General features: G+C 38.5%; 3 protein-coding genes and 4 long non-coding RNA genes across 8 annotated transcripts; 4 read left to right on the top strand and 3 right to left on the bottom strand.

Annotated features, from left to right (window-relative positions):
* Positions 1-21,461: 21,461 nt before the first annotated feature.
* On the bottom strand, positions 21,462-23,115 carry LOC145133783 (uncharacterized). 2 transcript variants are annotated; one of them, XR_013718760.1, is made up of 4 exons: positions 22,911-23,115; positions 22,641-22,814; positions 22,068-22,316; positions 21,462-21,986 (listed from the first exon to the last, which is right to left on the bottom strand). It is a non-coding gene; the product is annotated as an uncharacterized LOC145133783 (long non-coding RNA). The 2 variants fall into 2 exon arrangements; XR_013718759.1 differs by having other exon boundaries at positions 21,462-21,961.
* Positions 23,116-34,369: 11,254 nt separating this feature from the next.
* LOC145134722 (uncharacterized) lies at positions 34,370-38,303 on the bottom strand. The gene is made up of 5 exons (XR_013719294.1): positions 37,682-38,303; positions 36,182-36,255; positions 36,024-36,088; positions 35,235-35,304; positions 34,370-34,501 (listed from the first exon to the last, which is right to left on the bottom strand). It is a non-coding gene; the product is annotated as an uncharacterized LOC145134722 (long non-coding RNA).
* Positions 38,304-42,264: 3,961 nt separating this feature from the next.
* On the bottom strand, positions 42,265-42,744 carry LOC145130148 (uncharacterized). Its single transcript, XM_079064990.1, has one exon. It carries the CDS (start codon positions 42,742-42,744, stop codon positions 42,265-42,267), a length of 480 nt encoding a protein of 159 aa, XP_078921116.1.
* Positions 42,745-51,156: 8,412 nt separating this feature from the next.
* Positions 51,157-52,677, top strand: LOC145128492 (akuammiline synthase 1-like). The gene has a single exon (XM_079063293.1). It carries the CDS (start codon positions 51,200-51,202, stop codon positions 52,547-52,549), a length of 1,350 nt encoding a protein of 449 aa, XP_078919419.1. The 5' UTR covers positions 51,157-51,199; the 3' UTR covers positions 52,550-52,677.
* Positions 52,678-57,506: 4,829 nt separating this feature from the next.
* On the top strand, positions 57,507-59,044 carry LOC145129252 (uncharacterized). The gene is made up of 2 exons (XR_013717404.1): positions 57,507-58,258; positions 58,728-59,044. It is a non-coding gene; the product is annotated as an uncharacterized LOC145129252 (long non-coding RNA).
* Positions 59,045-62,903: 3,859 nt separating this feature from the next.
* LOC145128467 (uncharacterized) lies at positions 62,904-66,067 on the top strand. The gene is made up of 7 exons (XR_013716924.1): positions 62,904-63,132; positions 63,224-63,303; positions 64,506-64,665; positions 65,306-65,349; positions 65,420-65,492; positions 65,672-65,737; positions 65,861-66,067. It is a non-coding gene; the product is annotated as an uncharacterized LOC145128467 (long non-coding RNA).
* Positions 66,068-66,406: 339 nt separating this feature from the next.
* Positions 66,407-67,944, top strand: LOC145134483 (uncharacterized). The gene is made up of 4 exons (XM_079069323.1): positions 66,407-66,838; positions 66,909-66,981; positions 67,070-67,135; positions 67,325-67,944. The coding sequence occupies exons 1-4, from the start codon at positions 66,810-66,812 to the stop codon at positions 67,826-67,828; spliced, it is 672 nt and encodes a 223-aa protein (XP_078925449.1). The 5' UTR covers positions 66,407-66,809; the 3' UTR covers positions 67,829-67,944.
* The last annotated feature ends 4,145 nt before the right edge of the window (positions 67,945-72,089 follow it).

Below are 72,089 nucleotides of genomic sequence, written 5' to 3'. Positions count from 1 at the left end.
GGTATGTTAGATTCACCAATTATTTAGAATCTAGATGAGTTAACTCGTATACAACCCGTAGGTATCATGATGATATAACACCTAGCAAAAATTCAGTAATAGCCTATCATCTCATACAACTACACACAACGAACGCGTCACTTATAATCCCCTTGCATGTCACGTTTTGGCATCATTTTGTTATGAAATTCTACTTACAAATATGCCGCGTGTAATCTTATATGCGTCACGTTTTAACAAAGTATATTGCTATCATTTATTGCGACGCGTTGCGTTCATCCAGGTGACGTGCCATGTAAACTGTTGTAGATTTAACATTTTCAAAAAATTTCCCGTTTTACTCATTCTAGCCCATCTCAATACATTCAACAACTTAGTGTTAATTTCAATCAATTTATAAGACTATAAGAACATTAGCAACATGCACTTATAAAGAATTTGCTCAAAATAGGGGTGCGCACGGATATAGGTACCCACTTTCAGAATCGAAACTATTAGTTCTGGAACCAGAATCGAAGTCCGTAGTTCTGGTTACGGTTCCTAAATATGGGAACCGCCAATGACCGATTTCGGTTCTGATTTTCATTTTTTAGGAACCGTTACTCGTCGATTAATCATCAGAACCAGTTCAGAAATATTAAAATTTAAAAATACTTAATACTTAAACGAATCGGGTGAACCACGTTGATGACAAAGACATTTGTTGAGAGTATCTAACTGGATTTTGGAGGTAACATGTTAAATAAGTCATATTTGTAATTTTTTTTAACAAATGGTCTTATGTGAATGTGAATGAATGACTGTAAAACAATTTGTTCATACGTGATGATAATATCTTTTGAAAATATCTGATGTTAAATAACTTTATCACATCAAAATAACATTAACAAATTAATGGTACGAAAACAAACTTTGGTTTATGACTTATATTTAGCAACTTAGATTATCTTTTTAAACAAATTTTTTTTATGTGTAACTTGTATCGTAATGAACTAGTTATAGTATTTACTTTTTGTTTCAATGAATAAGAATTATTTTTTATTAACAAAACTAAAAAAAATAACATAACCGGGCTACCTGAACCCGAACTGCTAGCTCCGATACTATTCCAAAAATTTAAGAACCGCCTACAACGGTTCCAGTTCCTGTTCTAATATCACATGAACCGTCGTGTTTCGGTTCCGGCGAAATGAGGCGGATACCCACCTATGATCATGGCTACTATTACTCACAACTTTCACAATATGACCAAAATACCCTCAAAAAATATACATTTTTGTAAGTTGATTTCCATTCTAACAAACATCATAAACTATAGAAATGACACTAACTCGATTTTATGAAAAGAGTTTTGTTAGAGACTCAGAAAGTTTACAAAATGACCAAAACATGGCCAAAATAGATTTCCATCCAAAAAATTCATGGTGCTATTGATATGAAATATAGATTACTCTACAGAAATTTCATAAATATTCTTTTATATTTTGAGTATTACTTAATGTCCTTATAAAATTTTAAATTATGTATATGTCATTCTAAAACTATATATATATATATATATATATATATATATATATATATATATATATATATTAAAATTAAACTAATATAATATTAAAAAACTTATCTGAATTTTAAAATTACATATATTGTTACTAAAATAACATTTCTAAATAAAAGATTAAAGTTACATCATTTTAATTATGGTTAATCGCATCAGAGGTGAATTCTCCTAATCATTTCCTCCTAATCGCAGGGTATCACGTGATTTCTTCTAATCATCTCCACCTAATCGCAGGTATTATTCTTCATACTTGCCTATTGCTGTTTGTGTGTTCATCATTGCAGTGGACTAATCAAGTCCGTCTTTTTCATCACAGGTAAATCGTTTTCCTTATTTGATTAAATTTGGTTGTATATTTGATTAGTTTTTGTATTCTATTTATTGTGGTTATGCATTTGATTAAATTTTCTGCTCCTCCTCTTATAATCGCAACATGTAATCTTTTTTTATTTAATTAATTTTGATGGATGATGAGACTGATACACCGGCATGGAAGATAAGTGTTCACTCATCGATAATTGAGTAAGTTCTTACAAGCAAGATGAATGTTATTTTATGTGGCCCTTCAATCCCATTATTTTTTTCGTTATGGTTGTTAGGCAAGTAATATCGAAATACAAATTTAAACTGAAACATGGAGGCTTCTTTCGGTTAGCCAGGAACTCATGTAGGCAAGTATATTGTTTTGGATCTACAAAATCTCTATATATAGACACATGTGCATAGGACTTAAATCATCTAGTTGAAGAGGTGAAAAAACTTTATCTATCACAAAACAATATTGCTTTTTCAATAGTATTTGTTGACAAACATGCAAAAGAGGAATGATTTATTGAACTTGATAATGATAAGAACTTCATGGTGATGCTTGTATAATGATGAGAAAGAAGTAACAATTTATGCGATAACTGAAAAATTAAGGTATAACCCTAAACTGTTTAGTTATCAAGATCAAGTTATTGATGAATCTGATGATGAAAATGAGACAAACTCAATTTGTCCATGTAACGCCCCAAATTTCAACCCAAAATTTTCAATTAAAACTTTAAGTGTTTATTCAAGTCACAACTACAATATCTTACAACATTTATCAGAGTATCATTTAAAAGTTATCATGTACACAAGTCCCCCATTGATGCGATGCAATCGAGCCGTTCCACTCCTTTATTATAAGAAAACCTGAAACATTTAAACCACAAATTGTAAGCACAAAACTTAGTGAGTTCCCAAAAATATCACGCACAACACAACACAAATAAACACCCATGGGTTATCAGCAACCCTGGGGATTATCAACAGTCCCAGTGGTCTAACAGCACGCCCGGTGGGTTATCAGCAACCCTAGAGACTATCAGCAGTCTCAGTCGCACATAAACAACATAACACAATAATAACAGTTAGACCCAGCTGGTCATCACAAATACAAAAATTCTACCACATGGGCTCATACAAACACGCGAGAGGCACAAAAATAGCTAGCATCCTACATACAAAACTTAGTGGGTCGATATTGGTGCCTTTCACTCACGAGCACCGGGAGAAGACTCACCTGCTACTGCCTTTGGGGTCTACTTACTGGCTCTGGCTGATCGTACACCCTGCATCCTCCTTTACTTATTTTGAAAACCATTTAAAAATTCATTTTAAAATCCTTTCCTTGATTTGAGACTGGATTCACACGAGTGTTCCTCCAATTCACTCAAACCAAGGCTCTGATACCAACTTGAAACACCCAAAAATTTCGAACAAATTTAAACTTTCAAAACATGTCAAGTTCATCAAAACATTACAACTTTGTTTTCAAAATACATTTTGATCAGAGTATTCCCAGAAACATAAACATAAGAGGAGGAGTTGTACGATCATGCCTTCGCCTTGCCGCGATCCCCTGATGTACCTGAAACAATAAACTAAAACTGTAAGCCCGAGAGCTTAGTGAGTTACCCCCAAAATACCAACCACATAACCATGCCATGTAAACATATAACCAAACAGCAAGCAATATGAGCCTTCAGCCTGACTGGACCGCCTCGCAGGCCTTTAGTCTATCTGGACCGCTCTCCGAGCCTTCGGCACGTCTGGACCGCCTCGCGGGGCCTTCAGCCTATCCGGACCGCTCACCAGGCCTTCGGTCTGACTATCATACCTTCTTGGGTTTTGTAGTCTATCCGGACCGCCCTGGGTATGTTGGCCTTCAGCACAAAGCAGGACCGCCTCAACCCAACACTCAAGTCGAACAACATGTGCACATACATTCAGAGGCTATCATAATAACAGACAAACCGATCTAACAAATCAAATAGCATAGCAGCGTCCTAAACCAGGACTCCGACGTACCCATGTCATATCATAGCATAATCCTGTAACTAGGATATCGACCGAACCCGATCACTAACATAAGCATATCACCATCCTAACTAGCAGGATGCGAAAAGATGCACCTATTATGTAATAATCCAAATACAAATCCATAAGGGCCGGCCTTGGTGCCTTAGACCCTGTTGATATAGGGAGGATAACTCACCTTGCAACTGACGTCTGAAACTAGAAAGCTCAACTCCCGGATCACCAACACGAATTCCACCACCTATAGTTACCATAAAACCCTTTTTTATAAATCTCCGAATTACCAGAATACCCTCAGAAGTCAACTGGTCAACCCTTGGTCTAAGTCAAAGTCCACAGTCAAAGTCAACAGTCCATGTTGACTTGACTAGTCGAGTGCAGATCACCGACTCGTCGAGTCCTTCCTGAACTCGAGAAGTCGTGAAATCCTTGATTTGCTCGTCGAGTTCCCCTTTAACTCGCCGAGTTCATACGTGTCGAAGAATTTGGGAGAAACCCTAGCCGACTCGCCGAGTCTTCGAACAACTCGTCGAGTTCAAGGCAATCTTCAACGGACTCGCTGAGTTGTTCATCCACTCGTCGAGTTCATGGCCATCTTCAACGGGCTCGCCGAGTTGCTCATCCAACTCGCCGAGTCCTCGCAGATCTTTATCCATGCAGATGCTTTTTAAGCCATGGCAAGGTTCCAGATTGCAGGTCCAAGCTTCTAAGGCATGTTTATCACGTAAAGTTGCAAATTTTACGTGTGTGCATGGCTAACAAAGCTCTTAATGGCAATTCTAAGCTCTTAATGGGGTTTCATGCACAAGGGAGGTCTCAATCACTTCCAAACCCACAACTTTATGACTCTAGGACTTAGGAAGGGTCCAGATCTGAAGTTACAACTTCAGATCTAGCCCATAGCTCTCCATATCAACTCAAAATCCATAAAACCCTAAAACTCAACCAAAAGAAAAGAGATCTAGAAGGAAAGGGAAGTAAAGATTGCAACTTGATACCTCCAAAAGGTGCTAGCTGAGGTAAGTTCTGCTTCCCACACCTTCCTTGCTTCAACTCCTTTGCTCTTCAAGCTTTTCCCTCCTAGCCAACCTTCTTTCCAAGGCTTAAATCACACCAAGAAGAGTACCACACGAATTAGGGTTTCACTGAGCTCTCAAAGACTGTAGAGAGGCCAAAGGAGGCTGAGGCTCCTTTAAATAGGGTGCAAAACCCCGAGATTTAGGGTTTCATCTGCCAGCTCCTACTCGTCGAGTCCCTTCATGGACTCGGCAAGTAGGTCACTAAACACGCGTATCAAACCCGTTGCTACTCGACGAGTAGGGCAGCCAACTCGTCGAGTAGGCCTTGAAACCAAGTAATTCTTATTTAAACAATACCTGGGAATCGGGGCGTTACAATTCTCCCCCACTTGAACTAGACTTCGCCCCCGAAGTCCGTTGGAATAAACAATGCCGGGTAATGCTCCCGCATTTCCGCCTCCGGCTCCCACGTCCACTCGGATCCTTTCCGATGCTCCCACTGCACTTTTACCAAAGGTATCTCTTTATACCGCAAAATCTTCTTCTTCCTTTCCAAGATGGCTACAGGCCTCCCCACGTAATTCAGGCGTTCATCAACCTGAATATCATCCAGCGGCACCACCGCCTCTTGATCCATAATGCACTTTCACAGCTGCGAAACGTGGAAAGTGCTGTTTATCCGACTAAGCTCCTCCGGCAGCTCTAGCCTGTAAGCCACCTTGCCAACCCTGGCAATGATCCTAAATGGACCAATATATCGGGGACCCAACTTTCCCCTCTTCCTGAAGCGAATCACGCCTTTCCAGGGTGAGATCTTCATGAGTACCATGTCACCGACCTGAAACTCTAACTCGGAGCGGCGCCAGTCGGCGTAACTCTTCTGCCGACTCTAAGCGGTCTGCAGCCGCTGCCTAATCTGCTGAATCTTCTCGGTAGTCTGCAAGACCACCTCCGTCCTACCCATCACCCTGTGGCCAACCTCGCCCCAACAAACCGGGGTGCGACATCTCCGCCCGTACAACAACTCGAATGGCGGGGCGCCAAGGCTAGAATGGTAGCTGTTGTTGTAGGCGAACTCCGCAAGCGGTAGGTGAGAATCCTAACTCCCACCGAAATCAATGACACACTCCCTCAACATGTCATCGAGGGTATGAATAGTCCGTTCGCTCTGGCCGTCTGTCTGCAGGTGGAATGCTGTGCTGAAGTGCAACCGTGTGCCCAACTCCTCGTGGAACTTTTGCCAGAAGCGTGAGGTAAACCTGACGTCCCGATCAGAGACAATGGAAACGGGAACCCCATGGCGAGACACAATCTCGCGAACGTACACTTCGGCCAATTTCTCAGCCGATGAGCTCTCCCGTATAGCCAAGAAATGGGCACTCTTGGTCAATCGATCCACGATGACCCATATAGCATCAAACCCCTTCGCCGTCCTCGGCAACTTGGTAATAAAATCCATCGTGATTTGTTCCCATTTCCACATGGGAACCTCCAGGGGCTGCAGCTTGCCATGCGGCTTCTGATGCTCGGCCTTGACCATCCTACAGGTCAAGCACCTCTCGACGTACCAAGCGATTTCTCGCTTCATGCACGACCACCAATAGCTCATACTCAAATCTCGGTACATCTTGGTGACCCCCGGGTGAATAGAGAAGTGAGACTTATGAGCCTCCTCCATAACCGTCTGCCTAACCCCACCTGACATTGGAACCCAAACCCGACCGCATCGGGTCAATAGTCCCCGACTATCCCACATGAACCGGGTATTCTCACCCTTGATCCTCTCCAGCTTCCAATTTTCCGGTCGTATGCCCTCAACCTGGGCATCTCTGATCAAACTCACAAGCGGGGAATCCACCGCTATCCTCATACATACCGCTGGGGTGGAAGACCCAGCTGACTTGCGGCTCAAAGCATCCGCAACTACATTCGCTTTACCAGGATGGTAAATGATCTCGCAATCGTAGTCCTTGACTACATCCAGCCACCTACGCTGCCTCATGTTCAGGTTTGGCTGATCCATGATATGTCTCAAGCTCTTGTGACCCGTATAAATGGTACAGTGGACCCCATAGAGGTAATGTCTCCATATCTTGAGGGCGAACACCACCGCCCCCAGCTCCAAGTCATGCGTAGGGTATCTCGTCTCATGCGGCTTTAGCTGCCGCGATGCATAAGCTATCACTCGTCCCCTCTGCATGGGGACCGCCCCTAAGCCTGTGATGGATGCATCACAAAACACCACAAAATCCTCAACTCCCTCTGGGAGTGTCAAGACTGGGGCCTCGCACAACCGCTGACGGAGGGTCTCAAACGCCCTCTGCTGCTCGGGTCCCCACCGGAAATCCACTCCCTTCCTCGTCAGACGAGTGAGGGGTACTGCAATTTTGGAGAAATCCCGTATGAACCTCCGGTAGTACCCTGCCAATCCCAGAAAGCTCCTAATATCTGAGGGAGATTTCGGAATCTCCCACTGCATAACCGCCTCGATTTTGGCCGGATCGACCAAAATCCCCTCCTGGTTAACGAGATGTCCGAGGAACTGGACCTCTCGTAACCAAAACTCACACTTCGAGAACTTGGCATACAACCGTTCTCGTCTCAGAACTACCAATAACTCTCGCAGATGTTCCTCGTGCTGCTCTCGGGTCTTGGAATACACCAAGATATCATCTATAAACACTATGACCGAGCGATCAAGCATCGGTCTGCAGACCAGATTCATCAGGTCCATGAACACTGCTGGCGCGTTGGTGAGCCCAAACGGCATCACCACGAACTCGTAATGCCCATAACGAGTTCGGAACGCGGTCTTCTCCACGTCCTCCTCTCTGACCCTGACCTGACGATACCCAGACCTCAAGTCTATCTTGGAAAACCAAGATGCGCCCTGCAACTGATCGAAGAGATCGTCTATCCTCGGGAGTGGGTAACGGTTCTTCACCATTAACTTATTCAACTCCCGGTAATCAATGCACATCCAGTGCGAACCGTCCTTCTTCCGGACAAAAAGAATCGACGCTCCCCATGGAGAACTGCTAGGTCGAATGAACTGCTTGCCTAGCAGTTCCTGCAGCTGCGACGACAACTCCTGCATCTCTGGTGGTGCCAATCGGTACGTCACCTTAGCGATAGGGGCCACACCTGGCACCAGGTCGATCCTGAACTCGACCTGCCTCTCCAGAGGTATCCCTTGCAATTCCTCCGGAAACACATCTGCAAACTCCCTGACCACTGATACATCGGAAACCGGAATCTGATCCCTGACCCGCGTATCTACCACATATGCTAGATAACCCCCACACCCGTGTTGAATGTACTGCCGAGCCCTGGCAGCTGAACAAAACCCTAATCCTACTCTGGTGCCCTCCCCATATACCACCAGTTCTCCCCCACTTGGGGTTCGAACTACTACTCGCTGCCCCTCACAGTCGATCATGGCACCGAACCGACTGAGCCAATCCATGCCTACAATCACGCACACCTCCACCATGGGGATCGGAATCAAATCTATCGGAAAGGACACCCCGAAAATCTCCAAGTCACACCCTCGATAAACTGAAGAAGCAGAAACCCCGAGTTCGTTGGCGATAGACACTCGCAACGGACGCTCTAACTCGCCCACTGGCGCACTGAACTCCCTACTAAATGTCTAAGATACGAAGGACCGACTCGCCCCCGAGTCAAATAAGACCAAAGCAGGCAAAGAGTTCACTAAAAACGTACCTAATCACAGGTACAACAGATAAGCATACAACAGATATAGAAAACGAGATGAAGGATAGAAACATACCAACAACCATATCTGGTGCTGCCCTGGCCTCCTCTGCGGTAAGTTGAAAGGCGACCCTGAGCCTTCGGGGGCTCTGCCCTACCCTGTCTCCCATCGGTAATCCTCAGTGTAGCTGGCGCTGGGGCCTGTGCCGGCTTGGCCGCCAGCTGTGGACAGTTGGTCTTCACGTGACCAACCTGATGACAATGATAGCATAACCTCATATCCGAGGCAGGGGCAGACTGACGGCAGTCCCTAGCAAAATGCCCCTCCTTGCCACACCTGTGGCACCCGCTACTGGCTCGACAAGCTCCAGTATGGCCCTTGCCGCACTTTCCACAAGTGCGGCCCTGTTGACCCCCGGCCCTAGAATCAGCGGTCTTAGACCGCTTCGGTGCCGACTGCGAATGCACTGGGGCCGGCCGCTGCTCCCTTAACTGCAGCTCGATCTCCAACTCACACCACCTAGCGGCCTCCTGTAACTCCAATAGAGTATCACATCGCTGTTTGGCAACAAACTGTCGAATGTCAGTCTTGAGCATGCTCAGATAACGTGTCATCTGGGCCTGCTCAGACGTGAACTCAGGGCAGAACATCGCCCTCTCAGTGAACATGCGGGTGATCTCCGTCACCGTTTCTCCATCCTGTCTCAGACTCAAAAATTCCTGTGCCAAACGTTCCCGCTCGACCCACGGAATGTAACTGGCGCGGAACATGTCCCCGAACTGCTCCCAAGTAACAGCAGCTCTCTGATCATCAGTGTACGACCCAGTCGTAAGTCTCCACCAGTCCTTGGCCCCAGACCTAAGCAGGTTCAGAGCACACCTGACCTTCTGGTCAGCAGGACACGAGCAGGTGAAGAAACACCCCTCCACATATGAAATCCATCTCATAGCCTTGATGGGATCCTGCGTCCCATCAAAAGTAGGGGGCTTCGTGTTATCGAAGTCCCGGTACTGAAAACCTCTACCAACTCCTCCCCCTGCCGCTGATACAGCTGATGCAGCTGTTGCGGCGGCTGTCTCTGCAAGGGCGGCATAACGCTCATCAAAGTACTCCACCATGGCGGTCTTAATCGACCCAAACATCTCTGGTAACTGTGCCCGGAATGCAGCAGCAACCTCATCATGTAAGATCTCTCAGATCCTGGCATCCAACTCCTCTGTACCCATCTGCACCACTGTCTCAGGTACTGTTGGACCCTCCTGGCCTCCGTCCCCCGATCCTGATCCCGAACCGGATCCAGCCACAAAGCGTCTCGTCATCACCATTCTGAAACATACCACAAGATATAAGATAATCCATATAAATAACTGGGAGCCAACTCCCTACAAATCCTTGGGATTGTGACTTACTTGACACGTGTATGGGTCCTGTTCTTTCAGTAGTACGGGCCCATACTACCTTCCACACCTACCCATATTTGTCTCAAGCATCACCACAATACCCTAACTAGATACACAACATGGCGAGCGCTCAATCCTCACTCCTAGAGGAATACTAAATATCTTATGACTGGCCCCTTGGCCTCACACAACCCACCTATCCGTGAAACTTCCACCAACCCTGCAGCGCTAGTGTATGCTAGCCATACATAACGCTGGACCCGATAGACTTTCGAATATCCAATCCTACCCTAAGCTCCCAATCAAACAAGAACAGAACATAAGGCCAAATCAAACATCCTCAGGCTATAAGATCTTAATTATGTATAACCGTGATGCATACACTAATCAACTACAGTAATGATGTCAATCTCATATAAAGGAAACCCTAGGCTAATAGGCATCATTTAATCAGGCAATTCTATCATGCAATTCCTGAAGATCCCTAGCCTAGTACTAGCATGCTGTTTTAACATATCACATCATCAATTAATTGTATGGTATTTTGGGGTCTACCTACTGGCTCTGGCTGATCGTACACCCTGCATCCTCCTTTACTTATTTTGAAAACCATTTAAAAATTCATTTTAAAATCCTTTCCTTGATTTGAGACTGGATTCACACGAGTGTTCCTCCAATTCACTCAAACCAAGGCTCTGATACCAACTTGAAACACCCAAAAATTTCGAACAAATTTAAACTTTCAAAACATGTCAAGTTCATCAAAACATTACAACTTTGTTTTCAAAATACATTTTGATCAGAGTATTCCCAGAAACATAAACATAAGAGGAGGAGCTGTACGATCATGCCTTCGCCTTGCCGCGATCCCCTGATGTACCTGAAACAATAAACTGAAACTGTAAGCCCGAGAGCTTAGTGAGTTACCCCCAAAATACCAACCACATAACCATGCCATGTAAACATATAACCAAACAGCAAGCAATATGAGCCTTCAACCTGACTGGACCGCCTCGCAGGCCTTTAGTCTATCTGGACCGCTCTCCGAGCCTTCGGCACGTCTGGACCACCTCACGGGGCCTTCAGCCTATCCGGACCGCTCACCGGGCCTTCGGTATGACTATCCTACCCTCTTGGGTTTTGTAGTCTATCCGGACCACCCTAGGTATGTTGGCCTTCAGCACAAAGCAGGACCACCTCAACCCAACACTCAAGTCGAACAACATGTACACATACATTCAGAGGCTATCATAATAACAAACAAACCGATCTAACAGATCAAATAGCATAGCAGCGTCCTAAACCAGGACTCCGACGTACCCATGTCATATCATAGCATAATCCTGTAACTAGGATATCGACCGAACCCGATCACTAACATAAGCATATCACCATCCTAACTAGCAGGATGCGAAAAGATGCACCTATTATGTAATAATCCAAATACAAATCCATAAGGGCCGGCCTTGGTGCCTTAGACCCTGTTGATATAGGGAGGATAACTCACCTTGCAACTGACGTCTGAAACTAGAAAGCTCAACTCCCGGATCACCAACACGAACTCCACCACCTATAGTTACCATAAAACCCTTTTTTATAAATCTCCGAATTACCAGAATACCCTCAGAAGTCAACTGGTCAACCCTTGGTCAAAGTCAAAGTCCACAGTCAAAGTCAACAGTCCATGTTGACTTGACTCGTCGAGTGCAGATCACCGACTAGTCGAGTCCTTCCTGAACTCGAGAAGTCGTGAAATCCTTGATTTGCTCGTCGAGTTCCCCTTTAACTCGCCGAGTTCATACGTGTCCAAGAATTTGGAAGAAACCCTAGCCGACTAGCCGAGTCTTCGAACGACTCGTCGAGTTCAAGGCAATCTTCAACGGACTCGCCGAGTTGTTCATCCACTCGTCGAGTTTATGGCCATCTTCAACGGACTCGCCGAGTTGCTCATCCAACTCGCCGAGTCCTCGCAGATCTTTATCCATGCAGATGCTTTTTAAGCTATGGCAAGGTTCCAGATTGCAGGTCCAAGCTTCTAAGGCATGTTTATCACGTAAAGTTGCAAACTTTACGTGTGTGCATGGCTAACAAAGCTCTTAATGGCAATTCTAAGCTCTTAATGGGGTTTCATGCACAAGGAGGGTCTCAATCACTCCCAAACCCGCAACTTTATGACTCTAGGACTTAGGAAGGGTCCAGATCTGAAGTTACAACTTCAGATCTAGCCCATAGCTCCCCATATCAACTCAAAATCCATAAAACCCTAAAACTCAACCAAAAGAAAAGAGATCTAGAAGGAAAGGGAAGTAAAGATTGCAACTTGATACCTCCAGAAGGTGCTAGCTGAGGTAAGTTCTGCTTCCCACACCTTCCTTGCTTCAACTCCTTTGCTCTTCAAGCTTTTCCCTCCTAGCCAACCTTCTTTCCAAGGCTTAAATCACACCAAGAAGAGTACCACACGAATTAGGGTTTCACTGAGCTCTCAAAGACTGTAGAGAGGCCAAAGGAGGCTGAGGCTCCTTTAAATAGGGTGCAAAACCCCGGGATTTAGGGTTTCATCTGCCAGCTCCTACTCGTCGAGTCCCTTCATGGACTTGGCGAGTAGGTCACTAAACACGCGTATCAAAACCGTTGCTACTCGACGAGTAGGGAAGCCAACTCGTCGAGTAGGCCTTGAAACCAATTAAATTCTTATTTACACAATACCTGGGAATCGGGGCGTTACAGATATCGGTGAGGGATTTAGGTGAGCAAGGTGGGGTTTGACTAGTCGGCATTTCTTATCTCTCCTTTGATTTGCATTTGATTGTTTATGAAACTGCTTCATGTTGTTCATCGTGATTGGATCTTCCATTCAAAATTATGCTTTTTTTGGTACAGGGGTTAACGGGTTATGAGAAAGTGAAGAGCAGGAGAATGGAAATGGGTGTAGAAACGATGTTTATGCTTTCAGGTGTTCTTTCAAGTTTGTAAAATGCTACAGGGAAACATGTTTGATCTTATTGCCCACCAAGTGTTTGAGCTTTTGTCTGAATGATCATTCCATGGTGCAAAGTTCTTAGCTACGCCTAAAACACGGTTTGCCCACAAATTTCTAAATTTAGCTTTTAAAATTTTGAAGCAATTGTGAAAACCCCTAAATCATAACTTGGTGGAGAGAGAGAGAGAGAGGACCATCTGTGTGCATAAAATAAAGGGTATTTTTGTCATTTAACAAAACTTAACAGAATCTGTTAGCAAAGTTAGTCACAGGGGCCTTTTATGTGCAAGGTTTGCTCCGTAGATACCATCTGAGGGAAAAAAAGTTTCGTAGGGACTACTTTAGGGAAAAAGACAAAACCTTAAGGACCACTCGTGTAATTTGTTCAAACTTCAACCATGTAGATCAAATAGAACACTCATCAAGGTATAAACTTTATACCTGAAAAAGATACACAAAGAGGAAAGGTTCACGGATATACAAGCTTGCTAGCAACCACTCCTTCTTCTCTAGTCTCATTCTTCAACAATATACACCAAAATCACTCAATAAGCTCACAAAACTCACCCAAGCAACTTAGACTCGAAATTAGGATTTGAGGAGGAAATGGTGGTTGATAATGATGGTCCAGAGGGATATAAGATTTTTTAAATAGGGAACAACCCTTAAAATTAGGGTTTGGAGTATAGGCTAGTACGACATACGTACCAAGCGTACGCCCAACGTACTATCATGGCACTCCCGATCTATTCCTCGTGCATGTACGTTGCGTGTACCTCCTTATACGCCCAACGTACGGGCTGACCTTGAAATCCTCAAAAACATTGAGGGACTAAATGCGTAAACCTTGAATAGACCAAGGATTAAAATGAGATTGTAACATTCATAAAATTTTGGAAAATTTTAAACTTTTTAAACAACCCAAAAATCATCATTGTTTACTGTAACATCTTGTTTCAGATTGTTCGTGATTAGGGTTCGTGGGCTGCAACCCGGGCATGAGGAAGCCTCGGGGTTGCGACGAGTTGCTAGAGGCGTAGGGCATCTCGTCACCTTTCCGTGGATATGAGGTTTATTGGAAACAGAGTTATATCGAGGAAGCTATGGAAGTTTGAAGTTTTGGCAGGATAAGTCCCTTATTAGAGAAAGGTGGCAGCTGAGTATGTTGGGCGTACGTGTGTGTACGCTTAGCTTACTCATGTGCGTGATTTTTAAGCGGAGCCACCTAGTACGCTGCGCGTACTAGGCACATAATGAAAAACCCTAATTGAGGGGTGTCCCTATATAAAGAATAAGATGGCCTCATTCCTAGCCACCATCCTCAGTCAATAAACCCTCTCAAACTCTAATCCTTGTTCTTGAGCTTGTGTGTGCCCATTTTAGAGCCCTAAGTGATTTTGTGTGTTCTTGAAGTGAAGAAGGAGCTTTGGAGAAGAAGGAGTGAGAGTCCAGGCCTGATTCTGAGCATATCTGAGTTGGGAGCTTCATCTAGAGGTATAAAGCTCCAAGCTTTCTCACTCTTTTGTTTTGTGCATCATAATAGAGTATTTTAGGATTTTGTCCCAAAAGTTGGAGACTTTATGTGATATTTGAGCTCCAGAGTCTATGATTAACCCCTTTGAGTGTATTTAGTGGTGTAATGTCATAAAAATCAAGACTTGGACGTTGAAATCAAGCCATGCATGAGATATGAGCATTTTGAGATAAGAGAGTGAGAGTCTTGTGTGTTTGTGACCTTATCAGCCATGCAAAGGCTTAAAGTCACGGACTTTATGGAGTAAGAGCTATTAGGGAGTCCAGATCTGTGATTTAAGCCAAGTTCTTAACCGATTAAGACCAAACGAGTAGAAAGAGTGAATCTAGGAAGTACGTTGAGCGTAATTCCTGTACGCCCCGTGTGCTGACCAAGTGTCCCCGATGGCCAATCTGGATTCATGAGTACGCTAAGCGTACCAAGGGAGGTACGCCCCGCGTAACCTCACTGTGGACTTTTGGGCTAAGTCTCATTTTGGGCCTTGAGTGTTGGGCCTGGAGTTTGGGCTTGTTGCACTAGAGTTTTGGACCAGAGGAATTTATATATGTGCCTTGGGCCCTTGAGTTGGGCTTTTCACTTGGACTTGAGAGTTGGGCCTCGGAAGAGCCCATTTTTTTATTGGGCCTTGGTAGGCCCAATGAGTTTTTGGTTATGGATGGGCTGGTTAGTGGTCTACTGTCATACCCCCGAATCGTAATGGCAGAAACGTCCGGGGGCGGAGGACGTCATTGTACAATATCATAATAATTGAATATAAAAGAAACATAGCAACACAAACATTCATACATTTAGATGTAGAGTATTACATTGTTTACAACACAATTGTTCAAAAGTTAAACACGAATAACAAAAGTAGAAATAACATAATGCAGCGATGCCAGGCCTCGATCGTGGTGACTACCTGTCTACTAGATCCCTGAGAATACAAGTCGTTTTGAAAAGCGTCAACTAAAAAGTTGGTGAGTTCATAAGCATTTTTGTAAGAAAACTTCGTAATATCTTTGTTCATAGTAAGTTGTAAAACTCCAGAAAATCCAATATTTTCTTATAAAAAGTAGTTTGTGAGTCTCGTCCCAAAATCATGTATAATTGCTTGCATGTTCATTAGTTTTCCTTTGTTGTTTCTGAAAAGAGGGTGTTCCCAGAAAATCCTATATTTTCTGCATATAAAAGATGTCGTGGTCTTAAAACCCTAAGATCGAAGTTGTGAAATCAGTTTACAAAATATACGAAACATAGTTTTGTATTTTATAAAACAAAAGGGGTGTATATTCCACGTAATTCCAATGTCAAAAGGACCCTACTCTATGTGAGTCGTTTACAACCATACAAATATGACGAGAATGCCTGCCCTGACGTTTTTCAGGCGTCAGATATGGTCCATATATTTTTCACCTTAGACTGGCCGGTCTAGCTGTAGCGAACAACACATGTGTGGGGTGTCAACCCCGTATAGATCTATACACAATTATCCCGCTCCCCCTCCAGGGGACTCTGGTTATAAACACAGGACTTACAATGTACCTAGATAGGTACGACAAAAACAAAACTAGTCTCACAAGAGCCTTAATGGAATGTACGCGAGTTTTTTTCCCTTTGTTAAATAATGCAGATACTGTTTTCCTTGGGTAAAATTATGACTGCAGTTTTATGACACGCGTTTTTCTGCTTTATGACATACAGTTTAACACTTGTGTTTCTGAAAGTTTTATGACGGCAGTTTATGACATGTGAATAAATCTGTCATAAAAGCCCTGGTTTGTACATTTTCTTGATGAAATTATTTATATTGAATATTTATAAATAATAACTAATAGTTTGTTATCTTGCAAAAAGTTATGAATATGACATAATGTTCCAAGTTTCAAAACCCTTGAAATAGAAGCAACTTAACATGATTGATTTACTAGCAACATTTATTTTTCGATAAAAAGCCATGTTTTGTAGGGTGTTTTGACATACCCAAAATTTTATGGAGATCTTTGCAACCAAAATATTCTCTTCTTGTTATGAATAAAATATTTTCACTAGTTCCACCAAAATCTCATATAAATCCATGAAATTTATTATGTCTTAAAGTTTGCACAAGTTTTAGTGGTAAAAGTGTTTTTAACCAAAAATTACCATTTTGGTGTAACTCATCATATATTTACCTAGTAGCTTAGTTTTATGTTTTATATAATACAAAATATGTAGATCTATACAAAGACAACTTTGTCCTAACATCATGAGGTTTGTGAAAACTCAAGTTTATGGAGTATTAACATGAAGTAAAAACATTTCAACACACATAAACACCTAAACATACAAATACATGCAATTATCCAAGGATTTAGACAAGATTTGACTTGTATTCTCCCCCCCCCCCCCCAAATAATGAAAACTTGAAAAAAGTGGGGCATGAAGCTCACCTTGGTTTGATTTGGTGGATGATTTGGATAGATGTTGAGAAGTGTTTAAGTCCTAACACTTGAAGAGTTTGATAAACTCTTTGAACTTTAGAATATCCTAAGAATATTAACACATAAGTTTATGTGTAAATATGATGAAATAAATAAAAGAATATGAGAAACTACTTAGCTAATCATGAATACTTACAAGATCTAGGGAATACTTTGAAGAAACAAGGCTTGAAGCTTGAATACATTGGGAGTGATTTTAGGAGTTTACAGAAAGCAAATGTGATAAATGGGAAGTAGTTTACGCTTATAATAAAGGAGGATGAAAGGGATAAGATATGCTTGGTAACCTGGTGGATAATGCATGGATATTTGATGGTTCCTACATAGTTTACTGGGATTAGCATGGGGAAATGGAAAAAGACACTCATCAACCGTGAACACTTAAAATATCTAAGTGTTTACACCAAGATGCCTCCTAGGGAGGTGTTCATGGTCAAAATTTGGAGTCTTTATGGTGTTTACGCCCTTGATGCTTCCTAGGGAAGTGTTTATGGTCAAGGTTTGGAATCCTTATGTAGTTTATGCCCAAGACATTACCTAGGGGTGTGTTCACGGCCTAGCTTTAGTTTGTTAATGTAGTTCACAGCCAAAGGTGATCCACTAAGGGTGTTCACGGCCGAGATTCCTTCCTTCATGGTGTCCACGGCGAAGCCATGGCCCATTAGAGGGTTTTACGGCCAAGGGTACTTCTTTAAAGGTGTTCATGGTCTTGGATGGGTCCTAGGAAGGTATATATGGTATTAATTAATAGCAAACTCAAATATGTTGTCCTTATAATTCAATTGCTCAAGATTGTGACACAATTACAAGTTCTTGTGTCTACACCATGTGATCCTTAATCAAATGCATTTATCTAGTTTTACCTCACTAAATTTTGTTTACTTTCAAGAGGTTAACTTGTAGGTGACTTCCAAAGTGCATACTTATACTCTAATGGTTTTCAAGGTTCTCCTTGTAATAGGGTTACAATTTAGACCTTGCTTGATCCAAATATTTCGGGTTGCCACATCTACCTTTAGACCTAATGAGTGAGAGTTTGGACTTAGTTCCTAATTGGGTTAATTGTGGGTTTGGCTCAGAGATAGAGGCTGGTGCGCAGCAGCAACGTTTATAGGGGCTGTTCATCATCCGAGGTGAGTCTTCTCACTATACTTTACCATGAGTGGTATCTATGTGTGATCGGAGGGTCTTATGTGCTTATTTGAGTTATGTGATATTATGCATTTTGTCTGTGTGATATATATGCTATATTTGTGTTTACCGAGATCGGAACGGAGGGTCCAACCCGAGTTGTGGGACCGGAGGGTTCCCATTGAGACAGGACCGGAGGGTCCAACCCAAGCTGTGAGACCGGAGGGTCCTCACTGAGACACATGACCGGAGGGTCTACACCAAGTCGTGAGACTGGAGGGTCCACACCGAGACGCATGAGACTGGAGGGTCCATGCCGAGTATTGCCATGAGAGGCTTATTATTTGTGCATGTGGTATTTTAGGGAACTCACTAAGCTTCGTGCTTACCGTGTTATGTGATATGTGTTTCAGGTTCTTCTCAGGATCGTGGGAAGGCGCCAGCTTGATTGTACACACCAGAGAAAAAGTTATGTTTCGAGGATCCTGGATTATTAATCAAACAATTATGGAGTTGCGTTTTGTAAATTTAATAAGTGAGATTTTTGTGAAATGTGTTAGGAGAATTATGTGATTTTTAAATGAAAATTTTGTTTGAAAATTTACAGTGTTACATTTACAAATTGTTTTCAAAATAAGTGTCATATCAGAGAAACCCCAAAATTATGAAATAAAATATGAGGAGGTGCACGATCATGCCTTTACCTTCCCACGATTGTCTGAAGTACCTGAAACATAATCCAAAACTGTAAGCCCAAAGCTTAGTGAGTTTCCCCTAAAATACCAATACATAACAAATAGCACAGTTATAAAAACAACATACTTTGGGCTCAATCAACCATCGGGTTGGAATACCCCAGGCCCCTCAACCATCGAGTTGGAATGCCAATATATTATGGTCCAGTCATCCTCGGGATGGCATACCCCAGACCCTCAACCATCGGGTTGGAATACCAATATACTATAGGTCCAATCATCCTCGGGATGGAATACCCTAGGCCCTCGACTATCGGGTTGGAATGCCTCGGCCTGTTGGCTTACGCATAAAGCAGTGAAGCCTCAGCCACCAAAAATCATGTGCACACATAACAGATAATCATATAACAGACTACATCCAGTCACACAGATCTAGAGATAACTAAGCATGACAACATCCTATCTACTAGGATACCGATCTAACAGATCATAACAATACAATAACATGCATCACATGATACCATTCCAATGGGTCGACATTGGTGCCTTCGACCTGCAAGTATAGTGAGGACAACTCACCTCACAAGTAGTGCATAACTGACAAGGTCTGACTCCGAATATCAGCCCCTGACTCAAATGCCTACAACCACCATGTGACCAATTCCATTAAAACCCTAAAATACCCAAAATGCCCTCAAAGGTCAGCTTGGTCAAAGTCAAAGGCAACAGTCATGGTCAACAGTCCTTGTTGACCCAACTCGTCGAGTGCACCTATGGACTCGTCGAGTTCTACAGTACTCAGAAATTCAGGGAAAACCCTAGCCAACTCGTCGAGTTTTCCCCAGCTTAACACATTCAGATGATTCTTCGATTCCAGGGACTCTAAAGCTTAGATCTGAACTCCAAATGTGTCTAAAAGGATAAAGTTTCCAACTTTATCCTTTGGGGCTACTCCAAAAGCTTAAAAACCCTTCCACAAGGCTTGAAAAGTCAAAGTCTTAACCATTAAGCACAAAATCCTAGAGATCTGGAACCCAACCTCTCTAGGAGAGATTCTAGCCTCAAAAATGTCCCAAAGGTTGGTGCTTTATAGACATGCATGTACAATGCATGTCTTGAACCCAAAATGGGTCAAAAAGGGGAAACATGACCTAAACTCCATGCATAGCATCCAAGCTTGACAAAAGACTAGATACAACCCGCTATAAGGTCACTTTGACCTGGAGATTCATAAAGTTGTAAACTTTATGAAGTCCATCCATTACAACATCCAAGAACAAGGAGAAAAAGGGACCAACCTCAAGATCTAGCCACATAGATAGATAAAAATCAGATCTTGAATACTTACAACGGTCCAAAAGAGTGCCAAACTGAATATGAGAGCTTAGCTTGCTAGATCCTTGCCTCATTCTCTCAATCTTCTCCTTCTTTTGCTCCAATATGCCACACTAACTCATAATATGAGATGAAATGAATATTAGGGTTCACAAGGCCGATATTAGGGTTTAGAGGCTGATAAAAGATCAGCCTCACGGACTTAAGGAAGTTATATAGGGTGCAAACCCTAAAATTTAGGGTTTCATAATCAGCCGCCAACTCGTCGAGTTTTCCTCTCCAACTCGTCGAGATGGTCCATAAAGATGCACGAACCAAAGCCTTCCAATACGTCGAGTTGAGGCCATCAACTCGACGAGTTCCAAGGGAAACTTGTCTTTTGAATAATAAATCGCATACCTGGAAATAGGGATGTTACAGAGAATATCTGAAAATCGGATGGTACAGTCCAAGTCAAGAGACTCATCATAGTCTTCATAGCAAGATGAAAGAACACACAAAAGATCAAGATTATTTGTTATGAGTTTGATTACATTTTAGTACTTTAATGTTTTCTACCTTGATTGTTAAATTTTTTTAACTTTGTTGTTCGGTAGGATTTGTCATGGGAAAACCGTTAAAATTTTGATCAGATATATGTATTTAATTTGGGACCATTTTTGTAATTGTTTTTTAGGACCTTTTTTGTACACAAATTCTGCCACATGACTACATATGTCATGTATTTTTGCCACAAGGACTAAATCGATATATATTTTCTACCATAGGGACGGTTTCTATAATGAATGTCTGGCACATGGACCATTTTGTAAAGATATTAAGCCATAAGGACTGTTTTGTAATGTATTTCTACCATAAGAACAATTTTATATATATATTATGCCATAGACTATTTCTATAATGTATTTCTGCCATAGGGACCATTTTGTAAAGATATTATGGCATAGGGAGTGTTTCTGTAATGTAATTCTGCAACAGGGAATATTTTGTAAAGATACTATGCCATATGGACTATTTATGTAATGGATTTTCTGACAAAGGGATCGTTTATGTAAATATTTTATGACACATGGACTGTTTTTTGTAAAGTAATTCGATCACATGGATGACTTCTATAATAATTTCCAGTATACGGACAATTTATGTAATTGTTTTTCAACCACATGGACGATTTTTGCAATTTTTTCTACCACAGGGACCATTTCCGTTATTGTTATGGGATCATTTATGTAATATTTTCCTGCCATAATGACCATCTCTATAATAATTCTCAACTATAAGATCTAAAATCGACATGTTATACCATATACAACATGTTACCAAATTATCATCACTGCACGGTAAACTATGAAATAAAATCAAACTTTTATTTTTTATGAATTGCTAATGCATTAAATATAAAAAAACAACATGATACTAGAAAGTTACAACAACACCAAAATCTTAACATCTTCTTTTGAAATATAAAACCTTTGCTGGCCTTTTTCTTGCTAAGATTTTTAGAAATAGCAATCTACCTGTAAGCATTCTTGGAAGCATTCCACATGGACAAGTGATCACCATGGACAATCTTTATATCATCAACAAGTTTTTCGGATTCTACATGTTCAGACTCGTGTTCAGGATCCAACAGTTATTTAATTTCTTCCTTAAAACTATGATCAATTTCACTAGTTGATGATGTGTTTCCTTCTTCAACAGGAACACATTTAAAACTTTCCTTCTCGATTTCTCCTTCGGAACAATAATTAACATTGACAACTCTAAACCAGTGTACCTAAATGCAGAAGCATCAGTAAACACTACAAAAAAAACACACAGAGTTTAACTTTTTGAGCTAAACATGCTACACAAATTACTTTAAGGGTATGACTGTAATTTACCACCAAGTTGAGTAAGACGTTGTAGCTAGAATGAGTCAGCAAATACACCAGAGGGTAGTCTCTTAATAACCCTGGCCTTACAGGAGAGTGATGGGAGATTAGATAAAACTTCTTGATGGTTTTCAATTTTCATGGAAGATGTTAGACGCCTGTGAGAACCTTCACCAATTAAATTTCGCCTTGGATCAAATTGTGTTTAGTTTGCAACATTAAACACGAGCCATGGGGAAGGTCATTGGTTATGAAATCCTGGAAAATACGATTCTAATCTCAGTTCCTGAAGTTCAGTGGCATCCATAAATTAATCAATTGAAGTCTTGAATATATTAAAGATAAAACTATGTATTTATAAATTCATAAATTATAAGAACAAGAACAAGTCTTTGATAAATGTTGTATCTGAACCTTGACAGTTTCTACGATAAATTCATCAACTGAAGCTTTCTTAATGAGTTGTACAACACCGATTCAGACAAGCAAAGAAATATGATAGACAATGAACATAAATCATAAATCCAAGAACTCGGTTTGTTAAAAAAACAAGTTGAATTGAAATCAAGGAATGTGAAGTACCTCATCTGCATTGTTGTCGACAATCACTTTAATCCTCACAACCTCGCCAAAAATCAGGATTCCTCTTCGATTTCATCGGTCAAGCTTTCACAACTCCATAATTGTAATTGTTAATTGATGGTTACTCACATTAAGGTCTTGATGTTCTTCATCTCTAGGAAAAGCTAATTCCATCTGATCACATCCAGAACACTTAATCAATTTACAAGAGAATATCAAGCGATTAAAGTAATGAAAGGGTAAACGACTAATAACGGCGGTGCGGCTTACCGGTGGTGGTAGCCAATACAGGGCTGAGAGGGAAGAAGGTGATAGAGGCCGGAAGATGGGAGGGAGGGATGGAGCTCAATTTTTGGCGATGGAGAAAATTGGTTCTAGGATAGCTGATCGATCACGACTTCACTGAGGGATTAGATTTTCCCCTAAAATGATTAACAATTCTAGCAAACGGTATGACAATAAATCCAGCAGACTTCTAAACAGATAGGGCACAACAAGAATTTTTATTAGCATGTAATGTCAAATGTATCTTCAATAATTAGGTTATAACCCGTGTACACACGGTTGATGAAGTAAAATAACATTGAAACTTTAAAAAACACGTTAATTACAGATTTGCAAACATTTATTAATTTTTATAGATCTTTTGCACATTGAATACCACCTCATCGCAGAAGTACCAAATTGTGTTTACATAAAAAATGATAGTTTCCAAGGAGAATACAAGCCGGTCACACAATTACCAAACGCTTGAAGACATGAAATTATGGGTGTTATTATGTAGGCTTTTAAGGGGTAAAATGATAAATAAGGTTCCCAAAACCAAAAACAAAGTCATTGTGATTATGATGCTTAAATTACCATGCCAACGTTATGAACAATAGATCAGTGAAAATGGAGAAAATATGAATAAATATGATTCAAAACTAATAAATTAAGTAACATCCAATAGTAGATTGATATAAAATAACATAATGAATGTGCTTTAAAAGTCGTAATCAATAATCATAGATGTGAAAACAGTTATTTTCACATAAAGTGTGTTGTTTTGTCCGTAATTACTAAAAACCACCTTATACCAATCATTTTGTAACTTCAAAATTGAACACGTGTGTTACATGGTTTAGAATTCAAAAAAAATATCTAGAAAAATAAAATCGTAGTATTGAAAATATTATTCTGTTAAGTATATAATCGGTACATCATCTTCCTCCCTTGAATAAATAAATATACAAATACTACCCTCTAATTACTTGAAATGACTAAGATGCCCATTATCATAAAGATAGTAATTCACAACGCATACGTAACAACTTGAAAGTGATCTCACTCATTCTTTTGCCTACATACCACTGTCAACAAAAAAAACCTTGAATTCCCTAAACTTATAACGTTTTAAGATCTTATCGAAAACCAAAAATACATTCATTTAATTTATTAAAAAAATAATAATAAAAAATAAAAAATAAAAAATTAACCAATTCTCAGCCAAAACCAAAAATACATTCATTTAAATTAAAAAATAAAACTAACCAATTCTCCGGCTAATGAACTCCAAAAAGGTAAGATATTTGTAATAGTAATAGTAATATTTAAATAAACAAAATAACAAATATAAGTCAAACTCATATAAACAAAACACCAAATTAGCAATAACTCACTGTGATCAAATATCCACCTTTAAAAAGTCATAGAATGGTAATTACAATTTGTGTAGAAATGATAAAAATTGCAAAAAGCTATAAAAAAAATTAAAAACCAAAAGATTAACATGAGTGTCATTGAGCATAATTTTGCTCTCTTGCATACAAATACGATCAGTTGTAGGATATTGAGCCGTATTAGATACAAAATATTAAAAAAAAATATATAAATAGGAAAAATAATTAACCGTGATTGTTTAATTTTGAAATGGCATGTTGCCCATAAGAATAACACTACATGGAACCATTTCTTAAAATCAAGAGCATTTATGCGGAGAAGAAAAGCAGAAGAAAAAGTCAAATTACATATTCTCAAGGAGCTATTTTGTAGCACCTGGTTCTTGGTACGTATTCTTTTATTAATTCTTTAAATGTTTTGCAATTTTGGCCTTGGACTCGGCGAGTCGAAGGACTGACTCGCCGAGTAGAAGCGGGAAGGAACGCGGGGTTTAAGTGATGGACTCGCCGAGTCGGGTCCCGGACTCGGCGAGTAGCTGCTGTCTGGACAAAAACCCTAATCCAGGGGTTTGCACCCTATTTAAACGACCTTATGCAGCCTCCATCACCCCCTTTATGCTCCCAAACACTTCTCATCGAAACCCTAGCCGTTTGTGCTTTGTTGAGGCCATTTTTGGTGTTCTTGTGGGGTTGTAAAGCTTGGAAGGAAGAAAGGAGCTTGGAACTTGAGTTGGGGACAGTAGATCCAGGGAGTTTACTTCATTTTCAACAACTTCAAGGTATAATGCCACTGTCTTGACTCATCTATGTGTTTATTCACCTTTAACTTGGGATTTCTTTGGATTGCTAAGTCATGTTTCGATATTGGGAGTGTGGGGTGGGTTTTGACTTCAGATCTGGGCCTTAAGAGGGGCTTCATGGCATAAAGGTGCCAACTTTAGGGCCATGAAAGCCCCATGCACATTGTAGGACACTTTATGTGGATTTTTGAGCTAAAAACCCCATGCATGTGCATCAAGTTTGGAACTTTACGTATGAAGTGGACATTAGGAGGCCAGATCTATGGTTTTGGTGTGTTAGATCTCATTTAAATCAACTGTATGGAATTGGTCAAGACTGGACTCGGCGAGTCCAAGGCAATCTCCTTAGAACTCGGCGAGTTGTTCATCAACTCGACGAGTTGAGGACAGATCTTATTCATCAGATGAAGGTGAACTCGACGAGTTGTTCATCAACTCGGCGAGTCGGATGAGTTTTCATGTGGCGTTCGAATGAGAAAAGAACTCGCCGAGTTGACGGCTCAACTCGACGAGTAGGGTCACGGATGAGGACGAGTAGAGAGTGATGGACTCGGCGAGTTGACGGAGGATTTCCGGAGCAGCAGCAGACGGAGGTTTCCCACACAGATTATCAGCAGCGACTTGTACGAGGTGAATTACCTTCCAGTAGGGGTGGGTCTAAGGCCACAATGTCGGCCCACCAATGAGGAGTATTTAGAAGATGATTGTCTTTGTGATAATTATATTGGTCTGGTTATGTGTTTGGTTATGAGTTATATATGTATGATATGTTACGTGCATGATAGGGATAGTTTCCCTGATAGTGGTCCTTAGGACCGAGGGGTAGGTCAATACCCGGATATGCCTGACTGTATGCTTATATTTTGTTGATTGTATGCTAGTGGTAGGGGTGGAATAGTCCTCAGTTACCGGTTGAAAGATACCGATGAATGGTTACTGGTTGAAAGATACCGATGATGATTACCGGTTGAAAGATACCGACGATGACTACCGGTTGAAAGATACCGAGGATTTGTGTGGTATCTGGTATGATGGGGGAACTCACTAAGCTTTGTGCTTACGGTTTCAGTTTTTGGTTTCAGGTACCTCTTCGTCTAAGGGGAAGGAGCCGGCGGCGTAGCATGGCATCACACACACATATGATTTTCCGCACGGAGTTTTCTGGGATTGTACTCTGATATGATATTTGTTTATGTTGTGGGTTTCAAACATGATACTTGGTTTTATGAGATGACGTGTTTATACAATATTTTCTAGTGAATGTTTTATGAGTTAAATTAATTAAAAATGAAATTTTTGGGCTTGAATTTTGGGATGTTACAAGTTGGTATCAGAGCCCTGGTTTGAGGGATTCGGATACACCCTCGGGGGTGTCTGGACTCAAACTGAGGGGCTAAAAGATTTTTGCAAGAAAACGGTTTTCTGAGAATTGCATGCGACCGGCCGGGCTCAAGTAAGTTTTCCCCAAGATACCCATACTATTTATGTTATGCTATATGGTTTTGATTCAGAAAAATTGCATGCTAGAATAGGACTAAGGATCTAGGAAGATGCCTTGTGTGCCTGATATATGATTCTGAGAATTGCATGCTAGTTAGGGCTAAGGATCTAGGAGGATGCCTTATATGCCTGTTGTATGAGCTGTATGCTAGGATTGTTTAGTCAGCAGTAGGATGGCCTGTATAGGTTATGCCTGATTTGGTTACTCGATGCGCGAATGCTGCTTGCTTTGTGCTAAGGGGGTCCTGGCTATTTCCAACTAACTAAGGAGCGGATATGTAACAGTATCTACAAGTTAGTTAGGGGGAAGTAGTAGGGACTCCTAGTGCAGCTGATGGCGGAAGGTAGGTCGGAGAATTCCCTAGGGAAGCCTAGGATAAGGTCAGTGGAAAGGGTATCGGTAAAAGGGACTTGGTGAAGTCGAAGCAATCCTTGAGGAAAGTACATGTAGATGTGGAAGGTAGTATGGGCTCGTACTACTGAAAGCAGAGGACCCGTACTCGAATCAAGGAGGGCATAGATGGAACCAGGAACCTTGGAGAGTGTGTTAGATCTCCCGGGAATATATATGATCCTGACATTTATGGGTGTATTTTCAGCATGGTGACCACACGACATGGAGCAGGAGGTTCCGAATCAGGATCAGGATCGGGCTCGGGTGCGGGGTCCGAGCAGGTTGATGACGGGCTGCGCGAGTTCATCGCGTCGGAGATCACGAGAGGTATCCTTGAGTCGACCCCTATCATTTTCGGGTCGATCAAGGAAGGGATTGTTGAGCTGATGGAGGATCGCCTCCGAGCATTCAGGAGTGATATGGCGTCTAGCCAGGTGGGTACGCGCACACTGTCCTTCAAGGACTTTCGAGGGAGTGGTGCGTCAGATTTCCATGGGGCGAAAGACCCCATTGCTGCCAGGAGATGGATCGCAGACATTAAGTCTGCGCAGCTGACGAGCTACTGCCCGGAGGGGTCGAAGGTGAGATATGCAGCAGGATGCTTGAGGGACAGGGCCAGAGATTGGTGGGAGTCTGTTGGTGACTCATTGGGGGCCTCGGCTGTTGAGGCTATGACCTGGTCGGACTTTGTGACCAGATTCAGGGCGGAGTTTGCGCCAGCTGTGGAGCTTCAACGGCTGGCCAAGGAGTTCTTGGATATGAGGCAGACTACGGAGACTGTGGCGGAGATCACCGCCAAGTTCCGGGAGAGGGCATTGCTGGTGCCCCAGTATGAGGGAGATGAGGATATGAGGAGGACCCGCTACCACGACATGCTACGAGATGACATTTGGGAGCACGTTAGTTTTTCAGCTTGCCCTACCTTGGATTCCATGATTGCCAGGGCTAGGGAGAGGGAGATTGATCTGGAGCACATCCAAAAGAGGAAGGCGGTGGATGGGCTGACGACTGGGGCTTCGGGGAAGAAGCCCAAGGGATCTGATGGTAGGCCGAAAGGCCAGGCAGGACGGGACCGCTGTGGGAAATGCGGTCGGTCACACGAGGGAGCTTGTCGCACTGGGCCGGGTTCGGGCTGCTATAAGTGCAGCAAGGATGGGTATTTTGGCAGGGATTGTACTGCCCCCGCCCCCACGGTACAGGTGACAGACCTGATTTCCTTCCATTGCAATCAGAGGGGCCACAAAAGGGCCAATTGCCCGAGATTAACAGCAGCGTCAGCAGCAGCGCCAGCAGCGGCGCCGGTCTCAGCGACGACGCAGGTTGCGGATGGCCGGAAGGTCAAGCCAGAGGCTCCAGTGGTGCGGAGCCGAGCATTTCAGCTGACAGCTGAGGAGGCACGCGCTGCACTTGATGTAGTGACGGGTATGATTCCTTTCTTATGCTTATACGTTATGGCGCTGTGATTTTGATATATTATGTATGTGCATTGTTTAGGATCGTTCCATGTGAACGACATCCCAGTACAGGTATTGTTTGATTCGGGTGCTACCCGATCGTTTGTTTCTCTTGCGCTCAACAAGAGATTTTCCGAGTCTTCGGGCATGTTGGATTGCCCTCTAGAGGTAGAGATTGCGGATGACCGATCGGTGTGAGCTTCGACGGTATTCCGAGATTGTGTGCTGAGATTATTCGAGGAGCGTTACCTGGTGGATCTGGTTCCCATACCTTTGGGGGGGGGGGGGGGGACAAGATTATTATCGGTATGGATTGGCTAAGCCCCAATGGGGCAGTGATCGACTGCACACAGCAGTTGCTGCGGATCAGGACCCCAAGTGGGGGAGAGCTGGTGATTCAGGGCGAGAGGCCGCAGCAAGGACCAGCTTTATGTTCGACAACGAGAGCGAGGCATTACCTGCAACAGGGTTGCGCAGGTTATGTCACCTATGTTACGGATACCCGGGAGGTGGGTAGGGCGACGGCGGGCGATGTGCCCGTGGTACGAGAGTTTGCGGACGTATTCCCCGAGGAGTTGCCTAGGATACCTCCGGAGCGACAGGTGGAGTTCAGGATCGACCTAGTCCCTGGTGCGGCTCCGATAGCCAAGGCACCGTATCGGTTGGCTCCTCCTGAGATGCAGGAGTTGTCTACACAGCTGCAGGAGCTGTTGGACAAGGGTTTTATTAGACCGAGCAGTTCACCCTGGGGAGCCCCGATTCTGTTTGTGAAAAAGAAGGACGGGTCGCATCGGATGTGTATAGATTATAAGGAGCTGAATAAGGTAACGGTGAAGAACCGCTACCCACTCCCGAGGATTGATGACCTCTTTGACCAGCTACAGGGAGCATCTTGGTTCTCTAAGATTGATTTGCGTTCAGGGTATCACCAGATGAGGGTCAGAGAGGAGGATGTGTAGAAGATTGCGTTTCAGACGCGTTATGGCCACTATGAGTTTGTGGTGATGCCATTCGGGCTCACCAATGCTCCTGCCGCGTTCATGGATCTCATGAACCGCGTGTGTAGACCGATGTTAGACCGGTCTGTGATAGTATTTATCGATGATATCTTGGTTTACTCCAAGACGCGAGAGCAGCATGAGGAGCATCTGCGGGAGGTTCTGGAGACTTTGAGGAGGGAGAACTTGTATGCTAAGTTCTCCAAGTGCGAGTTCTGGTTGCGCGAGGTGCAGTTTCTTGGGCACCTTGTCAACCAAAACGGGATTTCGGTAGATCCGGCCAAAGTGGAGGCCGTGATGAGATGGAAGGTTCCGAGGTCTCCATCTGAGATTCGGAGTTTCCTGGGATTAGCAGGCTACTATCGAAGATTCATCCAGGATTTCTCCAAGATAGCCTTACCCCTGACCAGGCTAACGAGGAAGGTCGTGGTCTTTCGTTGGGGGCCTGAGCAGCAGGCTGCATTCGAGACACTGAGACGGAGATTGTGCGAGGCGCCAATCTTAGCCCTGCCGGAGGGCATGGAGGATCTCGTCGTGTACTGTGATGCGTCCATCTCGGGCTTGGGCGCAGTATTGATGCAGAGGGGGCATGTTATCGCTTACGCTTCGAGGCAGCTGAAGCCTCATGAGGCGAACTACCCGACGCATGATTTGGAGCTGGGGGCTGTTGTGTTCGCCCTCAAGATTTGACGTCATTACCTCTATAGGGTTCGTTGTACGATTTACACGGACCACAAGAGCCTGAGGTATCTCATGGATCAGCCGAATCTGAACATGAGGCAGCGTCGGTGGTTGGACGTGGTAAAGGATTACGATTGCGAGATCCTTTACCACCCGGGGAAGGCCAATGTCGTGGCCGATGCACTTAGCCGCAAGGCAGCGCCGATCAGGGATATCTGTCTGAGGATGACAGTGGCGACTCCGCTTTTGGAGCGGATCCGGGAGGCTCAGCAGGAGGCTATGAAGGAGGAACATCAAAAGAGTGAGCGGATTGTGGGGCAGGTTTCCTCCTTCGACTATGATAGCCGAGGGTTATTGACGCTTCACCGTAGGGTGTGGGTCCCTTATCATGGAGGCGCACAAATCCCGATTCTCTATTCATCCCGGGGCGACGAAGATGTATAGAGATCTTCGTCTGGACTATTGGTGGCCCTGCATAAAGCAGGATGTGGCATGGTACGTGGAGCGGTGCTTGACCTGCAGGAAGGTCAAGGCCGAGCATCAGAGACCACACGGCAAGATGTAGCCGTTGGATATTCCGCTATGGAAATGGGAAGACATCACGATGGATTTTATCACCAAGCTTCCCAGGACCGCGCGGGGAGTGGATTCGATCTGGGTCATCGTCGATCGATTGACCAAGAGCGCCCACTTTATCCCGATTCAGGAGAGCATCTCGGCCGAGAAATTGGCCGATATCTATATCAGGGAGGTGGTGGCGTGGCACGGAGTGCCAGTTTCGGTGATTTCGGATAAGGATGTGCGATTCACGTCCAGGTTTTGGAAGAAATTCCACGACGAGTTGGGTACTCGTCTGCATTTCAGCACCGCCTTTCACCCGCAGACGGATGGCCAGAGCGAGCGGACCATCCAGACTCTGGAGGACATGCTGCGGGCATGTGTTTTAGACTTTGGAGGTAGCTGGGATACCTACCTTCCGTTGGCGGAGTTCTCGTATAATAATAGCTATCATGCGAGTATCGACTGTCCTCCCTTCGAGATGTTGTACGGGAGGAGGTGCAGGACCCCGATATGCTGGGGCGGGGTTGGCCAGAGGGTCATGGGGAGCACCGAAGTAGTGCTCAGGACGATAGAGAAGATTCAGCAGGTCCGGAGCAAGCTTCAGACTGCTCAGATTCGGCAGAAAAGTTATGCCGATAAGCGTCGATCAGACCTGGAGTTCCAGGTCGGGGATATGGTTCTCCTGAAAGTGTCGCCTTGGAAAGGCGTCATTCGATTCAGGAAGCGGGGCAAGTTGGGCCCAAGGTACATTGGACCCTTCAGGGTTGCATCCCGGGTGGGCAAGGTGGCGTACAAGCTGGACCCGCCAGCCGAACTCAGTCAGATACACAACACTTTCCACGTCTCTCAGCTGCGGAAGTGCCTGGTGGACGACTCAGCAGTGGTACCCTTGGAGGACATTCAGGTTGATGACAGCCTGAATTACATCGAGCGGTCTGTAGCGATCCTCGACCGGAAGTCGAAGGATCTGAGGAACAAGAGAGTGGAACTCGTGAAGGTGCAATGGCAGCACCGGAAGGGGTCGGAGTGGACTTGGGAGCCGATGGATGAGATGATGGAGCATTACCCCGAGCTGTTTCAGGAGCAAGCAGCAGACTTCGAGGACGAAGTCTAAAATAAGTGGGGGAGATTTGTAGCACCTGGTTCTTGGTACGTATTCTTTTATTAATTCTTTAAATGTTTTGCAATTTTGGCCTTGGACTCGGCGAGTCGAAGGACTGACTCGCTGAGTAGAAGCGAGAAGGAACGCGGGGTTTAAGTGATGGATTCGCCGAGTCGGGTCCCGGACTCGGCGAGTAGCTGCTGTCTGGACAAAAACCCTAATCCAGGGGTTTGCACCCTATTTAAACGACCTTATGCAGCCTCCATCACCCCCTTTATGCTCCCAAACACTTCTCATCGAAACCCTAGCCGTTTGTGCTTTGTTGAGGCCATTTTTGGTGTTCTTGTGGGGTTGTAAAGCTTGGAAGGAAGAAAGGAGCTTAGAACTTGAGTTGGGGACAGTAGATCCAGGGAGTTTACTTCATTTTCAGCAACTTCAAGGTATAATGCCCCTGTCTTGACTCATCTATGTGTTTATTCACCTTTAACTTGGGATTTCTTTGGATTGCTAAGTCATGTTTCGATATTGGGAGTGTGGGGTGGGTTTTGACTTCAGATCTGGGCCTTAAGAGGGGCTTCATGGCATAAAGGTGCCAACTTTAGGGCCATGAAAGCCCCATGCACATTGTAGGACACTTTATGTGGATTTTTGAGCTAAAAACCCCATGCATGTGCATCAAGTTTGGAACTTTACGTATAAAGTGGACATTAGGAGGCCAGATCTATGGTTTTGGTGTGTTAGATCTCATTTAAATAAACTGTATGGAATTGGTCATTTTACCCTAAGTATAGAGATCAATTTATAAATGAGTGTTTGTGGGGCTTGTAGCCGTAGGATTTCCGAAGCAGCAGCAGACGGAGGTTTCCCACACAGATTATCAGCAGCGACTTGTACGAGGTGAGTTACCTTCCAGTAGGGGTGGGTCTAAGGCCACAATGCCGGCCCACCAATGAGGAGTATTTAGAAGATGATTGTCTTTGTGATAATTATCTTAGTCTGGTTATGTGTTTGGTTATGAGTTATATATGTATGCTATGTTACGGGCATGATAGGGATAGTTTCCCTGATAGTGGTCCTTAGGACCGAGGGGTAGGTCAGTACCCGGATATGCTTGACTGTATGCTTATATTTTGTTGATTGTATGCTAGTGGTAGGGGGTGGAATAGTCCCCAGTTACCGGTTGAAAGATATCGATGAATGGTTACTGGTTGAAAGATACCGATGATGATTACCGGTTGAAAGATACCGACGATGACTACCGGTTGAAAGATACCGAGGATTTGTGTGGTATGTGGTATGATGGGGGAACTCACTAAGCTTTGTGCTTACGGTTTTAGTTTTTGGTTTCAGGTACCTCTTCGTCTAAGGGGAAGGAGCCGGCGGCGTAGCATGGCATCACACACACATATGATTTTCCGCACGGAGTTTTCTGGGATTGTACTCTGATATGATATTTGTTTATGTTGTGGGTTTCAAACATGATACTTGGTTTTATGAGATGACGTGTTTATACAATATTTTCTAGTGAATGTTTTATGAGTTAAATTAATTAAAAATGAAATTTTTGGGCTTGAATTTTGGGACGTTACATATTTAATATTCAAATCTTTATGAGGATCATCAATAGCTTCATTATATTTAATCAAGAACTGGAGTGCAAATCAACTATAAGTACAATGAAGGAAATATCCATACCATTAAACCTTGAAACTTAAATATTATGCACTAAAAAACTATTGAATTATTAAGCTTAGTTCATGTAATAGCTTCAAGACAGTTATTAAAAATAAAAATGCTTAGAACATGGTTTATTAGTTTCACATAAAGATAGGAAGCTCGGTAATTTACAGATAAGACAGGCGCCGAAGAAAATGGCCTTTGAGATCCCTAAATGAAGTACAGTCGGCTGGGAATAAAAGCAAATGAAAATAGGATGTTATACTAAAAAAAATTAATGCAAATACATCACTATTTTTGACTTTAAACTCAATCTTTTATAATTTTATTAACATCCCTTAAGTTGTGACCATGACAATGGTTTATAATTATGTTAAAACACGTGAATAATATTCAACAAATTGTGTTTGTGCAGATTTTCAAGGTTGGTTGAATGATTGCTGCAAATTTAACGATATGGAAGGTAGATATTTTGACTTTTCCATTAACTAATGCCCATATGAACAATATTTTTCATCCCCTTCCATCTGCACCCTTCATATTCTCCCATTAACTTATCCTCTTGTAATCCTTCTTTATTTTTGTAATTATACTTGTAATTAGGAAATCTCTTGCTAATTGTGGGACTCAATATACCAGTTTGTGTATATTATTATTAACATATCTTACATAACTGAAAAACAAAAAGTGTTCCAATTTGAAAACAAACAAATGAATTTAAATGTATAGATCCAGAATATAGACAAAAAAATCATAATAAATGTCAATCGTTCAAACATATATTAAAAAAAATCACAAAAAGGAAACCAAACCTAATCAAGACCACAACAGATCAACACCATTTCAATGAACGAAAAGGCAACAAAACCATTTCAATGAACTAAAAGGCAACATAAAAAAAATGACAACTATAGAATCACACAAGAACCAAGGGCAAAACCGTCCATCAGGTCAAAAAAAACTCACCAACAGCTAGAAGAAAGTAAGAGCAAACCAACAAATGTACATCCCATGAAATATTTAGCAATAACACCTGTGAAGATTAACCATAACCACCCTCAACATAAGCATACAAGACACAAGGGCAAAACTGTCACTAACATGCTTAAAGTAATGATAAAATAAATGAAATAGGATGTTTAGTAATAAAATGCTATTTTTGGGTGGCATCAAACAATTTCACATTTATTTTAATTTTTACTTATTAAAGCATTGGAGTTTAAAAGTAAAATGCTATTTTTGGGTGGCAGATTTCAACATATACCCAATTATAACATTGTACCTTAAAAGTAGAATGCTATTTTTTGGGTGTCAAGAAATAACCAATTATACACATACATCTTAATATTTATTATCTTTCAAGAAATATCTAATTATAGACATATATCTTAAACCAAAAGTAACTAATAGATAAGGTATGAAAGTACATCTGAAAGTTCTTTTTTTTAATTGCTTTTAAATAACTTAAGCTTATTATTGTTTTTAGGGATTATACTGTTCCTTGATGCAATTACTTGAGGTTGGTTTTTTTCATGCATTACAGAGGTTTTGTTATATTTGTTTGTTTTATTTTTTTTCTTATTAAAGCATCGTACTTTCAATGTACAATGTTAAATTGGCGTAAAAAATAGGACATTGTTACTTTATTTATGTACAGTAATTTAACTTGACTTTTTTTTATGAAGAGGTTTTTTTTTAAACTAAATTGAAAATGCCCCCTTCGGGTTTTTGAAGTCCAGTTGTCTCCAAAGACAGACGATTCTAACCTTGATGGTGTACTCATCTTTGAAGAGATCCATGTCTTTAAGGAGAGTGATACTTTTTGAATCCATTAATCTATAGTTAGAAGTAACAATTTATTAGAAAAGGCAATGTGGTAGATCATAGATGTGTATTTTCATTCCAGATGCATTCCTCTTGGTTATGTGTGTTATTATAGAGATGGTTAGCTTCAAGATAAAACAAAATTTTCAAGGCATGTGAATTCATAAGTCATATATGTCAAATAAATATATGCATAGGTAAATACCAACATATTAACATGTATTAGCATGGAAAATATCTCAAAGAATTTTACAAAATAGGCAAGTTGTTGACAAATAATCAAATGTTTTGCTTCCATTTTCTTATTCTTGATTAAATCCCATGGTTATTTGTATACACTTTTAATCTTTATCTTTTACTGTATTTGGGTTTTCCTTTTCCCTGAATGGGAATTGGAATATTTGTTTAGTTTACTTGATAAGAAGCATGAAAACCTTTCAGTATTTTAAGAAAATTTAGAAAATCATTAAAAAACATGAAAAAACCGTGAATTTGTAAAACCATTAATCTACGAGCTTAAAATCTTACTCAGACATCTCATCAAACAGTTAATCTACGAACTTAATTTATAGAATATTTACACAGACATAAAACATACTAAATAAATGTTAGCAGTAAGAAGGGTCGAACTCACCACCTAAAATCCCATAAAAAAGATGAATTTACAAAAATTTAAATCCCAATTCCAAAAAACTCTGGAACAAAATTGGTAAATTAAAGAAAGATCGAACCTATAAAAAAGCAATAATGGTGACTTTAGGTGAATTGGATTCCTTCTGGGTGGGGGAAACGAACTCTGAAACAGATCATCCCAACACATTCCAAAGACAAATATATAGATCAATTACTTACAGAACTATCACACTATTGAATGAGAAATTTATCTTACCTATTTCACACCATTGCAGTCGATAATAGATCTGGATTTCATTCTCATTATCAGCAAAAGAAAAAAAAACAAACCTGAGATATAAAAAAAATCAAACGTGAGATATCACAAAAAAAGAAAAACTGAACCTGATCCAAGAAAAACACATCAATTTATGTTTAAAAATGTTCTAGCCGATACATCAAACAAAACACATCGAACCTAGTTCAAGCAACACAAATCAATTTAGGGATAAAAACCGAAAATAAAAATAAAAATTTGAACCTGGTTCAAGTTATGAACTACATGAGAGCGAAAAAAAACCCATCTCAAAGCCATCATAGATGGTCATCGAAGAGCAGACGAAAACATAATGCTAAATTTGTGTGAATTTGTTTAGAAATGCAATTGACATCCTTAATCATTAGGCAATTCTAATAAAAAGGGGAAATTAGAAATCAGGATCCCTAATTTGTTGCCTAAAATCTCTTAGCTGATTTATAGGGATATTAATTGGGATATTAGATTGGTAAACATACGTATTTGAAACTGAGAGGGTGAAGATGAGCGGAAACAGAGATCGAAGCTGGGCGGGAAAACCAGTCAAAGATTTTATGTGGTAGTGACACGTGTCATAGTTGTGGCTTAAAAAAGTGTCATGTGACGTTTAAAGGAGGTTTTTTGTTCGGGTGTCAAACCAACAAATAAAGGGGTATAATAATATTGATAGAGTTCAAATCACTGCTATTTCATATACTAAAGATAGTATAGAGTAAGCAGGGTCGGTCCACAGGAACACGAGACTTCTTATCTTGCCAAATTCTCACACATAATACAAATGGTATTAAAGTGGGGGATTGTGTTTGAACTAGACTTAAACTTCATAAATAAACAAAGTTGATAATAAAATTCAATAAAAATAAATGCATTTCCGATTCTGATTCTTATATATGTATTATGTTGAAAGATACAATTGAACTATGATCATGTCCAATCTAGGTTGGTAATTTAGATACTAATAAGCTCTAGTATCCAAGTTGACAAAAGTGTTTTATTCAAAACATGTTCTTCAAATAAAACTTCATTTAATTGGTTTAACTCAAATAAGTTCTTTCATTAACCCATGAAATGACTTTAAGATCTTGCAACAATCACCAACAATGTTCAACTTTCCTCTTAGGCTTGGGAATATGAACATTTAATCTTTGATTACACTTATTTTGATTTATTTATAACCAATTAAGTGTGTATTACTAACATCAATTCATAAAACATATATGAATTTTACAATTTGATTAACTAGATTGATAAGAATCTTACTTCATTGATCAAGTGAAAAAGAAAACAAATCAAACATATGATTAAGATCAAATCAAAGATTACTAGATTTAAACACAAATCAAGTTCAAATTATAAACTAACAACACATACTAAGAATTCAGAACCGGAAATGATAATAGAAACTAGCCACACATAATTAAACTACAATCCAAACAAGTTATGAAATTCAAATTGACTTACAAAGATGAAATCAAAAAGTTGCAAAATGTTCTTCTTCTTTCAAGAACTCCCAAAGTGCAGAGAATATACTAGCTTCTATGATGTTTTGTTGGGTGTTTGGTGTCTTTATTCTTCTTCCAAGCCAATCCTTTTATATCCTCCTAAAGCAAAAGGTGTTGTTATTTTTATTCATACTTAGGTGTCATGCCTCCCCTAATCACCAAAAGGAGCCTCAAATTCGGCTGTCAAAGTTGCCAAAAGATTCCCACTAGACACCCAATAATAGAGGCCAAATAAGAAATCCCGTTTTTGCCCTTGCAGAAATGTCACGCGGGCCGCGTGGGTTTCTTACGCGGGCCGCGTGTGAGTGGCTGATTAGGCCTTCTTCAATTGTTGGGCCTGTATTGCTTAGTCCACTAGCCCAGGTCGAGTCTGATCAGCTTTTAGCCCGTTTTTCTTCAAGTTTTCTTCAATTTTAGCCCAATTTCATCATTGCCTTCCAAAACCAATCGTTTCCCAAAAGTCCCGAACACTCCCGCTCCTCTAGTCTCCAAAAAATCTGCAATAATGCTCAAGAAACTAGAAAACACCCGGTAAAGGAGTAAAACAATAAAAAGGGAAAATATGCATGAAGATTAACTAAATAATATGATTTTAACTAAGAATAAACTATGAAAAGAAGTAATAAAAATGAACTATCAAATCACCCCAAGCTTGAACCTTACTTGTCCTCAAGTAAGACAAGACTAAAATGAACTTGGGACGAACTACCCTAAAAATAAAAAGAATGGATAGAACCATGGAACCTGTTCAACGTTAGTCAACATGGTCAGAATTGATCTCGCTGCTATCCCACAACTTTTTCATCCGATGACAATGGGACCATAAACCACAGCTACGACAACTCCTCTAGGTGAGTAAGGAGGGATGGTCAGTCGCAGCCTCAATGGAACATGCATATAATGAAGAACATCTGTAGTAGGGAGAAAGCAACTGGATGGGCTCGTGTGGAGCTCTTCTTTTAAGTGTACACTCTGATCTCACATTTTTTGGCTACTCTCATGTGTAATTGGGTTTTAATCGCTCGGGCACCGTTGTAGGAATCGGTTCACTTAGTGTTGGCCCAAACCTCCCGTAGTATCCGACTCAACAGTCTCCCTAACATCACCAATTTGCGAAGAAACAACTCGATCTATATACAATAAAACAAACCTATACAAATGAATATCGAATGCCGGGTGACCAAAATGTTGGAAAATTGTTCAATAATTGAACCGGTCACCTATTTAAGATAGTTGCAACTGGAAATTCGCCTGCTATTAATATATATTTTTTTTATTTTTTTTTAAAAGAAAACCCTTTGACTCAAAATTTGGTTCTCAAAAGTGTGTAAGTGGAACCGAAAGGGTAGTAATATAATCCGAATGGTCTAAGTGTGAAAATGACCATTTGTGGAGCATAAAGATGTAATGTAAGCTCCTTTTCAAACTTGCAAATTTTCAAAAGTAATGAAAATGTCCATATGTGGACTAAAAGACTCTCTAAAATCCTAAGAAAATCGCAAAAAGATATGGTGATGTAAAGAGACCGGATATGGATTCTACTCGGGGACAAGCACCAATGCTTCATCCTAACAGTTCAAACATGATCAAGTGTGATCCTCTCAGCGGTAGTGACCGCAAGGCTAAGAACATACATTGCTATAGTATATCCTACAGTTGTTAGTATTGTATGCATAGTTCTTCATGAAACTACCTGGCCATGATCACTTACCCCTTTAAGCTACCAGCATCTGATCCCAAGTATGAAATCCTAAACTGCAGCTAGTGGTCCCGGTTCGATGGTTGAGATAGCAACAAGATCCTGGACCAATAATGATACAATAACTGTGAACCTGTTCCAGTGCATCCAAGAGAGGTGAGAATAAACAGAAAACAAAAATGCATGAATGTTAATGCCCTAAGCTAAATGTTATGCAAATAAAAAGTGGAAAAGAAGAAAATAAAATATTTTTGGAATTTTATATAAATAAAAAAAATGGATGAAAATTAGCTTAAAACTAAAATGTTATGCAACCTAGCTAAAACAATGCATAAAAAGTTAAAAGTAAAAGGAAATACCCCACCCCAAGCTTAGAATTAAGCATTGTCCTCAATGCTTGGGGCGAGGCTACAGTACCTAAACCGGGGGATCGGGCGGCGGAAAGTGTCCGCTGCGGTAGTGGTAGTCCCACATATCTTGGACCTGTCGGGAAGTTTGTGGGAAGGACTGCTCCAATCTTTCAACACGGGATGCCACATTCTGGATTGCGCGTGTGTTCTCCTGCGTCTGAGTGTCTATTCGCTGGACCGTTGAGAACATTGTGGCAAATTGGTCGAAGAATGTTAGGGGGAAATATTGTGGCATCTCGTGTCCCCCCTGCGGCTGTGGCTGGTACTGATGTTGGTCATGTTGTGGAGGCTGGAAGTCGTCATCGCGATCTAATTGGGGAGGGTAGTCGGGTGGAATAACCCACCGTTCGGGGTTGGTTATTTCGAATGACCCTATATAATAATGAGGGAGTATGAGATACGGCTGACCAGCATAAATCCAGGTATGACCAATTACCGAATCCTGGATGATTTGCATGCGTCTGAGTGCGTTTATATCAAGGATAGATGGACCGGGTGCCTTCTCGAATGGGAGGGTGGTTAGATTAAGTTGAAGTGGTGGTCGAGAGGTGATTAGGGTGATCAGTCCCCCAATGAAAATGTCCCCGGTGTCCAATGTAGCTATATTGTAGCACTTTGCTAAAAAGAATGATGCAAAATCTGGTCGAGGGCCATTTTCTTGAGTCATGCACCAAATGAAAAATAATTCAGCTTTGGAAATTTGGCCCACTTCGGAGCGGGCAAAAATGGTGCATGATAAGACTCGATGTGCCAAGCGCAAGCATGGGTGAATGATTGAAGAGGCCTTTGATGAAGATGATGAGTATCTTGGCTCGTGAGTGATTTGTTGCCAAAAATGATGCTCGTGGAAGTTTTCGGGCCATGGCTCTGCTTGGGGGTAAGTGTTGTCCACCTGGGTCCCCATTAGAGCATTGATGACCCGGAATGGCAATGATCTTCTGTCGCCCAACATTTGAAAAGATATGGAATCCGTTTCATCATTTATGGTAAATGTTGAAAGGAATTCCAAGGTGGGTTCAATATATGTAGCACTTCGGTTGTATAGGAATTGACCCCACCCGATGTTTTCAAATAGTGCTTGGACCCCCTCAAGCACCCCGAGTTCCTCAAAAGAACCTCTATGGAGGAACTTTGTTGATTTGACTTGGCGTTTATTTGAGGTGAGGAAATCATATGTTTTTCGTTCCTCACGATTTGCCAAGCGAAATGGGGGGTCCTTGGATCCACCTTTTGTTGAGGTAGACCCTGTTCCTATTTTAGAACGCTTAGACATGGATTCGGTACAAAATATTGGCAACAATAATAATTATCAATCCAAACCAAAGACCTCACGAGCACAATTCCACAATTCCACTAGCAAATTGGTACTTAAACAAACAAATATTCAAGTAAAGGGAACGAAGTTACCCAATTTGGTTATTCCGGGACGAATGGTGGAAGCGGGATTATTGCCTCAAAGAAAATTTTTCAAACCACCCCAAGCTTAAGATTTTTCTCCATGTATGAAGCTTGAATGAGTATAACTTCCCCAAGAATGAGTTTCAACTTGATTTTCCGGCGATTTGAGTGGCGGCACTTGGAACCGGGTGGAAATTTTTGGTGAGCTTTCTTATAAAAATTGGTATGGGTTGAAAGCTCTTGAGAGGAGAAACAAAACCCCGTGCTCGGAATCTCCAATGGTGGCCGGAGTTGGCCGGAAAATGAGGTTGAAGGTGGTGGTGGGTGGTGGTGGCGCCCAGTAATCCGGCCATAGATCGGACCGGATTTTTGGTGGGGTTTGTAGAGCTTCAAAAATGGTGAAGAATGGAAGTGGTTTCACGGAATTCCGACCGGCGGTTTGATGGGAAATCGAGTTTTTGTTTGGGGCTTCAATGGAGGTTAGGTGTTTTTGGGAGAGATGAGAGAAGAAGGTGGAGTCTCTTAGGTTTAGAATGAAGAAGAAGGATGTTGAAGGTGGTCAAGAGAGGTCAAACCCGGTCAAACCATTTAACCTCTTGGTCAACAAAAGTCAAAGCAGTCAAAATCTCAAGAAAATCAGCCAAACGAACAACACGCGGGCAGGGCGCGGGCCGCGTGCTGGCCGCGGGTATCTGCTCGACTGGCTTCTGTTCTAGGCGCGGGTGAGGATCGGATCGCGTGTATGGCCGCGGGTGCTGAACGAGTGGTTTTTTTTTATTTCGTCTACGCGGGCTAGGCGCGGGTCGTGGGCTAGGCCGCGTCTAGTCTTCCTGATTGAGCCTGATTTGGCTGATACACTCGGGCGATCACGCGGGTCGCGGGTAGAAGAAATTTTATTATTATTATTATTATTATTTTTTTGAAAAAGAAAACAAAGAAAATAAAAATAAGAATTGACAAAAATACCCCCGGGTTGCCTCCCGGTTAGCCGCCCTTTTTTAACGTCGTTGGCTCGACTTGGACCCCAATTATTTATCAATCTTGGTATTTTGGATCCATCACTTCCTCCACCTCTTCATTCTTGACTTGAAATCCTTCATAATAAGGCTTCAATCGGTGACCATTTACCTTGAAAATCTTCCCGGTTTTCTCACTTGTAATTTCTATTGCACCATGCTCAAAGACATTAGTGACAACAAATGGTCCCACCCAACGGGACCTTAATTTACCAGGAAACAATTTAAAACGCGAGTGGTAAAGTAGTACCTTTTGACCTTTTTGAAATACCTTGCGTGTTATCATCTTGTCATGGTATGCTTTGGTCTTTTCCTTGTAAAGCATCTCATTCTCATAAGCTTCATTGCGGATTTCTTCAAGTTCTTGTATGTCCAGCTTCCTCTTCTTTCCCGATTCACTTAGATCCATGTTAAACTGCTTGATTGCCCAGTAGGCCCTATGCTCCAACTCAACGGGTAATCGACATGGCTTTCCAAAAACAATGCGGTATGGAGACATTAAAAATTGGAGTTTTGTATGCAGTGCGGTATGCCCACAAAGCATCATCAAGGCGTGTACTCCAGTCTTTCCTTGTATTCATGGTTTTCTCCAAATGCCCTTGATTTGTCGATTGCTCACCTCGGCTTGTCCATTTGTTTGTGGGTGGTATGCTGTGGAAACTTTATGAGTAACACCATATTTCTTCAAGACACTCCCGAGTATACGATTGCAAAAATGTGTACCACGATCACTGATTAAGGCCTTTGGAACACCAAATCTGGAAAAAATGTTAGCCTTCAAGAAATCTATCACAACTTTTGAATCGTTAGTACGGGTAGCTTTTGCTTCCACCCACTTGGAAACATAATCTACAGCCAAAAGAATGTAAATAAAACCCGAAGATGATGGAAAAGGTCCCATAAAATCAATGCCCCAAACATCGAAAATTTCACAAACTAATATGGGATTGAGGGGCATTTGATTCTTTGAGCTTAAAGAGCCCATTTTTTGGCATTTATCACAGCTTGCACAATAGACATAAGAGTCGCGGAAAACACTTGGCCAGTAAAATCCACTCTCTAACACTTTTCTTGCAGTCCTTTGAGGACCAAAATGCCCTCCACAAGCATATGAGTGACAAAATGCTAAGATAGAAGATAACTCATATTGATCCACACATCGTCTGATCATTTGGTCAGCACAATATTTCCACAAGTATGGCTCATCCCATACATACCTCTTGGCTTCTTTCTTGATCTTGTCTTTTTGTCATCGAGTCATATCTGATGGAAATTGATTTGTGACAATGTAGTTCACAATATCGGCATACCACGGGACAACTTTTGCTGAAAATAGGTTTTCATCGGGAAATGCATCATGAATGGGAGTTGAGTCATAAGGAGAAACAATCCTGCTAAGATGATCAGCTACAAGGTTTGACTTTCCACTCTTGTCTTTGATTTCAATGTCAAACTCCTGCAAGAGTAGCACCCATCGAATGAGTCTCGACTTTGAATCCTTCTTTGCAAGTAGATACCTGATAGCTGCATGATCAGAATAAACAATGACTTTAGTACCTAGCAGATATTGACGAAATTTATCTAAAGCAAAAACAATAGACATCAATTCTTTCTCAGTTGTTGAATAGTTGGTTTGTGCATTGTCAAGTGTTTTTGAGGCATAGTAAATGACATTAGGAACTCTATCTTTTCTTTGCCCTAACACTGCACCAACTGCATGATTGCTGGCATCACACATGATTTCAAAAGGCAAACTCCAATCCGGTGATTAAAGTATTGGTGCTGTTATCAACAACTCTTTCAACTGATCAAAAGCTTGCTTGCATTCTTTTGAAAATTTGAATTCTGCATCTTTTTGTAGGAGTTCACACATGGGACGAGATATCTTCGAGAAATCTTTGATAAACCTTCTATAGAATCCTGCATGACCAAGAAATGAGCGTACCTCACGAACACAAGTGGGATAAGGTAAAGACTTTATGACATCTATTTTTGCTTTGTCTACTTCTAGACCCTTAGAAGACACAATGTGACCTAGAATGAGACCTTTGTCAACCATAAAATGACACTTTTCATAATTCAAAACAAGATTGGTCTCAATACATCTTTGCAAAATCTTTTTCAAACTACCCAAACACTCCTGAAAAGAATTACCATAAACTGTGAAGTCGTCCATAAAAACTTCAATGATTTCCTCAACATACTCCAAAAAAATACTTACCATGCACCTTTGAAAAGTGGCTGGAGCATTGCAAAGTCCAAAAGGCATTCGCCTATATGCAAATGTTCCGAAGGGACATGTAAAAGTAGTTTTTTCTTGGTCCTCGGGTGCAACGGGTATTTGATGGAAACCGGAATACCCATCCAAGCAACAATAATGTGTTTTTCCCGCTAGCCTTTCCAACATTTGATCAATGAAGGGAAGTGGGAAATGGTCTTTCCGGGTTGAGGAATTAAGTTTTCTATAATCAATGCAAACTCGCCACCCGTTTTGCACACGGGTGGAGACTAACTCACATTGGTCATTCTTTTTAACAGTAATACCTGTCTTCTTGGGTACAACTTGGACCGGACTTACCCACTTGCTATCCGATATAGGATAGATCATCCACGCATTCAACAACTTTAGAATCTCTTTCTTGACTACCTCCATCATTGGAGGGTTCAAACGCCTTTGAGCTTCTCGGGAAGGCTTGTAGTCTTCTTCCATAAGGATTTTGTGCATGCAAAGTGAAGGACTTAGCCCTTTGATGTCGGATATAGTCCACCCAATAGCTTCCTTATACTCCTTTAAAGTGGTGACAAGCTCTTCTTCTTCTTTTGTTGATAGCTTGGTGGAGATGATTATTGGCAAAGTTTCTTTGTCTTCAAGATATGCGTACTTGAGATGCTCGGGTAAAGTCTTGAGCTCCAATTCCGGTGCCTGCACAATAGAAGGAACAGGTTTCTCATTACATATTGGTATTTTCAGCTTTAGAACATCAAACCTCATTTCTTTCTTCTCATCCATGCAAGACACAGTCTCCATAATCTCTTCATCAATTGTGAATTGATTGGCAAGTTTTTCTACTGTTTCTTTTTGAAGATTCCTGTCTAAAATGAGAGCTAACACATCAAGATTAGATAAATCAAAACATTCTTCTGTCAATGGTTCAATAACATCCACAAAATTCAAAGATGAAACATCACTTGGATATCTCATAGCATCATAGATATTGAAATTGATCACCTCCCCATCAAATTCCATGGACAATGTACCATCATAAACATCAATTTTTGTCCTCGATGTTTTCAAAAAGGTTCTTCCTAGGAGAATTGAACTCAAATTTGGTGAGTCATCATCTTCCATATCAAGGACATAAAAGTCTGCTGGGAACACTAGCTCATTCACTTGGACTAATATATCTTCTAGCACACCTTTTGGATGTACTAAAGATCTATCGGCTAATTGAATGATTACCCCGGTCTTCTTCAATGTGCCAATATTTAAGGTTTTAAAAATGGAAAATGGCAAAAGATTGATAGAAGCTCCAAGGTCTAGCATAGCCCGTGGAACATGAAGATTACCTATTTTGCAAGGTACCGTGAAAACACCCGGATCCTTACATTTTTTAGGTATTCTTTTCTGTAACACTGCAGAGATATTTTCTCCTACTTTAACTGTCTCATTCCCTTTTAGCTTTTTCTTAGATGTGCATAATTCCTTAAGGAATTTAGCATATCTAGGGACTTGTTTGATGGCATCAATAAGAGGAATATTTACCTCAACCTTTCTGAACATCTCCATAATTTCATTGTCTTCCTTCTCACGCTTTGAGTTGCTTAATCTTGTGGGAAATGGGGGAGGAGTGACTTTTGCTTCAATAGGAACTTGTTTTGAAGGTGTTTTCGACTTTTCTTCTTCTTTCTCTAGCTCCCTCTCTTCTTCTTCTTCAACCATTTTAGGACCTTCATATTCTTTTCCATTCCTCAAAGTGATGGCACATGCACTATGTTTTGGATTCTTCTCGGTTTGTGCGGGTAGTTTACCTTGTGACTCCAATTTACTCACGGAAGTGGCGAGTTGAGTCATTTGTTGCTCCAAAGTCTTGATACTCGCCTTAGTCTCATTTTGAAAAGTTTGAGTACTTGCGGCTAAAATTTTAACAATGTCTTCCAAAGACATTCCCGATCCGCTTGAACTACTTCCTTGATGCATGTTTTGAGGTTGGAATTGAGATTGATGAGGAGGTTGAGTTGGCTGGAAATGTGGTTGATTATTCTGTCGGTGATGAGTTTGATTTTGAAATGGGGGTCTTGGTTGATAAGGTGGTGGCCTTGGCTGGAAGTTGGCATTAGGTTGGTACCAATTTGGATCGCTTCTTGGCTGGAAATTTCCTTGTTGTTGACTTGAAAACCCCATAGCTTGAACTGGTTCTATATCTTCTTGTAACATTGGGCACATATCAGTGGGGTGTCCAACTTTTGTACAAATACCTCAAGGTCTAACTGTTGGTGGTTGAATTCCCTTGTCTTTTGCAAGCATCATCACTACTTTAGTCAACTCAGAAAGTTGACTTTCAATTTTTGGGTTGGAAATTTCTTTCACTCCTCTTGGGGTATCACTGTACCATTCTTCTTCTTGGACTGTATGTTTGGACTCTTCCGCCATGTTCTTGATAAGAGTTCTGATTTCTGTTGGAGTCTTATCAGCTATAGATCCACCACTTGATGCATTGAGTAATCTCCTATTCCAAGATGACATCCCTTCACAAAAATACTGCAGCAACTGATACTCTGTAATCCCATGCTTTGGACATCTTGAACATAATTTCTTGAACCGTTCCCAATAAGTATGCAAGGCTTCTCTCTTTTGTTGCTTGATACCAATTATTTCCCTGCGTAAGGATGAAGCTCTCATTTCTGGAAAATATTTATCCAGAAACATCCTTGCAAGTTCATTCCATGTTGTGATTGACCCCGATGGTAAGTCATATAACCACTCCTTTGCTGCATCTTGTAAAGAAAAGGGGAATGCCCTTAACTTGATTTGATCTTCTGTAACTTCATGTGGCTTCATACCCACACAAACAACATGAAATTCCTTAAGGAATTTATGTGGGTCTTCATTTTCAAAACCATGGAATGCGGGTAACAAATGGATAAGTCCAGACTTTAGTTCAAAGTTTATTGCTGCAGGGTAATTTATGCATAAAGGTTGTTGTTTGACATCTTGAGTAGCCCATTGTCTAAAGGTTTGTTCAGGTATTACGGGAGGATTTTGGTTGATATGGTCTCCCATGGTAGAAGTAGGGGTAAAGGTTTCAGATTCGGGTAAAGGTGAAGATGGTGGGGTGGTATTTTTGGATGTTGGTGAAAATGTAGTTGATGGATTTGATGAAGAAACTCCGGATTGTTATTTCTTTAGAAGATTGGTTTGCTTTCTTCTTTGTTTAGCAGATTTTTCTATCTCCAAATCAACTGGTAAAGGTGTACCTGTGCGAAAAGATCTTGGCATAAACGATTAGTACCGTGTCCCCGGCAACGGCGCCAATTTGTTCGGGTGTCAAACCAACAAATAAAGGGGTATAATAATATTGATAGAGTTCAAATCACTGCTATTTCATATACTAAAGATAGTATAGAGTAAGCAGGGTCGGTCCATAGGAACACGGGACTTCTTATCTTGCCAAATTCTCACACATAATACAAATGGTATTAAAGTGGGGGATTGTGTTTGAACTAGACTTAAACTTCATAAATAAAAAAAGTTGATAATAAAATTCAATAAAAAGAAATGCATTTCCGATTCTGATTCTTATATATGTATTATGTTGAAAGATACAATTGAACTATGATCATGTCCAATCTAGGTTGGTAATTTAGATACTAATAAGCTCTAGTATCCAAGTTGACAAAAGTGTTTTATTCAAAACATGTTCTTCAAATAAAACTTCATTTAATTGGTTTAACTCAAATAAGTTCTTTCATTAACCCATTAAATGACTTTAAGATCTTGCAACAATCACCAACAATGTTCAACTTTCCTCTTAGGCTTGGGAATATGAACATTTAATCTTTGATTACACTTATTTTGATTTATTTATAACCAATTAAGTGTGTATTACTAACATCAATTCATAAAACATATACGAATTTTACAATTTGATTAACTAGATTGATAAGAATCTTAATTCATTGATCAAGTGAAAAAAAAAACAAATCAAACATATGATTAAGATCAAATCAAAGATTACTAGATTTAAACACAAATCAAGTTCAAATTATAAACTAACAACACATACTAAGAATTCAGAACCGGAAATGATAATAGAAACTAGCCACACATAATTAAACTACAATCCAAACAAGTTATGAAATTCAAATTGACTTACAAAGATAAAATCAAAAAGTTGCAAAATGTTCTTCTTCTTTCAAGAACTCCCAAAGTGCATAGAATATACTAGCTTCTATGATGTTTTGTTGGGTGTTTGGTGTCTTTATTCTTCTTCCAAGCCAATCCTTTTATATCCTCCTAAAGCAAAAGGTGTTGTTATTTTTATTCATACTTAGGTGTCATGCCTCCCCTAATCACCAAAAGGAGCCTCAAATTTGGCTGTCAAAGTTGCCAAAAGATTCCCACTAGACACCCAATAATCGAGGCCAAATAAGAAATCCCGTTTTTGCCCTTGCAGAAATGTCAGGCGGGCCGCGTGGGTTTCTTACGCGGGCCGTGTGTGAGTGGCTGATTGGGCCTTCTTCAATTGTTGGGCCTGCATTGCTTAGTCCACTAGCCCAGGTCGAGTCTGATCAGCTTTTAGCCCGTTTTTCTTCAAGTTTTCTTCAATTTTAACCCAATTTCATCATTGCCTTCCAAAACCAATCGTTTCCCAAAAGTCCCGAACACTCCCGCTCCTCTAGTCTCCAAAAAATCTGCAATAATGCTCAAGAAACTAGAAAACACCCGGTAAAGGAGTAAAACAATAAAAAGGGAAAATATGCATGAAGATTAACTAAATAAGATGATTTTAACTAAGAATAAACTATGAAAAGAAGTAATAAAAATGAACTATCATTTTTATTAAGTATGGAGATTATGAAAATTCCATTGTCTCTAATATTAATATTTTCCCTAGAAAGAAAAAGGGTAGTCAAATTGGATAATTTACGATCAGTACATTCAATATTTTCTATTTTAGAGGACAAATTTTCACATTTAAATTATGTATTATATATACTAATACTTTACCCCAGCCCATTTGAAAATTTTGGTTCATGCTCTTTGCTATTGGATAAAATATGCTTCCTCTTTCCATTTATTAAGATTCTTTCTGTCATAATTGAGATTGTCTTATTACTTTAAATTCATAAAAAGTTGTTTCTTTCTTTTTCAAAAAGAAATAACATACTATTCTTCTTCCTAAATACTTCTCGATATGAATCCGGCTTCCTAACAATATGATTATGAATTCCTTTTATTGAATAGAATAGTAAATAAAAGTCATAATATATTAATATGAAACTCGGTAGGGGTAATTTTAAATCACGAATTGATGCGAAATTAGGAGAGAATAATATTTAATTTAGGATATAATATGTAAATGATATTTTGGTAAAATAATATGTATTTTTTACTTTTAAATATATTTTTTGATATTAAATTGATTTATATATATATATATATATATATATATATATATATATATATATATATATATATATATATATATATATATATGTTAAAAATGATATATATATATGTAATCATAAATTTTAAAAAGATATATACATAATACTTAATATTTACAAGGATATGTATGACATCTTAACTATTTTATCACATATTTAATATTATTAGAATGTTTATAACAAATTAGCTTAAAATTTAAAATCCAAAGTTAATATATAATAGTAACCATATGGTTACTTTTAATAATATATATTTATCAATATTTTAATTATACTATAATACCCACATATATTTGTCTACAAATAAAAGTCACAAGAAATAAATTACATATCATAAAATAATAATTAAATGATTAAATAAACAGAAAATACGAAAGTCAAATTGATAGTCGACATCTAATAACTTGTATAATAAATGTGATTACTAAATCCCGATGATGGGAAGCGAATATCGTGCGTAGGGATGGCAAAAAGCCCCATACCCAATGGGGAACCCGAAACCCGCACCCGTTTTGACTGGGGAATCCCCAAGTTGACCGGGGATGGGGACGAGGATGAGGAATACCCGAATAAAAAAAGTGGGGATGGGGATGGGGATGGGGATACCCTTAATCCCCGATCCTGGACCCGCCCCCGACATATATTAATATATAAAAATAATACAGAACATATATTTATAGTATAATTTATAATACATAAATATTGATCTAAGTAACCTAACTCATTAGTAATTACTTGGTTGAAATTATACTTTTTGCTTTTTCTTTTATCTAATTTAAACTCGTGTATATATATTTTTTTCTCTTTGGTTGATCTATTTTATCTTAAATATTAATCTGATAATTTTTTTCTACTTGATTTTTCATGTATGTATTTAAATTTGGTAGAAAATTTATTTATATTTTTTCTGCAATTTATGGGTACTTATATATTTTATAAAATCTTTAAACTTATGCTGGTAAAATTGAAATATAGAGTTTTTTCTTACGTAAAAGTTTGCATGTTAAAAGAGAAAAAGAAATCTCCGTTTCCCCGTTGGAATCCCCAGTCCCCGTTGGGGGTGGGGATGAGGGTTTAATTATATTCCCCGATGAGGATGAGGATGAGGATGAGGGGATGGGGATGGGGATTGAGGTCCCCTGTGTTCCCCGCCCCCGTTGCCATCTCTAATCGTGGGTGGCTGGGTGTATTATTTTATTGATGTAAATAAACCAATTATTGGGCATATAAAAGCGAAATATTAAGATGCAAATTCGGATCATCAAAGCCCTTTCTCTTGTGTGAAGATGACTATGATTGGCAACCTGATAAGGTTTGGTAAAAGGCAGCTTCACACAATCATCTCTAAAGAAATCATCAAACCCTCTTCCCCGACCCCTTCTCATCTCAAAACATACAATCTTTCCTTACTCGATCAAGCCCTGGTGAACACGTTCCAACCATTTGTTATATTCTACCCAAACACTGGGATTTATCCAAGTTCCCATGAGAAAATAATTCCCTTGAAGAAGTCCTTATCTGAAACTTTAACCAAGTACTACCCTTTTGCTGGTAGGTTAGCTAAGGTGGCGCCATCGTTTGTAGATTGCAACGACCAAGGAGCTGAGTTTCTTGAAGCTTCCATTGATAGCACGCTCTCTGATTTCCTTAAAAACTCGCAGCATCGAGATCTCGACCAATTCTTTCCACATGGTCTCGTAAATCAAAGATCCAATCGTCCAGATGATGATGATCTTCAAGGCAACACAGTGATCCCGCTGGCTGTTCAGGTCAACCATTTTGAATGTGGAGGAGTCGCAGTGGCTATGTCGTTGTCCCACAAGTTGGCAGATGGGAGCTGTTTAATTCATTTTCTAAAAGACTGGGCTAAAACGACACAATTTTTTTCCAGAGAGCAGAAGCATGAACTGCTTCCCAACGACGACGACCCCAAGTTTATTCATTTTGAATACACGAATCTAAATTTTAATGGGCTTTCTCTTGGATCCGATGAATGTGTTACAGAGAGCTTCATATTCCCTAACGCAAAGATAAACGATTTTAAACTCAAAGTCAAAGCCATGAGTGAAGAATCTGGACAACCCATCACGAACCCTACTCGTGTTGAAGTTTTGACTTGGCTGCTTTATAAGTCTGCAGTGGCAGCAGCTACCAAAAACTATTCAGGCTCTGATTTCAAACCCATGGGTGTTAGTCATCAAACAAACATAAGACGCAGACTGATGGAACAGTTGCCTGAAAAGAGCATCGGAAATTTCCACTTAGCCATTGATATTGTAAGTGAAATGAAGCCGGAGTCATTCATCAGTGAGTTCAAGAAGCAAAAGCTGAAACTTCATGGCCTACCAGATATCCATACCACTTTTCGTTATCTTTTCGGAATTCCTTTAGAAGTAACACAAAGAAGATTTGATGGTGCGTATATCTGTTCAAGCATGTGTGGGTATTCTACATATGAGATTGATTTTGGGTGGGGAAAGCCTGTAAAAGCAACCGTGGCCGGAGATCTAAGGAAGAATAGCTTTATTATGATGGATGCACCAAACAGGGATGCCATTGAAGTACTTGTGTGTTTGGGAAAGCAAGACTTGGCCGTTGTTCAAAGTGATCCTGAGCTTCTTGCCTTTTCTAATTAGTTTTCTTATGTGTTTTACTTGAGTGCATGAATTCCAAATCTAATTAGCTTCTTTGTGCATGCATGTTTCATATCCAAATGACGTTGTTAATTACTTTTTTATCAATAAGATCTTTTGATTTTGTTCTATTTTTGTATAATATATTTAATAGTAAGGTATATTATATGTACTTATTAATCAAGTTGTTTTGGGATGGAGAGACTTTTATTTTGTGATGGAAGAAGATATTTTTGCATGCCCGAAAACAATTTTTATTTAAGATGGACATGGACCTATCAATATTTTAAAACCGCGTTATACAGTCATTACATCCGACAAGTCGTAGGCAAGTTGACAAATTGTAATCAAGTTTTCGCTTAGAGCATCCATAATGATGAGTTCAATGGGAGAGTTGAATGAGGTAACAAGTCTATGTATCATTAATTGATGAAACTCTACTATTGTGAAATGTCACTTTAGCATTCAATGGATTGAGAGTTCAATATCCATTGAACTCTTTAATAGAAAAAAGGAAAGTTTTTAATTCTTAAATATTTACTATAAATTACATTTTATAAAATTCTATTCAACTTTATAGAATTCAATGTATTGTAGGAAAAAATGATAGAATTGTATGAATTGTGGAAAGATGATGTGGCGATCCATTGAATGCTATGGAGTTCAATGTATTGTGGATGCCCTTACACATTTTCTTTTTCATATATATTGCATAACTCGTCCATGTAGCATCTCGTGTTTCTCATTTGAAATGATAGTTTTATTTAACTTGTTATTGTAAATGCAACTTTTATCTCCTCAAATTCCCACCGCCTAGTCTAAGGGTTTTGGTGGGTGTTGGATATTCTTTTATAAAGTTCAAAAATCTCAAAGAAATTAACGAATTTTATCATGTATATACAAGATTTCTGAAGCTTCTTAGGTCGATCTCCACCGCTTTTTGTATGAGTTTTATTAGGATTTGGACTCATATTATGATGTCTAAATGGTTCCGACATGGAATTGACATATTCAGAAAAAGATAAATTCAAAACGATCAAATAAAAATGCACGAAAATATGTTTACAGATTGACGATGTCTTGTTGTTTTCATCATATCTGGCTACTCGGGACTTCGATTTAGGCAATTCAAGATATTCTTGAAATTAACCAGAATTATCTACAAGTTTCGTGTTTTGAGTTTTTGCAAATTCGGTCGTTTTCTAGTTTATAAGCGATGTGGAAGTTGGGATCAGTTTGTTAAAAGAAATAAAATCCGGAAAACAATGCAATGTTGAGGACTAAAGTTGTACAACGCTGAAGATTCGAGCTGAAATTGTGTAATTACGCTCTTTATAATTTGTTATTTTACCTGAGCATCAAGGGAGCCTACCGAAGAAACCCTACAAAAGATATTAACCCTACAATTGCAGCGACCATTCTTGACCAATATCAACTCTACACTGTACACAAGCCCCCGACCATTCATATTCCAGCCACCACGGCCCCACACACACCCATATATATGTCTAAAGTCAACCATTCATGGCGATGATTAAATAAGAGAAACGAGAGATGTTAAAAATCAAAGCAGAAACATAACGCGACATCAACATCAGGGCAATTTATATATATTTTTAGTTCAATTTAATTTTCTGTTTAGTTCACTCGAATTATTTATTTGCTAAAAGTGTTGCTACATCGACGCTATGAAATTCGTGTTTATGATTAACAATTTAGTTTTGCTTTGTTTTGTTTGGGATAAATATTCGGTGGGTTTATTTGGTCTATGACGAATTTAACATAGTTAAATTATAGTTGCATTAGTTTTGTAGTAGTCACTACAAGAAAAAGAGACATTAGCAGCGATAAAAATTGTCGCTAAAGGTTGGATTTGTCGCCGGTAAAAGTAATAGCGGCGATAAAAAGTCATCCTTCCTGCGTGTCGCTATGGCTCAAAATGTGGCCGTTAAAGATATTTGTCACATCTAATAACATTGTCGCCGGTAATAGTCTATCGCAGGTAATAATGTTGCCGGTAATATTCACTACAAGAAATAGAGCCTTTAGCGGCGACGTCAATAGCGGCGACAGGGAGCTTTAGCGGCGACAAATTAAAAAGTCGCCGCTAAAGGCCTATGTCGCCGCTATTGGTGTCGTCGCTAAAGGCTGAATGACACCGATCCGCTCTTTGACGTTCTGGCAAACACGAATCGTCCGATCGTGATTCTAATCCAACGACTAGGGTGCTCGTGGAACGCATGAAGGAAATACCGGCGACTTTCAGGAAATGTTGTCAATTTGGCTTTTGTTTGTTAAGGAGGAAATGATGGGAACGAAGATGATGATATGTAGGGAAGAGCTTTATTTGTATGTTATACTTGTCACACTTTGCTATTTGTTAGAATTGTAAAACTTACTTTGCTACTTGTTAGAATTATCAAACTTTTGGTTGTTTTATTTTGGTATTAAATTAATTATAACAGTATTTGGTATTTAATTTGATGTTGTTATGTAATTTTTGGTATAGAATTAATTATAACAATATTTGGAATAAATTATACCCAAAATCGCAAATATAAAAAAAATGGAAAACGTTATTACCAGCGACACAATTACCGGCGACATTCTCTTTAGCAGCGACACGAAATATTAGCGGCGACAGGTGCATTAGCGGCGACATTTGTCTTTAGCGGAGACAATCTGATCAATAGCGACGAAGCAGTAGCGGCGACTCTTTACCGGCGACGTGTCGCCGCTATTAGCTTTAGCGGCGACTTCTCGGCCCTTTACCGGCGACTTTTGTCGCCGCTAATTGCTCATTTCCTTGTAGTGATTATTTTTCATTTTTTTAATTATTAATTTTTTAAAAATCAACACTTTTTGGGTGCAAAAAACCGATAGGTAACGACATTAAACGCAAAAAAAAAAATTACATAACAACATCCAATTAGGTACCAAAGTGTTGTAATTTCATACAAATATCAAAATAAACAAAAAAAAGTGTTATAAATTTATGTCACAACAAGTCTAACATACAAAACACAAACTAATTATTCGACGAACCATCATCTCCACTCCCCTCGTTTCCTCATTGATCATCACTTTGTGGTTTTCCCGATTGAAAAAACGCATAAAGTTCCTCACTACATGCTGGGTTGTTGAGCATTGCACAAAGATTTTCCAACTACATAATAAATAACAACATATGTAAACTTATAAGTTAAACTATCAAACATAAACAAAACTACCAAAGTACATTGATATTTCTTGCACTTAAATACAATAAATACAAAAAGTCATTGCTATTTCATACAATAGGGACATAAACACAATTATCAAATAAACATGCCTTTATTGATGCCAAAGTACATTGTTATTTTTAAACTAGGGACAAAAAACCAAAGTGCACTGGTATTTCTTGCACTTGAAACATAAACACAATTACAAACACAATTACCAAATCAAAATGCATTTATCGATCATTATATAGATATACGAGACTTTGAAATTAATTAGTCTTGTTTTACAAGAAATGGTAGCTTACTTTCTACTTATTATGTGCTAAAGAACCTTAAATACAAGAAATACCAAAGTACATTGTGATTTCTTGTACTTGGGACAAAAACAAAATTACCAAATCAACATGTATTTATTGATGCCGAAGTACATTGTTATTTTTAGACAATGGACAAAAAACCAAAGTACATTGCTATTTCTTGCACTTTGAACATTAACACAATTACCAAATCAACATGCATTTTATTGATCATTATATAGATATATGAGACGTTGAAATTAAATAGTATTGTTTTATAAGAAATGGTAGCTTATTTTCTACTTATTTTGTGCTAAAGAACCTTAAATACCAAAGTACATTGTGATTTCTTGCACTTGGGACAAAAACGCAATTACAAACACAATTACCAAATCAATACACATATATTGATACCAAAGTACATTACTATTTCTTGCACTTGGGACAAAAAAAATCAAAGTACATTGTTATTTCTTGCACACGGGACAAAAAACCAGTTACCAAATCTTTTAGCAAAAACTCACCACAAACCAATATTACCAAAGCAACATGCATTTATTGATCATTATATGAGACTTCGAACTTAAATAGTCTTGTTTTACCTGTGATGGTTGTGAATGTGGTGGTGGTTGTGTTGGTTGTGCAATCAGCGGGATATCAGAAGGTTTTCGGCTGTTGCCCTTGTTATGGTTAATCTTTCCATAACTTGCAAGATGATCCTTGGTGGGTATAAATTGTTTATGTTATTTTGTCTCCCGTTTGCCATATTTTATAGTCTATGGAACTAATTTTGAAATAAAACCCAACAAATAGAAGTTTATACATTATGTTATGTTGTACTATTCTATGTATGTAAATTAGTGTGATCCATGATGACGTCGCACACCCCGACACTTCCGCCGATGGCCGGGGTTGCGACAGTTTTATTCTTCCTTATGAGCGACGCATGGCACACAACAATTAGGAGGATCAGGACACATGAAGGAAAAGAAACGAACATAAAGCATACCAAAAAACTGTCAATGCCCCCCCTCCCTCCTAGTCATGTGATCGTCCCCACCAATTAAGCTTGTTTCCTTTTATTTTTCTTCTGATCGATGACACCACAATAACAATGTATCGATTTAGTTATGAATGGTAATTATTTTGGAGTTGAAAAAGTTGTTTGATGTAATATTTTTGAAGGCTGCTTATTCATTGAAGGAAGGATGGATCGAAAATGGGTCATGACTTTTTGTATACATTTAGTCATTTATGTTTTTTTTGTACATATTTAATCACTTGTGTTTTTTATTTTGTACATATATAACAATTTAGTTTTATGGTCATATATATATATATATATGGGAAAAGTGAATATACCTTTAAGGGTATATAGCTTACGTACCCAAAAATAAAAACTACGTCGTTTTGTTTTTTCATTATCGATTCCTTAAAAGAAAAATGCAATTTCTTAAAAAGATCTGCTTCCTGCTCGCTCCTGCTTCGACTGCTTCGTACTTCGACTGCTTCCTTAAATTCTGTTGATTTCCTATCTACTAACCCTTATACGATTGCTTCTGGTTCGTAATTGAAAGTTATTTACGATTGCTTCCATTCCCAATCCCACTTTCCAAACTACCCAAAGCGAAATATCTTCTCTCTTCAAACCCAATTCCACCAACGTTTGTTTCCCCACATGTATTGTAAAGCAATTCCATTCATAAGACATATAACAACCAAAACCTGGAGTCTTGTAGCCACTTTCTTTCCATAAAGCTTGTCCATCAAGATTGGGAGTATGCTCACACAGTATTCAAGCCAAAAGATCAAAGTCAAAGCAAGGCAGCACAAAACACCCACCACATGTTTGATTAAATGCCTTAAAAGCATAGACTATTTTAACCCCCAATTGTAGGAAGTGAATTTTAAACTTTATCTTTCTAAGGATATAACCCAAACTGCGCCTTATTACTTCTTTTTAAGCCCCACCCCTTTCTTTCTCTCACATGCTAACGTGTTGAGTTTGGCTGTAAATAGAAGTGCAGAAGTAGCATATAATACACACATGAGCTTTGAAGATGGAGAATCTCCACAAGCTTTACAGAAAGTTCAAGGATGCTTCACTGGAAGAACTCAGAGCTAGGCTTGCCAAGTTTGCTAAAGTAAGGAACTTGGATCAGTACCACAGCCTACGAAATCTCCTCTTAGCTTTGGTAATTAGTTAAAACTTCTAATCAATATCATATGTATTCAATTATCTTAAATAATTTTTAACCATTTTAGCAAGTATATTACATGAAAATGATTAGATCATTAGTGATTCCAATGGATTGATGGCTGGTAGGGGAAGTGGGAGACAGCCCAATAAATCTCTGATGTTTTGTTGTATCTGGTTCAGCTTGTTGATGTTTGTGGCCTTGATCTTGGCCAAACTGCTCTATCCAAGATTGTCAAGAATACCCAGAAATACCCTATTCTTGATTAGTTTTGAGTGGTCCGTTAATATTATTTTCATATGATGGACCAAGATATATGAAATTAATGGGGCCTACAAGAGAGAATTGAGAAAAGGGTATGAGATAATATATAATCACACCTGTTCCTGATGTCAAATTATACTTTAAATTAGGTAATGTTAATATCTTAAATTAACATTTTAATATTGATATTCATTTTGTGTAGTGGCTACTCACTTGACGGGGATACATAGTGCGATAAAGATGCTCAATAGCAGAATCTGTGTGTTTTACCAGTGTTGATTGTTATTGAGATTCTTTGTTGGAGAATTGATGGGAATACTTGAAGCATTGGAAGAATTGTAGGAACTATAGAAAAATCTTGGGTTGTTGTATAGTGAATGGACCATGAATATGTTGAGAGAAAATGTATAGAAAAAAAGAATATTTTTTTTGGAGTAAGCTGAAATAGCACCCGTTTTTCATATTTATCCGATATAGCAATGTACTTATAATTTTTAATCAAAATTGTTAATTAAGATTCTTCGTATTTGGTCATATTGTTTATCTGACTTGAACCTCCATATCCTTACGTTCTTGAGGATTACATACCATCTTTGGGATAGGGGCAAATCCGTCCAACAAAGTGAAAAACCATCAAACTTGTGTTTAGATTAACACAAAACTTAACAGAATCATGGACATGGACAACTTACATTTTTAAACCAAAAATTGCTGAAAAGTTGCATTTTTAACCCAAAATGACAGCCTACTTTCATTTTTAACCCAAAAATTATAGAAAAGTAGCAATTGAGATTCTTCTCATTTTCTGCAGGTTTTTGTTTTAAAAAACACCATTTGGGAATGGCTTCATTGTGATTCTGGTTCGTACATTCAAATCATGTATGATTTCTTCTATTAATTAAAACATGTACCCTCCTCATATGAGGGCATTTTTGTCTTTTCAATATTTTCTCTCTTCTATTCTATATTACAGACTACAGATTTACAATCATGGTAAAACGTTTGTTTCTTAATACAAGGAAAATGGTACTGACATTGTAGACCATTAGAACTTTGAACTATCATTTTGACGTCAATCTCATCTAAACTAAGTTACTTTGCTTTTTGTAACTACATTGACATGAATGTGGTTTGTTACTTTGTTACCAATGTTACTATGCCTCGTGTTTATTACATGTCTGTAATTTTTTTGTTTACTTTGTACAAATGCTCATCCCACCATTCTTTCAGTTGAACTCTATCACGATGATAAGTTCACAAGATTCCCAAGCAGTAAGTATATAGATGGTCAACTGCGTTTTATTGATTTATTAGACATCAATGAATTTTATATTCGTGAAATGGATATTGCTATGCAAGAATTAGATTACTTTGAGGGCCTAATCATATGCTACCATTTTAGCTTTACACATGGTGATTTAGATTTTAGACTACATGCATTAGGTAACACATGGTCATTTTTAACGAACAATTGTAGAAAAATTACATTCTTAACCCAAATTGACATCCAACTTTAATTTTTAACCTATAATAACAGAAAAGTTGCATTTTTAACCCAAATTGCAGAAAAAGTTGCATTTTCAACCCTAAATTACAAACCAACTTTCATTGTTAACGAATAATTGTAGAAAAAATGCATTTTAAACCCAAAATGACAGCCAACTTTAATTTTTAACCTATAATAACAGAAAAGTTGCATTTTTAACCAATTTGCAGAAAAAGTTGTATTTTCAACCCTAAATTACAGCCAACTTTCATTTTAAACGTATAATTGCAGAAAAATTACAATTTTTTTTTACCTAAAATGACAGCCTACTTTTATTTCTAACCTATAATTACAGAAAAGTTGCATTTTTAACCAAAAATGGCATAATACTTTTGTTTGAAACACATAGGGGCAACCAAATTTCACTTATAAACACAAATCATTAAACAATCAACAAATTTCATTAAATAGATTTAAAAATTGGTAAGAAGCATCAATCACTTCTAGATTATTCACACATCATTTGTGTCTAAAACATGAAAAAGGTGCAGTTAACCAAAAAATGTCATGAAGCATCTAATTTTTCTTTTTCTCACAGAAACAACACATCTCTTGCAACGATTCATCCGCCTGATACATGAAAAACATAAAAAATTGTTAATATAATTATTAGAGTTCTCAATCATTAAAACTAAATAATTATTATACTTACCTTTCTTTTTGAACAACTAGTAGCATAATGACACAATGACAATGTCTAAAAACAACAATGTCACTTTTAAAATCCATGAACAAATAAATATTCATCAGGTAATAAAGAACATTATAAACAATAATATTGACTATTAAATCCTGAGAAACTTTAATAATCATATCAATGTCAGTTATAGAAAAACTACTTGGAAGTACTCTTAACCAAAACACGGGGGGTTTGTAGTTTTTGTAGCATCATACTTTTGTTTAAATCACATAGTTGCAGCCAAATTTCAATTTTAAATACAAATGAGAACCAAGAATAAAGAACTGCAAAAGTTAAATACATTGGTGAATTTAGAAATCAGTAGATTGTTTTTTTTAAATCGATTTCTCTAGAATCATTTTTTCTTTGAGTAGGGATTTTTTTAAATCGATATTTTTTGTCTTTGAATTCGATTTCTCTGAATTTTTTTGTGATAACCAGCCGATCATCAGGCGATCAAGGAAGATGTGATTTGATGTTATCAGTGAGCCTAATTAGGAACGTAGCAAATAATTTATGGAAACTGTATTATTTTTTCTTCAGAAAATCAATCCAATAATCGAAACTACGTAGTTTTGTAGATTGGGTACCTAACCTTTTATACCCTTAAGGGTATATTCACCTTTCCCTATATATATATATATATATATATATATATATATATATATATATATATATATATATATATATATATATATAGAAAAGTTCAATAGAGAACCATAATTATTGGTTCTTCAAGGAACCAAATCTTTTTTTCAATTTCTAGAGCTTATTCTTTATCGAAAAAAAAATCTAAAAATATCTAAATTAATATATTAACATTGTTAATGTGAAAAATATTTTTCGGATTCACCGTGTGAATCCGGATTCACATTGTGAATTTTCAAAGATTCACATTGTGAATTTGACGTAAAAAAAAAATTGAATTTGATATCATTGGAAAAATGATAAAAAGTTATGAATTTCTGTATTTTTAGTTTTTTTTTGATAAAAAATAAGTTCTAAAATTTGAAAAAAAGATTGGTTCCTTGGTTAATTATGGTTCTCTATTGAACCTCACTATATATATATATATATATATATATATATATATATATATATATATATATATATATATATATATATATATATTAAAGCGCATGGCAAGTATTAATAGTGATCTTTTGGACTTTTCATTTTTGCTACATAACTTTTGACTCATTCGGATATTGGCCACAGAAGTTTGACTTATTCTAATATTGATCACACAGAAGTTAATGTGAGACGGCCTAATTTTGTGAGACCGTGAGACGCATTTTTTTTATTTTTTTTTATTTTTTTAGTTAATTCAAGTTCCGAAAATAATATTTAAAAAAAGAATTTTTTGATTTTTCCATTTATTTTGCATTTTAAAATTATTTTTTAGAATATGTACAGTGTAATATTCTATTTAGAATATTTCACGTATTTTTAAAAAAAAATAGGATTTTTTTTATTTATTTTTATTTTTTTAGTTAATTCAAGTTCCGAAAATAATATTTAAAAAAAGAATTTTTAGATTTTTCCATTTATTTTGCATTTTAAAATTATTTTTTTGAATATGTCAGTGTAATATTCTATTTAGAATATTTCATGTATTTTTCAAAAAAAACGGGATTTTATTTATTTATTTATTTATTTATTTTAGTTAATTCAAGTTCCGAAAATAATATTTAAAAAAAGAATTTTTGGATTTTTCCATTTATTTTGCATTTTAAAATTATTTTTAGATTTGGTCTCACGATCTCACAAAATTAGAATGGTTTCAAATGAACCTGAAACTATATATATATATATATATATATATATATATATATATATATATATATATATATATATTAAAGCGCATGGCAAGTATTAATAGTGATCTTTTGGACTTTTCATTTTTGCTACATAACTTTTGACTCATTCGGATATTGGCCGTAGAAGTTTGACTTATTCTAATATTGATCACACAGGTTTACTTTAGTCCCTGCCCTTCACGGACTCTATCCACCGTCATCCACTTAGGGGCTGTTTGTTTGCCTCTTAATTAAAAAATTAAGAGGCAATCTCTTAAAAATTAAGATGTAGGGTGTTTGATAGCATCTTATTTTTTGCCTCTTAAATTAAAAAACACCTCTTAATTTCTCAGACATGTGATTGTATCTGAAAAAATAAGAACACGCGTGTTTCCTGTTTTGCCCACAATCGCATTCTCTTCTATTTCAGGGCACAGCCTCTTTTTTCCCTCCCAACCATCAACGACGCCTCTCCTTTACTCCAATCTGTTGCAGCTCCGATCCCCTCTGCTTCCGCCGTCGTCGGCTTCGACTGTGGCGCCTTCGTCTTCGGCTCCAGCTGCATCGCCGACATCTTCTGCAGGTTTGCCCTTGATATTTCAGCCCCACTTTCCCTCTTCTCTTTCAATACACATGACGTTTTGCTCACCCACTCCATCTCCGGTCTGAACCAGTCGGCCGATTCTTTCGCCAGTGCCACCATCACCACCGGAAGCAAAGCTCTCCTGGTCCCTCATCGACAACACAGCTCTTGGTAAGTTTTTTTTCCCTGAAACTCGATTATTCTGGTTCAATCCCAATCCCAACAAGCATTCAAGCACGATGGTGAAAGTAAGCGGATAGATACCGATTAATTTTATCCTTAATTGGTGTCGCTCTCTCCATTAAAAAAAATTGGCTTGATTTGTCGATCCTACCCCTTATGTTGTAGCCCATTTTCATCAATGTGATTGTTACTTGTTAGGTTATATTTCAGTTTTGATCTGATGTCGGTTTTAGATTCAAATAAAGTCAACGTTATGGTTTTTGGATTCAACTAAAGTCAAAGTTACAGCTTGGTGGTCGATTTCCCCTTGGAGATATTGCCCCTGGTCATGTTTTATGTAGTTGGTTTTGGAGGTGGATTTCATAGTTGTTGCATGTTGTGTGCTGCTGCAAATTTTGTTGATTTAAAATATTTCATACTTGAAATATTCTTCTTAAGGGATTGCATATCATCTCATTTGTCAAAGAAAATGTTGTTGATAGAGTTCTTCAACAGAAGTTATGGTGGTGCATATTGGAACTCTGGTTATGATAATGTTGGTGTGTGGTGATAGAGTTCTTCCAATTATAACATTATGTAGTTATGTGCAGCTCATGTTTGTTATAGTTGTATGTGTTTTCATATGTGTTGGATTTTGTAGGATGTTTATATTTGAATTTTGTAGGGTGTTTAGATTTTATATGGTGTTTATATTTTTTTTATAATTATTTAAGAAGTTGGTTAAATTATTTTATAAAATAGAATTACTGAATTTAGCAAATACAAAAGGGTAAAATGGTCATTTTCATTATTTAGCACAGTAATAGAGAGGTTCCAACCAAACAGCTTGTTAAAAATTCAGATCTTAAAAATTCAGATGCTCTTATAAATTCAGACCTCTTAAAGTTTCAGATCTTAAAAATTCAGATCCTGCCAAACAGCCCCTTAATTGTCTTCATCCTTCCAGTCTCTTCTCATATTCACCATCTCCTCCACCTAATTTATATGAAGGCAAAGACATAAATGACTACATGTATACCAAAAACATAAATGATTAAATATATATAAAAATAAATTAAATGCGTAAGCATTACCTATTATTTATTTATTTATTTATTTATTTACGAAGGGCTCTGAACGATTCATTGTGTAAACTTTTAGCCCTCATTCCCTACATCGTTTTATCTTTTCTTCTTATTTGCTTCACATAGCCTCCGAAACACCGGCGCCACAGCAGCCTCCATCTTCGCCATCATCCTTCCCTGCAGCCACTTGCACCGCCCTCCTTCATACCCGAAGCAACCGACACCGCCGACTTCTGCGCAGTGGTTTGATTGGGTTCTGAAGATTGTCGCCTCTCTTATTGGTTAGGTACGTATTATATAAATCTTCGTTATTGTATGTTTGTCGGATTACAGATTGATTTCATGCGTGTTTAGACCTGATTCGTTAATTGTTTTGTCAAAATTGGTAGTACGTAAGAAATCGCAATTTCAGATGGCCCTTACCCTGTCCCCAATATTCTCCTTCCGATTGTTTCTTGGCATGACATATATCTTTATAATTTACTTTCTTGTTGATAATGACTTATAATTTCTGTTTCCAGGTCTGATTGTTTACCAGTAGTTTTTTAATTGTTAATTAATTAATTGTTAGGGTTTGTTAGTTTAAGTTCGGTTGGTTGAAAATTGAAATTCAATCGTTAAGAAGAATTTTATTTTAAGTCAGACATTGTTTTGAAAACAGAGGAAATTGCATTCGTGTTTGGAGCTATGATTGTGTTACTAACCCATCAGTGATTTGGATCTAAACTGAAGCATGATCAAGAACAAGAAAATCATAGAACAAGATCAAAGATTTTATGCATAAAAATTTATCTTTCCACATATTATTCACATTACTATCTTGTTCTGATACGATTTCTGATGTAACACATGTTAATTTATGTTAATTTGAACAACAATGCTTGAAGGTCATCCCTAATTTTGAGAACTTTTTTTTTTCTTTTCAGAATCTGCACTTGATGGATCCTAAATACACTGGAGAAATGTTAAAGTAAGTTTTCTTGAAATATTTTTAAATCTAATATGACCAACAGTACATAATATTGTTCTTTAATATGTAGACACTTGGAGAAACAGGATGAACTCCTCATGGATGCTTATAGATCAATGTCACATGAATTACATAAACTTCAGGTAATGCATCTTTTTTTAATCTTTATTTATATATAAATAAAGTTAAAATATTCTTTAGTTTTTATAATTGAGTTCCATTTCATTTTCTATAACACGCAACTAAAGTGTAAAATTGGCATTTTGAAGAAAAAAAACAAGGAAAATATCATAGGAATATTAATTATTTAGTCTTTTTGTAGGTTGAGGAAGAAATGTTAATGCGTGCATTTTATGATCTCATGGCGTCTCAAGGTCTGGCTACAAAGGTGATATTAATTTTGTAATTAAAAACAGTTAATTTTATTAGATATATGAATCATTCTTGAAATTACTTATTAGTCAACGTTTATGGTCAAAGTTAATATGTTTTCTTAATTCGAATTTTGCAGAGACAAGATGGTACGAGTGTTTTGGAAGATATTGAGCCACCACAGTCAAATGCATTGGTCAATGTGGATAGTAACGAAAAACATTAAATAAGTCGAACATTGTTTTTGAGGTTTAAATTTTGGGTAAATATTGTTTTTGAATAGCATATGTGTGTAACGAGTTTTGTTTCACAATATGGATTTGGTCTATGAGATACGAATTTACTATGTGTACACTAACACACACTAAATCGAATTTTAAAAAGTAGAGCCATGTTCTTACACTTAATTTAGTATAATCAATAGTAACTCGTCAAATTACACTAAATTTGTTAATGCATTGCTTTTTATACCAAAATTCTAAGTGTTTCATTTTAAAAACATTTTGATTAATGAACTTATTTCCCCAATTTTATCACAATTTTGTTAATTTACGTAGAAGATTAATGTTTTAACAAAAAAAGAAAATTTTTAATGCAATTATATATGTTTTGATACCTTTAAAACAAGGCTAATATCAATTTAATTTCTTTTTAATATTCATTCAAACCCTTTTTTTTTTAATAACTTTACAGTTAATTATTTATGTCGATAGTTAAAGAGTAAATATACCAATCTTCGGTTAAATAGTTTTGGATGTGGAAACCATGGCTTCAATTTGCATGAATAAGTTATTTTAAGACATGCATACAGAGTGCAATGTCCTTTCTCTGTTTTCACAAGATTCGTATGTTTTCCAAGAGAAGACAAGGACAATGTTCCAAAAACTTGTGCCTCTTGTGCCTCTTGTGCCCTTATATTATGAAGACAATCTTCTCTTTACAAACAAGATTTACATTACTATCTTTGTTATGCTTATTAGGGTACTTATTTAATCAACAATGCTTGAAGATCATCCCTAATTGCTGTTAATGTTTAAGTAAGATTGGAGGCTAGGATTTCAGGGTATCAATAAAGCTCGCATAATCTAATGGACATTAAATATGAAGAGATTTTGAAGTAAGTTTTGCTGAAATAATTATTTTTCTTATATGATTGGTAGCACATAATGTTCTTGTTCTAAATGTAGACACTTGGAGAAACAGGATGAACTCCTCATGGATGCTAGTAGATCATTGTCACATGAATGGCAAAAACTTAAGGTGATTGTTTTTTTTTCTTTACATGTATTGTTAAGTATAATATCCAACACTTTGCTTGATTTATTAATAATTTTAATCTTTTTTGTAGGCTGAGGAAGATATGTTAATGCATGCTTTTTCTGATTTCATGGCAACTCTAGGCCGGACGACAAAGGTTTAAGCGCGGTTATTACTCAAGTTTTTATTGGACATGTGAGGAGTGAAGTAGCGTAGGTTTTGGCTACTTTCTTTACCTTTATAAGATTTTTAATTTACAACTATTTTACTATTAGTTCTATATCTAGTATTTGTATTTTAAATCTCTCCCCTTTTAAACTCGGCCTTTGTTGTGGTCTTTTTACAGAAAAAAGATGGTAAGGATGTTGCTCTTGAAGAAAGCAATCGACCACACTCAAAAGAAGTTGTTAATGTAGATTTTGTTGGGTGTCCCAACATTAATCACGAGTGGGTTATTGATTTCGTTTGTACATACCATATGTGCCCACACAAAGAATGGTTTACTACCTTCAAACCACTTCATAATGCTGGTTCTGTTCTTGATTTTGATAACTCACCATGCAAGATTGGTGGTATTGGCACCATACGGATCAAGATGTTTGATGGCATAATAAGAACCTTAAGTGATGTTCGATACATTCCAAAGATGAAGAGAAACATTATATCTTCAAGTGTCTTTGATGAAAAGGGATACAAATTTTCAGGTGGAGACGGAGTTCTGAAGATAACGAAAGGCTCTCTTGTTATGATAAAGGCCGACATGAGAAAAGAAAATGGTCTCTATTATGTTCGGGGTACTACAATCACAAGTTGTGCTAACAAAAGGCTCTCTCGTTGTAATAAATGTTAACCTGAGAAAAACAAATGTTCTATACTATGTTTGAGGTACTGCAGTGATAGGTTGTGCTATCCCTGTAGTTTCGACAACCATTGGTCATGTGACCCCGAAATTTCGACAATCACAAGTTGTAGCATCCTAAAATGAGGATAAACGAGTTCATTTAATTAGTAACTTCGATATTGATGAAAAAGTTCTAGCACAGCGATTTACTGATTGGGTTTACTTAGTTTATATCAAAGAGAAAAAGTATTTGGGCTTGGAAAACTTTAGAGCCCATATATTTAATTGGGTTTAGTACAAATAGAAAAATTTATAAAAAATAATAATTAAAATATAATTTTTTGGTCATTAATTAACAAGAAAGTAGGAATATCTATATTTTTACTTCAAGTCCTACCGGCGCGTAGGGGGATGGGGTGCAAATCTTGGATTTCGTAGACCAAAATCACCGAACTTGCGCATGAGCGCGACCTGCAGACACGAATGCAGCTCTGAAAATTCGGGCTCGCGCAACCCTTGTTTTTGCTAAACTTGACAGTTTTGGTCCCTAGTTTGAATTTTGTAACTGATGCATTTATTGGCCTCAATTAATTCCTTAATGACGAATTGATTTGCTGTTGTTACATGTTCAAATATAAAAGGAGACATCCACCGTCTCATTCAACACACAAATGAAAATACTCTTCTTCCTCCTCCTTCTCTGTACACCTGCTTCCAACGATTCTTTTAGACAAGTGGATATATCTCGCACTACACACTGTTAAGGTTGTTGTACCCTGGGAAGAGACGACGAATCTGTTTAAGGGAATCGAGTCCAACTTAAGTCTCAGCCACTGCGTTTATTACTAACATTTTCTTACAAGAATATTTCGAGAAGAAAGCGAAGTCCTTAACTAACAATCTTTACATAAGGTTTAACCTCACAATTATATTTTGTGATTTGGTTCAATTTGAGCATATACGATATTACAGCTTGGATGTGGGGAGGGGGTGAGTGTTAAAGTAATATATAGTTTAGCCTATTTTCATACATTACATTTATATATATATAAGAGAGAGAGAGAGAGAGAGAGAGAGAGAGAGAGAGATGTTAGGATTCTCTGAAAGTCGTGATGTTAGAAATCGGTGGTAAAATGATTGCTAAGATTCTCTAAAAGTCATGAAAGTACTATCAAATTGAAGTATTTCGATGATACAAATCGAAAATTCAATTAGATAAAAATTAGACATTTCCGAGAGATCAATTCCTTAATATGGTATTAAAGCATGGTATAAAATCCACCTAAAATCTCTCCCCTTCCATTTATCTCTTATATCTTTCTCCACCGGCTCCTCTTTTCTCGACGGTTGAACCCTCAACCTCATTGCTAGCCTCCAATCTTGTTCTTGCAAGCCTTATCCATGGCAGCCAACACTCCCACTCCCCAAAAAATAGGGTTGTAAATTAACTGAATGAGGACTTGTTCATGTTCGTTCGTTTAAGTTATCCGAACAAACGAACGAACACGAACGGATAAACGAACGAGTTTTCTTGTTTATGTTGTTCATTTAACAAATTACATTGTTCATGTTCATTCGTTTATGTTCGTGACCATGCTAAATGAACATAAAAAATAAACATAAACGAACAAAGATAAACAAACTTAATTGAACATATATGAACATAAATGAACATATAATATAGTAATATTGTAATCAAACACAATTGAGCATATAGAACATAAAAGGAACTTATATGAACGAACAACATAAACGAACGTTCACGAACATAACTGAATGAACGAGACCATTTTTCATGTTCGTTCGTTTAATTAAACGAGCGAGAATTGGTGTTCATGTTCGTTTGTAAATAAAACTAGAAATGCCATTTATTAAATAAACGAACATAAATGAACTTCCCGCCAAACGGTTCACGAACAATTTATTAACGTTCAGTTCGTTTACTGCCCTACCCATAAAGCTTCTGACATCATGAACATAAAAACATAAATGCATCTTGGTGCTGACCTTGATTGACTCGATTATGATATGTAGAGAGAACTTTTCTCCACCCATTTTATTGGGTTCGATGTGATTGAACCATAAAGACGACTCTACCCTAAAACCAAAAGATGTGGAATGGAAGAAAGTAGACTTTATTATGAAATTGTGGATATACATATCCATCTCACATTATCTACTCTAAATGGTACTAATGAAGGACTCCACCACTCTTCAAGTTTGGAACAATCTCGAGACCCTCATTCGTGATAACAAAGACACAAAAAGCTTCTTCAGTGGGTGACGAACAAGGCCACTTTTGTATATTGTGATAACATCATTGCGGTTTATATGTCTACAAACCTAGTTCATTTACTTTGTTCATGACAAAGTTCCTATAGGCTTTGTTTGTGTTCTCTTTGTCCCTTCAAGCTCATAGCATGCTGACATCTTCAAGAAGGGACTCTTTACGTCACCTTTTTCACAACTTCAAAGCCAATTTTAATATTGTCCAACCTTCTTATCATCAAATTGTGGAGGAAGGTTAGTGTGTATTTGTTATGTTATATCCCATATGTATAGTCTGGTCTATGACCCATGGCCTTTTTGTATTGTATTTATAGTTTGTAACTTTATCATTTTGAATCAAGGAAATCATTTCCTCAGTATTCATTATTTTCACCGGTCAACACGAATGAACAAGTTTACCCTTAACTTAATCTTGACTTAAAAAATCTAACGCATAGTTAATGTGGAATTTACGTCGTCTTGAGTTTAAAGTTAATAGGAGATTAAGAAAGAAAAGAATAGAGAATATAATGTAAATAAAGAGTAATAATCTAAGCCAAATGACATAAGCTCTAACAAAGTTTTTATCCCTTGAGGTAAAGACAATGTTGTAATAAATGTTCGACGTTACCTAGTCTGTGGACCGGAGTTAAAAGATTAATCGGCTAGGCGGAGATTAATCGGGGACTCTAAATTGCTAATTCATTGAATATAAAAAAAATGAAATATGACTAATATCATAACAAAGTTCGTAAAAACTACTAAGATAATAAGAAAGTAGGTTAATATGATTAATACAACATTAATCTTTCCTCAGTTAGTTTCTATTGAGATAGAACTTCTTCAAAGTGTTAAAATTTCATCGTTTGCTACTTCTTCGTTCATCGTGTAGGCAATGATCAAGTGCTAGATGCCATCTAGCCAGTCAGGCAGCGCTTAGAGACTAATCGTAACCTAGTCGGGATTTTTACAACATTGTGTAAAGATGTGGTTGCTAACGAGCATACAGTAGTGTTATCATATATTCATCATCACCGAGTGATGAAATAGACTTAGATTCATGACTATCTTGAGAGAAATAGCCAGGCTGTTTGGGTTGAGGTAATGCACCCTCACCAACCAACATCAAAACCACTGACAACATAGTTGGCCTATCTTCTACATGATGTTGCACACACAATAATCCAACATGTATCACACGTTCTACCTCAGATATTACACACGTCTCACGTAAAGATGCACTCATCATTTCAATTGACTTATCTTCTTTGAACAGTCTCCATGCCTGGATCAAATGGATAAAAAGTGAGCATTGCGAGCCTCTAATAATCGGTAAGTTGTGTTATCATTTACTTTTACCATGGTTTTAAGTTGATCTAGAGGTTATTGAGCTATTTTGTAACTTTGGGCTTGACATTTTACATTAAAGAAATCACTAGTTTCGGGTCTAAAGATCTAACTTACATGTCCAAGAAGGTTGTCTCTATGGTCTCCATAAGAAAATTCCCTGTTTCTTTTGCCACTGACTATCTCCAACACTAGAACACCAAAGCTAAATACATCTGACTTTACAGAGAATCGTCCCCGTAATGCATACTCTGGAGAAATGTAACCACTGCAACAAAGTTAAATGAAGTAAATTGACATATTACTAGTTGACTCTCTATCTTTTTCTTAATAAACAATGTTTTTGGATTCTTACTATGTCCCAACCACTTTCTTTGTCTTGGTGGCATTATCAAACCCTACAAACTTTCTAGCAAGGCCAAAGTCGGATATTTTTGGATTCATGTCACCATCCAACAAAATATTAGCTGCTTTCAGATCTCTATGAATGATTTGAAGGCGAGAATCTTGATGTAGATAAAGAATGCCTCGAGCCATTCCATGGATAATGCCAAACCGCTGAGGCCAATTAAGCATCGAACCTTGCGTATTATCTGCCAAAAAGATATTCACTTAAGTAATTCATCCTTTGATTTGACAAGAAATTCAAAAGCAT

This window comes from Lactuca virosa, chromosome 8 (genome assembly GCF_052849685.1).
Source record: "Lactuca virosa cultivar CGN04683 chromosome 8, Lactuca_virosa_CGN04683_v6, whole genome shotgun sequence".
Lineage (NCBI taxonomy): Eukaryota > Viridiplantae > Streptophyta > Magnoliopsida > Asterales > Asteraceae > Lactuca > Lactuca virosa.
The sequence above is the reverse complement of the archived record's forward strand: the minus strand, read 5'-3'. Positions and strand labels throughout refer to the sequence as shown.

Coding starts and splice junctions, on each gene's coding strand:
- LOC145128492 (XM_079063293.1), top strand. CDS start 51,200: ATGACTATGATTGGCAACCTGATAAGGTTTGGTAAAAGGCAGCTTCAC.
- LOC145130148 (XM_079064990.1), bottom strand. CDS start 42,744: ATGTCTCCATACCGCATTGTTTTTGGAAAGCCATGTCGATTACCCGTT.
- LOC145134483 (XM_079069323.1), top strand. CDS start 66,810: ATGGACATTAAATATGAAGAGATTTTGAA. Junction 66,839..66,908: donor AAATATGAAGAGATTTTGAA/GTAAGTTTTGCT, acceptor TTCTAAATGTAG/ACACTTGGAGAAACAGGATG. Junction 66,982..67,069: donor ATGAATGGCAAAAACTTAAG/GTGATTGTTTTT, acceptor TCTTTTTTGTAG/GCTGAGGAAGATATGTTAAT.